The sequence below is a fragment of the Mobula birostris genome, chromosome 8 (assembly GCF_030028105.1).
Source record: "Mobula birostris isolate sMobBir1 chromosome 8, sMobBir1.hap1, whole genome shotgun sequence".
NCBI classification, from domain to species: domain Eukaryota; kingdom Metazoa; phylum Chordata; class Chondrichthyes; order Myliobatiformes; family Myliobatidae; genus Mobula; species Mobula birostris.
In genome coordinates this window covers 123,544,873-123,616,961 of record NC_092377.1, presented here as the reverse complement: position 1 = coordinate 123,616,961, position 72,089 = coordinate 123,544,873, and the positions used below count along the sequence as shown (strand labels likewise).

Genomic DNA, 72,089 nt, shown 5'->3' with positions numbered 1-72,089 from the left:
GTCCCATATTACGAGATTTGACATACTGAGCTTCCGTAGTAGTGGCAATTAATTGCTTCACCCATTTGTTCATAAGATCCCAAGACCATATGACGTAGGAGCAGAATTAAGCATTCAGCCCATCGAGCCTGTTCCATCCTTTCATCATGGCTGTTCCCAGATACCACACGAATCCATACACTTGCCTTCTCGCTATATTCTTTGATGTCCTTATAATCAGGAAACTGTCAACTTCTGCCTTCAATATACCCAAGGACCTGGCCTCCATCGCAGTCTGTGGCAGAGCATTCCACAGACTCACCACTCTCTGGCTAAAAAGAAAATCCTAAATCTGTAAAAAAATTCCTGATTATTCATTTAACAATTCCATTCTATTGGGGCCGTTGAGGAAGAGGAAACCTTTGCTTCACCCCAGCGTGATCAGATTTCCAGTTACAAAAGCCTCCACAACTTGGTGAAACTCTACTCTCACGACGATATATTTCAGTCTTCCAGGGAATGGAGGAAGAAGGTCCGACAGAATCATTCTTCAATTTGACCCTTGGTCCTTCTACGGGCCGTGTGTGTCTTAAAACTGCTTTTCGCAACAATTTTGCTTTGGGCAATACTGAGTAAAAATTAAACAATTCGAATAGTAATATTTTACAGCTCTTGACATTTTTGGCCAGCAATACAACTGTTGCATAGATTTATCTGCTTCTTGATGCCCAAAACTCTCATAGTACCAACATAGCATCGGGTTTCTTTCACATTCGGGCACTTTCACTTTCTGTACCTGTACTGGAAAATTTGTATACTTTTCAGAATTTTCCCATCTCTACACCTTTGCAATCTCCTGATCCAGTTGTTATATTTTCCCCAAAATTATTAATATTGGGAATGAATAGCAATGGACACAGTACCGATCCCTGCGGCATGCCAGTAGTCAGAGGCCTACAGTCAAAGAGACAGGTCGATACTAATACTTACAGTCTTCTCACAGTAAGCTCATGTCAAATCCGACCCAGTACTACATCCTGAAATCGAAGCCTTGTAAATTTTTTAAAGCAACCTCTCATGTGGCAGTTTGGGAAACGCCGTGTAAACGTTATGTAGACAAAGGATTTTCCACACTGCCAAGAGTCTTCCCATTGGTACTAAATTTTGCCATCAACTTTGACCTACCAAAATGAACAATCTCACACATATCTGAACTCCATCAGCCACTTCTCAGTCCAGTTTTGCATCCTATAGATATAACGTCTGACGGCGCCGCACACCATCCACAACACCCACAACATGTGTGTCATCAGCAAATTTATTAAACTATCCTTCGACTTTCTCACCCAGGATATTTACAAAAATGACGAAGAGAAGGGGTCCGAGAACACATCCCTGAGGCACATCACTAGTCACCGACCTCCATGCAGAATATGACACTACTACAAGCACTGATTGCCTTCTGTGGACAAGCAAATTCTGGATCCACAGAGCAAGGCTCCCTTGGATCTCATGCCTCCTCACTCTCTTTTTTTTGCCAGTTCTACGAACCTACAATTGCTCCGTGTTGTTTGAAAGCTAAACACTGCGAAGTTCTGAAAATTGTCACGTTATCACATAAATTGAAGAAAGAGATCCTAAACCTTTTTTTTTTTTTAAATGCCATACCTGTACCATTAACTGAGGGGTCCATGAACCTCTGTTGGGTCCTTTGGATAAGTCAAAAAATTATGTGGGTTGTTGGCAGATGGAATTTGTCCCAAATACGAGGTCTTCCACTGGGGGCACTGTGTTGTGCTATGAGCTGTGAATATTGGGTGTTGCGATGACATTTTGCATAACACAGGTTAGACAAGACTTGGAAATTTTGTGTGTTTATGATTGCCACATTGAAGAGAATGCAACAGAGATTCAGAAGCAGGTTTTCTGCAATAGTGGTCTTCAGTTCAAGGGAGAGATTGGGTAATGGGGATTGAAGGATGACCTGATAGGGGGTGTTACATACCTCATGGATATCTTGTGACTGTCTTATGAGGATGATGTAATGGTCTTGCGGAGGTCATATGATGTAATTTTCCCGCCGATGTGAGGTCATGCGATGACCTGTTCTCATCAGGTACATAAAGGTAGACCCCGGTAGACGCAGTTAATTTCAGTTTAAATCGTCAGTGAGGTACTCCGGTAGGCTGCGTATTTGTCTTATGACGCAGTTTAATTTTAAAAGGGAGATTTACTGTCTATTGTAAGGTACAGAAGTGTTGGGCTGGCGGTTTCACCAGCAGCTGCCAGATTTGTTGATGTGCCTTTTCAGTAGTATTGGAGAGTGAAGACGGGAACCTGAAGGAGTCGTTCGGCGGTTTTGGAGGGAATCGATCATTATTGAACTTATTCAAGAAAGAGTGATCTGTATGAGATAACCTCTGCTAAACAGAAAAGGTTGGGCAGTATTTAGTCTATTCTACAGAGAAAAGGTCAGTGGCTTTAAACCGTTTTATTTCTGTCGTCGTGAATCCTGAGGACAAGGAGTTTCTGGCTGGGATCGACAGTAACGTCAACTCTTCGAGGAATCCTTTACTTCAGGAAAGTTTCTCCTAATTGACTGTATAAATATCTTGGACTTTCAAGTTTACCATTCTAAGAATTGTGTTCTAATTTACCACTTTAAGAAGTGTTTTCGCATTTACCGCTTTCAGAACTAGTAGTGGGTTTGGCGGTTTGTTAAATGGCGGCATAGCAGTTTACTTCCGGTTAAGGTTTTTGTTTGTTTATCTTTTTACTAATTTTGAGTAGAGTTTAATAAATGTTCATTTGTTTATAAAACCTGACTCAATTCTATAGTCATTGTCGCCGGTCACGTGACAGCGGATATGATGTTATGAGAAGTGTAGACCGAAGAAATCGGCAACGGCAGTTTCCATTTGGTAGGGGTATCAAAAGGAAGAGGGGTTTAAGGTGAAAGGAAAGAGATTCAAGGGATACGTTGGTGTCTGGAAATTTTTTGCCAGAAGAAATGACGAATGAGATCCAAACCATATATCAATGGACAGTTAACAGACATTAAAATGACGGTGGTGGTATGAGATGAGAAAGCGCTTGACACGCTGACCTCTATCAGTCACTGAGTACAGAATCATGAAGGACATGGTACTTCTGCATAATACGTTCGCAAATAGATACCTCGAATGCTGCATACAATTGTCGTCGCTCTGCAATAGGAAGAACGGGATTATAGCAGATAGTACCGAGGTTGGAGGGTAACAGTGAGGTGACATGAAGGTCCCGAGCTACAGCACCTGAAGTGGAGGAGGTTGTGGGGTAATATTATAGAGTGTTATAGATCAAGAAATGCAGATATAAGATATATGGTAACAGTCTTTTCACCTGTGCCAGTGTCATAGATTCTTAGAAAAGTACAACACAGAAACATGCCAGTCGTCGAATGCAGTCCGTTTCGAAACACTTAAACTGCCTAATCCCATCGACCTGTACCGGGCATATGGTCTTTCATACTCCGACGATCCATGTCTCTGAAATGTTAAAATCTAGCTTGCATTGACGAGTGTGGAAGTCTGGGTGGCTAGCCGTTTAAATTTCCATTTAAAATGTCCACCTTTGTTCACTCATCACCTCCAATTGTAGTCCCAGTCCAACATTGTGGAGAAAGGCCTGATTGGCTTCAGCCTATCTATGCCCTTTTCATCATTTTGTATACCTCAAAAATATCCCCTCAACCTACGTTCAAATGAAAACAAATTACTAACCTATTCCAACTTTCCTTCTAACTCAGGTCATCTAGAACCAGTAACATCCTTGCAAATGTTATTTGTATTCTTTCAACCTTATTTACTTATTTCTTTTTGGTGACGAAAACTGCACACATTACGCCAAATTAACCTCACCAACATCTTATACAATTTCAACGTAATGTCCCATACCCTTTAGTCAGTACTTTTATTTATGAAGGCCAACATGCTAAATGCATTCTTTACGAGCTGTAGCTCCATTATCAATCAATTACGGACTTGTCTCCCAGGATCCCCTTTTTAACAGCAGCCTAAGTGCCCTATTGTGTAAGACCTACCCTGGGTCGACCTACCGAAGAGCAACACCTCGCACTTGTCGGCATTAAATTCAATCTGCCTGTTTTCAGCCCATTTTTCCAGGTGACGCAGAGCCCTGCGCAACCGATTATAGCCTTCCTCGCTGTCTACTGCATTCTCCCACTCCACCCCACCCTACCCCGCCGTCAGCTATAAGGTGAAGATCCATGAAAACCTCATTTCAATCAGATCGTTGATTTAGATTATAAACCACAACGACCCAGCATCAATTCCTGCGGCAATCCACTATTCTGAGGCCTGCCGTCAGAGAGGCAGCAATATGCTACTATTTTTTTTTTTGCTTCTCCCACAAAACCAATGTCCAATTCAATTGATTACATAATCTTGGATGCTGAACCACTGAGCATTAATGACGAACCTCCCATGGGGAACCTTGTCAAATGCAAGAAACACTTAAGTACCCCATATGCTCCCATCCCATTAAGTGCCTCATATGTTCTTAGCTGTTATACTTGCCATTCACATCCTTTATTCTTTTAAGCAGGGGTTCAATATCTCTTAAAAACCAAGGTTTCCGGCTTTATTTATCTTTTCCTTGTAGTCTAACTGTCACAATCCGGTGCTAGGAACAGACCCAAATGCAAGACACAGACTCTGCAGTACAAGGAACAGGACTTGACTGGAGCAGGGGCGTGATAGGATACAGACAAGGAGCATGGAAAAGAACGTAGTCTAGGGCTTGGACCCCGAGACAGAGACTGGATAAGGAACCAAAAACTGGATCTTGCCTCGGGCTCAGGCCCCAGAACCAGGCATAGACATGACATGATTGAAGGACTGGAGGCTGGGTTCTTGAGGCTAGAGGCTTGGAGACAGGCTTGGGGTCTTGAGGCTTGAGGCTTGGCGACAGGCTGGGGTCTTGAGGCTGGAGGCCTGGAGTCAGGCTGGGGTCTCGAGGCTTGCCGCTTGAGGCTAGGGTTTTGGATATTGAGCTTGGCTGCTGGCTGGGGTTTTGGATTTTGAGCTTGGAGACAGGCTGGAGTCTTGGATCTTGAGCTTGGAGACAGGCTGGGGTTTTGGATTTTGAGCTTGGCTGCCGGCTGGGGTCTTCGATTTGGGGTCTTGGTCTTGAGGCCTGCCGTCTAGGGTCTTGGTCTTTTAGGCCTGCAGGCTGGGGTCTTGGCATTGAGTCCTGCAGGCTGGGGTCTTGGTCTTGAGGCCTGTAGGTTGGGGGTCTTGGTCTTGAGGCCTGCAGGCTGGGATCTTGGTCTTGAGGCCTGAAGACTGGGGTCTTGGTCTTGAGGCTAGGGTACTTCGAGGCTTGGGTATGGACTCCGAGCTAGAGACTGGGCAAGGGCACAGAACCTGGGACATGACTCGGGCTCGGACTCCAGAACTAGGGTAGAACAAGACGACGCTACAGGACTGGACAAGGCTTGGGTGTGGAACTCCTGGGTGGAGCGAGTCACAAGGACAGGTAAAGACATATGGACAGGACTCGGATAGGACCGGACTAGGCACGGACTGGACGAGGGTCTTCAGGAGTACGGAGCCTTGGACTAGAAGAGACAGGAGTACGGAACACCGAGCCGGGACCCCTCCTTAGGAACAGGACGTGGCGCCGGGACTCACACCTACCACAGAGCCGGAATCCCTCCTTGGGAACAGGACGTGGAACCGGGACTCATGCACAGAACACTGAACATGATGAGGCGGATCCCGACACAAGATGGCGGCAAACGGCCGAATCCAACTAGCGAAGGCGTGGGCACAGAGACAGATCCCAGCACTAGGTGGCGGCAAAAGGCCGGACCCGCCTAGCGAAGGCGTGGACACAGAAACAGATCCCAATACTTGGTAGCGGCAAACGGCCGGGCCTTACCTAGAGATGGCATGGACACAGAGAGACAATTCCACACAGTGAAAGACAGTTCCTTATCTTGACCTAACAAGGCTCCGGTCTTGCTCCGGAAGTAAGACTTCAGCGATACAGGTGGGGTATCCAGGCTAGGTGAGCAGGTAGAGAGTCAGGCAAGGGGTGAAAGACAAGTAGGGGAACAGGACAGTCCAGCAGGGAATCCCTGGTTAGCAGAGGTACTTATGTCTCAGCCCCAAAACGAGAAACAAAAGCCAACAACAGAAACTGGGGAAAACCAGAAACCCCGGAACAAAGAGCCATGGACCGGACCGTGAACCGGAACACGGACTTCACGGATCGGACTATGACACGAACAAGCCCATACATGCCTTGTACAGTCGAAATTTCTCGTTCGATGACCTCCCATTTACACAGTACAGCTTTGCTAGAAGGCAGACCATCTCAAACCACACCTGCCAGATCGTTTCTGATACCATTAAACTGAGCTTTCTAGCTTTTTAGAATCTCAACTCGCGGACCAGTACTAACTTTTTGCATACTTACCTTGAAACTAATGTATTTATGATCACTGGATGCAAAGTGCTCTCCTACACAATCTTCTGTCACCTGTCCTGTCTTATTCCCCGATAGAATATCAAGTATTGCATGCTCTCTCGTTGGGCCTTCTACCTCCTGATTAAGGAAACTTTCGTGAATACATTTGACAAACACTGCTTCATTTCTTTCTTTTGCATTATGGGAGTCGCAGTCAAAATGTGGAAACTTAAGATCACGTATTAAAACAACATCTTGTTTCTTTCAAAAGTCTAAGATGTCTCGATTAATTTGTTCCTCTAAATCGCTCGGGCCATTGGGTGGCCTGTAATATAGCCTGGTTAATATTTATGTAAATTTCCTATTCCTCAGTCCCGCCAATATCGTCTCACTAGGTGTGTTCCTCTTCTGTCCTGACATAGCACTACCATGGTATTTTTGCTGACTGGTACCGCCACCTGCCCTCCTTCAACCTCTACCACTTTGTCATGATTAAAATAACAAAACTCCGGAAGACCCATTAACCGATCTTAACCCTCCATCAACCATCTCACTAATGGCTACAACATCATAATTCCATGTGTTGATACATGAACTGACGTCTTTGTCTCCACCCATGGCACAGCTCATTTTCTTCCCTCTTCTCTCATCACTCCAATCCTCTCCCCACCCTATCTTACATTGAACATAGAACATTGAAAATTACAATACAGGAACAGACCCTTCGGCACACAGTGCAGTGCTGAATTGGCTAAAATCAAATGTAAAACACATGAACACTAATCCCTCCTACCCATACATTGTCCACATCCCTCCATAATTCTTGCAAATATGTGCCCAGCCCAATGTCTCTTAAAACATCTAATGTATTTGCTTTTGTTCCAGGCACCCACGTCTCTCTGACTAAAACAACTCACCCTTCACATCCCCCTTGAACCTCCCTCCTCCAACCTATAGTGTGCCCGAAAGTATTAGATATTTCAACCATGGAAACAGATACTGTCCTGTCCGGTCTACCTATGACTTTCATAATCTTGTAAACCTCTATCAGATCTCCCCTTAGCTTTCGGAAATCTAGAGGTAGCAACCCACGTTTATCTAGCCTCTCGTGATAGTACATAACCTCTAAACTAGGCAGCATCCTGTTAAACCTCTTAGCATAATCTCCAAAGCGTCAACATCCTCTTCATAGAGGGGTGATCAGAAATCTATGCAGTACTCCTGATGTGGCCCAACCAGAGTTTTATAAATTTGCAAAATAACTTCTTGACTATTGAACTCAGTTCTTTGACTAATAAACACAGACGTTCCATAAGCCTTCTAAACCATCTTAAAGGTCGCTGTCGCCACTTGCAATGAGTTATAAGATCTCTCTGCTCATCAAAACTGTTACGGATCTTGCCGTTAACAGTGTACTCTCTCCTTTCATTTGTTATCCCAAGGTGCAACACTTCACAATTCTATGGGTTAAACTGCATCTACCATTACTCATCCCATACCTGCAACTAATCCATATTCTTTGCCAGTCTTCTACATGATCCAAAACTTCACTAATCTTCGCATCATCCGCAAATGTACATTTTCAACCAGGTCATTTATAATCGTTGCACCCAGCAGAGGTCCCAGCGGAGAACTCTGCGGATCACCAGTATGTAAAGACCTCCAGCTCGATTAGGTCATTTCAGCCGCGATCATCTCTTTTCAAGGTAAGCCCTGCTACGCATAAAGCCATAAGGCTCTTCGTAGTTAGGCCAATGGTTTCCTAAATCTTGTATACCCAATGAACTTAACTTAACGTATTCTACGCAAGATTCGAACAGAAGAGGAGCGTCCATCTCCCTCCGGATGAACTGGACCTGGTGGCATCGAGATTCATCGTCACCGAGGAGGACGTTAGAAGGGCCTTCCTGAAAATAATTCCAAGGAAGGCGACGGGCCCAGATGGCGTCCCGGGAGGGGTTCTCCGGACCTTGTGCAAGCGAGCTAACTGGAGTGTTTGCTGACATCTTCAACTTCTCCTTTTTCAGTCCAAGATCCCCTAGTGTTTTAAGAAGGCAACGATAATCCCAATGCCGAAGAAAAGCAAGGTGGTATGCCTGAACGACTATCGACCTGTGGCTCTGACATCAATTACTATGAAGTGCTTCGGGAGATTGGTTATGGCACACATCAACCACAGCCTACTGGTCAACCTCAAGGCTTTGCAATGCGCCTCCCAGAGCAACAGGTCAACGGCAGATGCCATTTCTCCGGCACTACATTCCTCCTTAAAACACCAGGAGAATAAAGACGCATACGTATGTCTCCTTTTCAGCTCTGCCTTTAATATCATCATTCCAAATAAACTGATTCCTATGCTCCGGAACCTTCGCCTTAGCACTCAGATCTGCAGCTGGATCTTCAACTTCCTCACAAACAGGACCCAGTCTGTAAAAGTAAGGGTCGGTCAAGCTCCCTTCTGCAATCACTCTGAGCACCGGTGCCCCACAAGGCTGTGTACTCAGCCTCCTGCTGTACTCACTGTACACCCATGATTGTGTAGCCAAGTTTCCATTAAATTCAATATATAAGTTTGCTGATGACACACCAATTGTAGACCGTATCTCGGGTAATGATGAGTTTGAGTACAGGGAGGAAATTAAGAACCTGGTGGCATGGTGCAAAGACAATAACCTATCCCTCAACGTCAGCAAGACGAAGGCATTGGTTGTTGACTTCAGAGGGAATCGCGGACCGCACGGCCCAATTTACATCGGTGGTGCGCAAGTGGAACAGGTCAAAAGCTTTAAGTTCCACGGGGTCAATATCACAAATGACCTGACTTGGTCCAACTAAGCAGAGTTTACTGCCAAGAAGGCCCACCAGCGCCTTTACTTCCTGAGAAAATTAAAAGAAATTTGGCCTGTCCCCTAAAACCTTCACTAATTTTTATAGACGCACCGTAGAAAGCATTCTTCTAGGGTGCATCACAGCCTGGTATGGAACTTGTCCTGTCCAGGACCGAAAGAAGCTGCAGAAGATCGTGAACACTACGCAGCACATCACACAAACCAATCTTCCGTCCGTGGACTCACTTTACACCGCACGCTGTCGGAGAGATGCTGCCAGGATAATCATGGGCACGACCCGCCCAGCCAACAGACTTTTCTTCCCTCTTCCCTCCGGGAGAAAGTTCAGGAGCTTGAAGACTCGTACGGCCAGATTTGGGAACAGCTTCTTTCAAACTGTGATAAGACTGCTGAACGGATCCTGACCCGGATCTGGGCCGTACCCTCCAAATAGCCGGACCTACCCTGGGCTTTTTTTGCACTATCTTACTTCCTATTTTTCTATTTTCGATTTATGTTTTATAATATAAATTTTTAATATTTACTAAATTTAACTATTTTTAATATTTTTAATATTCAATATTTGTGATCCCTGCAGTGTGAAGCGCAGAATCAAATATTGTTATGATGATTGTACGTTCTAGTGCCAACTGTTTGGCGACAATAAAGTATAAAGTATAAAGAACTTTCTCCAGTAATGTTCGTACCACTTACGTGAGACTCAGTAGTCTATAGTTCCCAGGATTATCCCTTGTTCCCTTTTTAAATATAAGTACAACATTAGCCACTCGTCAGTCCTCCGGGACCTTGCCTGTGGCTAGAGAGAATATGGGGATACTGGTCAAGGGCCAGCAACCTTGTCTCATATCTCCTTCAAAAACCTGGGGTAAATGACATCAGGCCTTGTGAACGTATCCACATTCTTACAAATTAGGAGGGCAAACAGTCCCTCTTCCTTGATCTCCAAAAGCCCTAAAGTATTTATACACTCAGCACCCATCTCCTGGTCTTCCATAACTGTTTCATAGAAGCATAGAAACATAGAAAACCTACAGCACATGAAGGCCCTTCAGTGCATAAAGCGGTGCCGAACACGTCCCTGCCTCAGAACTACCTAGGCTTTACCATAGTCCTCTAATATTCTGAGTTTCATGTAGCCATCCAGGAGACCTTTAGAAGACCCTATCTTTTTTGCCTAAACTACCGCCGCTGGCAGCCCATTCCATGCACTCTCTACTCTCTGTGTAAAAAAAAAAAACTTACCCCTGATATCTCCTCCTACTTCCAAGCACCTTAAAACTATGCCCTCCCGAGCTAGCCATTGCAGACCAGGATAAGAGCCTCTGACTTTCCACAAGATTAATGCCTCTCATTATCTTGTACACATTAACTTGTTTCCTTGGTAAATACTGAAGAAAAGTATTCACCAAGTACCTCACTCACATTCTGCGCATCAAATCCCACGATCTCCCCGTTATCATTGAGTGGTACCACCCTCTTGTTCTTGAAGTTGTCATGGAATGCCTTGAGATTCACCTTAATCATAGTTGCTGAGCATTTTTCATGGCTCGTTCCTACTTTCTTAATTCTCTTCTTTTGTAATTTTCTGGCTTATTTATACCCTTCACTCGCTTCGTTTGATTCTCACTTCCGAAGTTATGTAATACTTTTTCTTTTTCTTCGTGTCTAAATTCATCGCCTATCTGGACATCCAAGGTTCTCTTATCTTTCCGTCTTCGTCCTGCCTTCTCAGAGGAATATATCTTTCCTGTACTTTGTGCAATCGATCTTTGAACACCTTCCGTGTGTATGCTGTTGACTTGCCAGAGAAAAGATGTTTCAGTTAATATTTCTTAGTTGCTGCCTAATGTCTTCGTAATTTGGCCTATTCCAGTTTGAAGCTCTCCCACAGGGACCACGCCTCTTCTTTTCTGCAGCTATCATGAAAACTAAGCAGTTGAAGTCACTTCTCCCTAACTGTTCATCCACTAAGTGGTCAGTCATCTGTTCATTCTGACTACCCAACACAAGGTCGAGTGCGGCTCCTTCTCTCGTTGGACGGTTCACATACTGATTTAAGAAACGCTCCTGGATACACTTAACGAATTTTGCCCCATTTAAATCCTTTGTTCTAAGACGTTCCGAGTTTATATTCAGGAATTCATAATCCGCCAGGCCAACTACCCTATCATTTTGAAACATTTCCTTAAATTTGATTACATATCCGTTCCTCAGCGTCTGACCTTTACATTATACCTCATTGAGTGCAGCTGTGTCATTGTCCCTGATTAGTAGTATAGCACCACCCTGCTCTTTTAGCCTCTCCTTTATCTTTTCGGAAAATCGATTGCAGTAATCATCCATTCTTGCCGCTCTCTTACCCAAGATTCAGTAACGGTTACAACATCGTAGTTTCATGTGCTGAAAAATGCTCCGAGTGTTTCACGCTTACTCATGCTACTCCTGGTTTGTACACATTTCAAACTATCTCAACCATCATGCTGTTATTTCGATTCTGCCTTACTCTGACTTCTGGACTTCTGGTCCGATCCTTCCCTTACTGACCTGGGGCTCCGTTTCGCACCCCGTCCAAAACTGTTTTAAACTCAAATGGCGTCCCTTTTGCGGCCACAGTATCACCTCTTTTCCCCCTAGATATCGAGTCCCCTATAACTTCCGCATTACCTGACTTTAACCTGCCAAGTGCAGCCTTACAGCCGGTAACAGAGCAACCATACAGGCTATTATTGCCGTGATCTGATTGGTCATCCTGCATAGTTCTCTCCAAGGAGGTTGGTTTGCTTCAGAGGTGAATGGTAACAGGGGAACCCTGCACCGACTTCGTCATCCGCATGCCGACAGTAGTCGTCACCTTTCTGCTATCCCAAGCCAGTACTCTGGGTGTGACCAGCTCTTCAAAAGTCTCATCTATAATATCGACATTCTGTTGAATGATCCTGATTACATTCAATTCCCGTTCCAGCTCCTTCACCCAGCTAAACAGATGCTGAATTTGGATGCACTTCCTACAGATGTAGTTATCAAAGAAACAGTCAAGTATTCTGATTTTACACATCTGACAACAGGAGCATTCCATCCTGACAACTGTATAATATCAAAAGAAAAGGCGCACCTCTTCTTAACTGTCCTGCACCAGTAAACGCAGAAGCCTGTTGAGATAAAGCCTTCACGCTCTATCACTGGCACACTCAAACTGTGGCCGCTCCGCTCGAGCCTTTCCTCCTTTTATTTGCAGCTGAGTTTAGGCCGCGATTGTGCTGCACAAAAGGAGCAGTCTTTCCCGAATCTGCTCCTTTTATGAACTCTCTCCAGATTTAGGTAGGTCTTTTACAGCGCCACGCATATCCCCAGCGCCTGAGACGCCGATGGAAGTCCATCTTTACCCGAGTCGGCCGACTGTACGCTGGAAACAATTCTGACTATGCAATTAGGAATCCAATTATTGCCCGGCTCTCTTCCCACATTTGCCGATTGTTTCCAGAATATGTTGCACAGCATTGTGGGCCGAAGAGCCTGTATGGTGCTGCAGGTTTTCTGTGCTTCTATGTTTAATTTTCTGTTAGTATCACACATCAGCTTGTTCTGGCGATTAAGCCGCAGCCAGAATGACATTGCAGCACTTAAATTTGTTGTTACTGTGTACATGCTAGGCAATTTTAACAATGCTTAAATAAATGAAGAAAGCACTGAGCACTAAGCGGCCATAATACGGTAGTCTCCATTAAACTTAAAACGATTATAAGGGGGTTGTACTTGGTCAGATCGAATGAACATGAATTAAATACATTTCTGCTCTCGGCATAGATAAATACTGGTCCCGTCCACATTTAGAGGTTAGCTTGTACAATAAAATCAGAAAGAAACGGTGGAAAACCAGCCCGGTACCTTCAATAGAATTGAGAAAGGGATATATGTGAGTACGGTTGGAAGTGCAGGCGCGTGAGTGGGTGGCTGGAAATTCAATGCTGGGATGAAGAAACGGGACAGTAAAGATAAGATATTGCTTATGAAAATATTGCTGAGGTTGGAGTGTGTATGCAATATCTCCAACGAAATATATGCCCACCTGGAGGATCTCGACCCGAAACATCAATTGCCTATTTCCCCCCATAACTGCTGCTTGTCTCATTGAGTTCGTCATGTGGTTAGTTTCGCTATGTAATGCATAAAACCAATGAACAAAATCGACAGAAAAAAAAGGTAACCGGCAAAATTCCAATTTCTCATTCAATCAGGATGGAAATGACGTGTTATTCAAAGGTGGAAAATATCTGTAAATGGCCCCACATTCTGTAGTTCATTAAGTTATCGCAAACAGGCCTGAAATATCAATCCTTCACACAAGGTTGAAGGAACAACACCCCACATTCATTCAGACGATCGCCGACAAGTTAAATTTACAAAACCAAATCCGGAAGCAAAAGCAGCCACAAGGTCGATTTCCCATTTGTAACCTGCATTCAGTGATAAATCGCATGATTGATTGATTAATGCCGACATGGCTGGGATGGGAACATTCATTTTATTCTGTAAAGACTGATGACCTGGGACGAGTTTCCCTGTAAAGGACTACAACCAGGTTTTGACGGAGGCCGGACCACTGTTCTGGTGCGTTTTGTGCTCCATTCTGCTCACAAAACCCGATGCAGAGCGTTACCCCTAGTTGCTGAATAGAGTGGTGTTCTGTCCAGTGGCGCCTGTGAAAATGCGACTGTGGACACGTTATTGTGGTCATTTTGTAGGAAATTAGTGACTCTGGTCAACATGTTTACTGACACAGTCCTTGGGCCCTTGACATTTCGAAGCGACAGCGCCTTGAAGGTGAAAGAATCAGTTTCTGAGAAATCGCCCACGCGACCAGCAACGGCACCGTTCACCATGAGTAAACATAACAGTCTCCAGGAAGTGGTCTTACGCTATTCGAAGTCCAATAACATCAGAGATAACGATCTGCATTTCTGCCCACAGTGTGCCACGCAGCTTCTCTTAGCTGTGACAGTTCTCTGGCCTGATGCATTCTGTGACAAGTGCACTTCCCGACAGTACTCACAGGTCTGATCACGGAGAGCTTCGAGGTGCGTGACTTCCTGAATTACAGAGAATGCTCGACCCATTACTTAACAAGCGATAAAGACATAGTTGAATGCAGAACAGAAACGGTCGCCGCAGTAATAGAATCTTGCTTTTAAACATTTATTTTGGAATTGAAATCGTTTCAAAATGACATGTTCCCTGTTGTTTTACGTTTTATTTCATGCCACAGGTAAATTATTTTTAATATTACGTTTTATACCTCTAGTGCAGTTTCGTAGCAGTTATGCATGGTATTAACCAAGTAATTGTGCAGTCGGAAGATTATTCAAAACGGTTGAACGCATAGTTTTATCTCACGGATTGAGTCGGAAAGAAATGCAACGCGTAAGCAAGCTCTTCAGCTCACTCATCGATACTGTCCAACGCTGTCAAACCCAGCCAGTCGCATCTTCCAGAATTTGAACTTTCTCCCTCTAAAGCTCTCTGATTCTTGTATCACTCCAGACAAGCTGGGAAACAGCTTCTTCCCTCAGGCCATTAGTCCCTACCGCATCGCATTCGAAGTGTCACCAGACAATCTGTACTGTACCCTACAATGTTTAGTTTATGCACTTTACTTTGTTTATCTGTGTATAATTCCTTTGTAGATTGAATTCTTACTTTCTAAGTTATTGTGCGGTACACCCTGGCCTACAGAACGTCGTCTGGCGGCACACATGTATATACGTAGTTAAATGACAATAGGCCTTACTTGACTAATTATTTGCTTTACTAATAACCTTCATGACTTTGCAAACTTCCAGAAGTTGAACCCTCAGCCCGCAACCTTCCACGATAAGGGTCCCTGCCTTCCATATCTTCTGATACCACGAAGTGCTCAGTGCCAGAAGCCACCTCGTAAATCCTCTCTGTACCATTTCCAGCTTGATGACATTCTTCATATCGCAAGGCAGCCGGAACAGCACACAATAGTCCAATTGCGGTCTCAGCAAAGTCTTGTACAGCAGTAACAAAACGTTCCAAATCCTGTACTCATTGCTCGGACCGATTAAGGTAAGGGTGCCAAATTTCTCCTTCACAACCAATCTACGTGTGCTGCCAATTCAGGGGAATTAACTACATGCACCCCAGTCCTTCTTTTGCGCAACACTTAAGAGAGCCCTGTTATTTAATGTGTAATTTCTGCCCTGGTTTTATTCACCAATGTGCAAAACCTCACACAAATCGCACCTAAAATTCTTTCACCCAGTTCAGTAGATACTTAACTTATTTATTTGATTCAGTTATCCAGACTTCCTCCGTTACCGTGAATGTTCCTCGGACACAGTGGGCATTGTATCGTACCTGTATGGAAATCCCGTGCACATTTGATTATCAACAAGGAGACCAGAAACTACGAGGTGTTTGGTTAAAAGGTGGAGCTGATCCCCTGAAGCCAGGTGTCACTGTTATCTCCGATATGGGAAAAATATCCAATGCCTATAAAGGGCGAGCGGAATTCACCGGTAATCTGTCCCAGAAAAGGTGTTCGTTGCGGATGAAAGACGTCCGGATGTTTGACGATGGTGACTACTGCTTTCGGGTGACCTGGGAAACTCTACATATGAAAAACAGAGGGAAATGGGAAGGATGTGTAACTATTTCCGTTACATGTAAGTGTTCTGTTTATCTTTACTTTTTTGTTGTCAATGTTAAAATATACGTGGTCGTTGAAAGTACATCTGAATTGGAAATAAATAAAGTGTCGTATTAATCCCCCATCAACGAGAATAGTAGAGCTACTAGGACTTGATATTTCAATCCAAGTCCTAGTAGCTCTAATATTTGTGCCGATCTGTGCAGCAGAATATAGTTACATTATCCCACTGTGGCGAAAGTCTGCTCGACTCGGTCTTCAAAACAGAAGTCCAATTTCAGTCAACAAACATCCTTCACAGATTCGTAAATTTATATAGCTCGGTCTTTCGCCGCCCATCCGACCTAAAAGGGGATCTCTGCTTGTAGTATTTCTCCGTGCTTTGCTGACATTCCTTTAAACCACCCGAATGCTTTTTAAGATTTGTGATAACACGCAACTCTACCATTTGCTGTCGTTAATTTATCCATATAGCCACCACCCACTCTACGAAAATATTGCCCCCCAGTTCCCCTTTTCAAAAACCGCCCTTACCTCTGTCATGTGCTCTCTAGTTTAGTATCTTTTACAATGGCGGTTGCGAGGTGCTTGGTGGGCTGGAAGAAAACTACATTGATCATTCACCCTGTCTGCGCATTTATGAATTCACAAATCTCTGTAAGTTCATCCCTCAATCTCATCCGCTTCAGGAGGAAAAAGTCTCAGAATATGCAATTTCTTTTTCTCCTCTTGATCCGGTACCGTCCTTGGAAATCCGTTTTGTATCATCTCCAGTTTGACAGCATCCTACCCACACAGGGCAACGAGAACTGCATGCAGTACGCAGATATGGTCTCCCTAATGTCTTCTCACAATAGGCAGAACCAATATTTGAAACACGGGCTATTACTGCAAACCGAACACTGCATTTTGGACGATCATAATGTACGATAGAAGTATTCCAGTCTAAACTTTGTTCGCCCGGCTAGAGTGGATGGAGCCGGCAGTAATATTCCAGTTCTTTTCTTTGCTCTGGCGATGATCAGGTCTTTTAATGTCGGTAGCCGACAACCAATGACATTCTCCTCAGAGTTTGCCACTCGCTATATCCTCGACTTGGAGAGGGAAGGGACAGCGGGACACCAGTCAGTTACTGAGGTGTTTTCTACAATATGAATGATGGCTGCGTAAAAGTTAATCCGTATACGCCCTCAGATGTTAAGTTTCCTATGCTGTCGTAGTTTCCTGTTCAAAGTTGATGGGGTTGTTTTACTTATGCCTCTTCTCTGTTTGACTGACCCCTCTTTGTCTCGTTATTAGTGGGGCGGGAAGAGAGAGAGAGGGAGATAGAGAGAGATAGATAGAAAGAGAGAGAGACAAAGAGACAGAGAGACAGAGCGAGAGAGAGAGAGAGAGAGACAGAGAGACAGAGAGACAGAGAGACAGAGAGAGAGGGAGTGAGGGAGGTATGTCAAATTGTTTGGGTGAACGATTAGGTTTTCTGTACTTCAGATCATGGTCTTCCTTGGAGGCATTGCTTGGTAGGTAGAGAGTACTGATGCGTTGTTGCCGAAATGGGTGGGGGAAGTTATGGGTCTTGGGGTTCTAACATTTTTACTGATACTCATTCTTTGGGCACTCTTCTGTTTTCTTGAATGTCAGCGAAGAACAAGAATTTCAAGATGTACATTTTATACATTCTCTGATATTAAATGTCACTCTTGTACTTTATCTGCATAATGGCTCCAATGTGGAATTCCAAAACCTCCTAGCATCACTGTGCTAAACGGGAAGGAAGAAAGCATTGCGTTTGAGATGAGGTTTGAGATGCGTCCATTTGAATGCAAGGAGTATTATGAATAAAGCGGTTGACCTTGGAGCGTGGATCAACACTTGGAGTATGACGTTCTGGCTATTACAGAGACTTGGATGGTGCACGGGCAGGAATGGTTACTTCAAATCCCAGGCTTTAGATGTTTCAGAAAAGATAGGGAGGGAGGCAAAAGAGGTGGGGGCGTGGCACTGTTGTTCAGTGATACTGTCATGGCTGCGGAAAAGAAGTCATGGTAGGGTTGTATACGGAGTCTCAACCCGGGTGGAAGTTAGGAATAGTAAGGGGTCTATACCCCTATTGGGTGTTTTCCTAGTCCACTTAATAGTAACAGGGACATCGAGGAGCAGATACGGAGACAGATTCTTGAAAGGAGTAATAATAACAAGGTTGTTGAGGTGGGAGACTTTAATTTCCCAAATATTGCTTGACATCACCCTCGAGCGAGGGGTTTAGATGGGATGGAGCTTGTTAGGTGTGTTCAGGAAGATTTCTTGACACAATATGTAGATGCATCTACAAGAGAACAGGCTGTACTTGATCTGGTATTGAGAAATGAACCTGGTCAGGTGTTAGGTCTCTCAGTGGGAGAGCATTTTGCAGATAGTGATCACAATTCTATTTCCTTTACCATAGCATTGGAGAGTGATAGGAACAGGCAAGTTAGGGAAACGTTTAATTGGAGTAAGAGGAGATATGAGGCCATCTGGCAGAAACTTAGAAGCATAATTTGGAAACAGATGTTCTCAGGGAATCGTACAGAAGAAATGTGGCAAATGTTTAGGGAGTATTTGCGTGGGGTTCTGCAAATGTACGTTCCAATGAGACATGGAAAGGACGGTAGGGTACAGGAATCCTGGTGTACAAAGGCTGTTGTAAGTCTAGTCAAGAAGAAAAGAAGAGCTTACGAAAGGTTCAAAAAACTAGGCAATGATAGCAATCTAGAGGATTATATGATTACCAGAAAGTAGTTTAAGACTGAAATTAGGAGAGCCAGAAGGAGCCATGAGATGCCTTGGCGGACAGGATTAAGGAAAACCCCAAGGCATTCTACAAGAATAGGAAGAGCAAGAGGATAAGTCGTGAAACAATAGGAACAATCAAGTTTGACAGTGGAAAAGTGTGCTTGGTACAGGAGGAAATAGCAGAGGTACTTAATGAATACTTTGCTTCAGTATTCACTACGGAAGAGGATCTTGGCGATTGTAGGGATAACTGCAGCGGTCTGAAAAGCTTGAACATGTAGATATTAAGGAAGAGATGTGCTGGAGCTTTTGGAAAGCATCAAGTTGGAGAAGTCACAGGGACCGGACGAGATGTACACCAGGCTACTGTGGGAAGCGAGGGAGGAGGTTGCTAAGCCTCTTGCGATTATCTTTGCATCATCAATGAGGACGGGAGCGGTACCAAAGCATTGGATGGTTGCAGATGTTTGCCCTTATTCAAGAAAGGGAGTACAGATAGCCCAAGAAATTATAGGCACGTGAGTCTTACTTCAGTGGTTAGTAAGTTGATGGAGAAGGTCCTGAGAGGCAGAAGTTATGAACATTTGGAGAGGCATAATATGGTTAGGAAAAGTCAGCATGGCTTTGTCAAAGGCAGGTCGTGCATAACGAGCCTGACTGAATTTTTTGATGATGTGACTAAACAAATTGATGAACGTAGAGCCGTAGATGTACTGCATATGGATTTTAGTAAAGCATTTGATAAGGTACCCCATCCAAGACTGATTGAGGAAGTAAGGAGGCATGAGGTCCAAGGGGACATTGCGTGCGGATCCAGAACTGGCTTCGCCACAGAAGGCAAAGCGTGGTTGTACACCGGTCATATTCTACATGGAAGCCGGTGACCAGTAGTGTCCCTCAGGGATCAGTTCAGGGACACCTATTCTTTGTGATTTTTATGAGTATGCTAATGACGCAAAGGATAGGGGTATTGTGGATAGTGTGGAGGGCTGTCAGAGATAACAGCGGGACATTGCTAGGATGCAAAACTAGGCTAAGAAGTGGTAGATGGAGTTCAAACCGTTTAAGTGTGAGGTGGCTCAATTTGGTAGGTCAAATATGATGGCAGAATATAGCATGAATGATAAGACTCTTGACAGTGTGGAAGATCAGTGGGATCTTGGGTTCCAAGTCCATAGGACACTCAAAACTGCTGCGCAGATTGACTCTGTGGTTAAGAAGACATACGGTGCATCGGCCTTCATCAACCGTGGGATTGAATTTAAGAGCCGAGAGGCAATGTTGCAGCTATATAGGACATTGGTTAGACCCCATTTGGAGCTCTGTGCTTAATTCTGGTCTCCGAACTACAGGAAGGACGCGGAAATCATAGAAACAGTGCCGAGGGGATTTACAAGGATTTTATCTGGATTGGGGAGCATGCCTTATGAGAATAGATTGAGTGAACTCGGCCTTTTCTTCTTGGAGCGACGAAGGATGAGAGGTGACCTGATAGAGATAATAATGTGAGGGATTAATCGTGTGGATAGTCAAATGCCTTTTCTCCAGGGCTGAAATGGCTAGCACGAGAGGGCATATTTTTAAGGTGCTCCGATGTAGGTACACAGGAGATGTCAGGAGTAAGTTTTTTTACGCAGAGTGGTGAGTGCGGGGAATGGGCTGTCGGCGGCGTGTGGAGGCGGAAATGATTGGGTCTTTTAAGAAATTCCTGGATGGCTACATGGAGTTTAGAGAAATAGAGAGCTATGGGTAATGCCTAGATAGTTCTAAGGTAGGGACATGTTCGGCACAGCTTTGTGGTCCGAAGGGCCTGTATTGTGCTGTAGGTTTTCTATTTCTCTATGTTAATCTGTATATCGCCTTATTATGCATCTTGAGTTTCCCACATGAAGCAGGCTGGTTTCCCAGGATACATCATCCGGCTTCTAGCCATGTCTCGTCCTAAAGCAATGTAATCGTTTTCTAATAAATGTGCCATGGGCAGAACATAGGCGGTATCTGCTGCGTCTCTCTCTCCCTCTCTCGCAAACGCACACACACACAGACTCCCCCAGTCAACACAGAAGTCAAGTCAGGAATATTTGATGTACTAGTGTCCATTTTACCAACGGAAGACTTACAAATCCTGCACTGTTTGCGATATTTGAAATCATAGTAATGTTTTTAACATCAATTAATTCCCTTCGTTTCAGATAAACCACGGATATCTGTGCCCCAGAATCTTGTCGCTGGGATAGCGAGCTACCTGACCTGCACAGTAGATCACAGTTGTCCATCGGCACAGCTTAATCTAATGTGGCTGCCGGGCGAAAATCTGCGGCAAATTATTCAAGTTTCAAACGAAAACCTCAAGGATGCTCAGGGATCCAGGAGAATTTCTTCCAACTTCTCATTCACCCCATCGTTTTATCATGACGGTACACGTATTGGCTGCAGAATTATACGCAACACTATCGAAGAGGGTTCTGGGACATATTTTACGCTGGATGTGCAATGTGAGTATTTTCAGCAGTGTATTCCAATAGAATGAATTTTCTGCTTGTTAGACGGTCGATGAACCATTCCTTCTCCTCCTTCCTAGTCCGGAAGGTATCAGAAAACACGAATTCCTACACTAGCGAGACAAACCTTGATTGCTTCAATAGCCAGACACTTTACGATCACTCCCCTGAACAGTTTCAGCGATAGAATCGTTGCGGACATTTGCAAGGACAACCCTCCTAGGGAAGATTTTCGTCTTGTTTTCTCTTGTCTACGCTGACCTGCGTGTCTATTCCTTATTTTGTGATTCCCCAGAATAGCAATTTGTTTGACTTGAAATACTTTTGTAATTGTGGTCCCTATCTTATGGGGAGAATGTTATTCGTCTTGACAGGACACAGAAAAAAATGTCAGGGATATGAGTTTTGAGGGTAAGTGGTAGATGAAGGTACAAAGCTTAAAACCATTCTGGACATGTACCCAGATAGGAAGTATTTGAGGAAATATCGGCCAAACTTTTATAAATGGGACTTGGTCAGGTAGGCAACTTGGTTGTTTACGATGATCTGAGGTAGAAGGGACCTTGAATAAAAAGCTAGAATTGGTATCGGATTAATGAAAAAGGGTAGGTGATAGTCAGCACGGACTCGCTGGGCCGAATACAGCTGAATCAATGCAACCTAGATGGTGGTAGAACCGTGTCTATAAATTTTACAACTCCTGTTAGCAATGTTAAAGATTATGAGTTTAAAGCTCCAGCTGTTTTATTTTTTTCGGTTTGAGCTGTGAGGCACACCTTTACCGTGCGTGGCCCACCAGCCGGATCATAGACCCCCCTCTGGTTGGAAAATAATCTGCAGGGAAATAGCAGAAAGTCTGGGCCATGCGGACTTTGCAACCAGATTGCCCAGACACAGTCCCACGGCTGTACTAACATTGGTCTCGGGTCAATTTCTCCAACGGCTTCCCATCACTCTTGAAGTTCAGTAAAATAATAACTCCTCTCCTAACCCAATGGAGCTATTGCAATAATCTCTTCCTTTCAGTACCATTTTTTAAAGAGAAATACAACGTTTTACGACATGTAACCTGTTGACCCGGTTCTAAATTGTTCTCTGAAGAGGAGCTCAGCGGGCCGAGCAGCGGCTATGGGAGAAGTTGATGTTGATTGATGTGGGATGGGTGAAGGAATTTCGGAATGAGACCACAAGCGAGTGGAGGAGATATCTCATATTCCGAAGAAAGAGTGACAATAAAACAGGGAATTGAGGTTAAAATATCAGTTCCGCTATATTTCACAAGCTACATTGCATCAAATATCTGAAATACAACTGATTTAATTATTTAGATCAGCCCGTGATGGTGTCCGACCCGATCTGCATGAGCTTTGAGAATTCGGTCAACTGTACCTGCAAAGTCAAAGCCAAGCCCGTAGCAACCATCACCTGGAGAGTCAATGGGAAGGCCTTCGCCGTACACAGCAATTATTTCGAAGTCACCCACAGGCTGTTGGATAATTTCCTCAAGGAGTCCTCGCTGACAATGAGTCACCAGGCTGGCTCCAGACAACTCATCTCCTGTGTCGCGGTAAATGTGCACGGTATCAGTACCGGGACATTCCAACTTGAATCACCAGGTATGGGCGAGATACAATTACTGTCCTACGTAGATATAATTGATAGTAAATTCCGTTTATCTTTAGCTAGAAGACCAAATATAAATATGGTCTTCATACTGTTAAATTCTCGTCTGAGTCTGGATCCTTGACGGTATAATATCTGTTCCACCCGGTCTGTCCATCTCTATTTGTCTTCATCCCCCAATATTTCTATGTTTTCCCTTTTCTTTTCGTGTGTGTGCGTGTGCGTGTGTGTGTGTGTGTGTCTGTCTGTCTGTCTGTCTCTGACGGTTGCAGTAGGTCTCTGTCTCCGTCTGCCCATCTGTCTGAGAAGCTCTCTCACAATTATTCACTCCCTCTCGCTCTCTCTACCTCTCCCTGCCTCCCCCTCTCTGCCTGAATCTCGATCTTTTTTTTTTATCTTCAGCTCACATTCAGAAAAATAAGTCAGATATATTTACGGAATTTCCATCTACGATTTGTCCAGTCAGAGGTATAGGGATCTGTAATCAAACTGACTTACAGTATTCAAAGTTGTTACCCCATCCGTTAGCTGCCTGCTGATATTGCTGGGTATAAATGATCGAACAGGTCCACTAAGCACTATGATATCTTCAGAAAGTTAATTTTCAAATCGTTCATTCCTTCCAGAAAAGGTTAAACGTAGCAGCTAGTGCAGGAATGCCCAGTGCAAGAGCGGGGAAAGAAGTCACTGAAACTCCACAGGGAACGATGATATTAGGAAGACACTCCATCGTTAGCGTGACAGATAGGAGATTATTTGTCCTTGAAGAAGACACCAGGATTGTCTGACGCCAATCGAGGATGTCGTCGAGCGGCTGCAAAATATTTTCAAAGTGGAAGCTGGGCATTCCCAGAGGTTCGGTGTACAGTACCGCAATGTCATAGGTAGAGGAAACTAAAAAATAAACTCAAAAGCGGTACATCTATCAGGTGATGTCTGAATTGTTCCTGGTGCCTCGTGCGAGTCAGGGCTAGAATGGAAAGTCATAACAGGTGAACGTCTGGCCAAGGAACTAGTGCAGGAATTATGGTTACAAATCTTTCGGACATTGGGACATCCTCTCAGGCAGGGGTGATCTGTAAAAAAAAAGCTAGCTAATATTCCTGGCTGTAGGTTCGCTCAATTCGGTTCGACTAATTTTAAGCTAGTTTGGTAAGCAGATGGCAAGCAAGGCTGCAGAGCAGAAGTTGGAGTGATTGAGAGCAAGGCCGGTTTTCAGACCAGCGGAAACAAGCAGGAGTAGTATGGTAATAGAAACAATGGGTGGGGTGAGGGAGAGGGTTGTGGGAACGGGTTGATAATTTTTTCACATAGTGAATTTAGAATTATTTGCATATGGCTGATCAAATTACAGCATGGGTTAATACATGGAACAATGTGTCATGGTCCAGTCCATGAAGTCCGCATTCCTGTTCACGGTCCGGTCCATAGTTCCTTATGCAGGTTTTCTGGTTTTCCCTTGTTCTGTTAGGTGCTCTAATCGAGGCACCTAATTCTCATTTTGGGCTGGTTGCATAAATAGTTCTTGGGTTCAGCTTCATTTACTGGACTGTTCCCTTTCCTTCCCCTTCCTTCTGAAACTTTGCCCGAAGCCTTGCCTGAAGCCTCTGCATGAAGGATTTGCCTGCAGCCTTTGCCTAAAGCCTTGCCTGCATCCTTGCCTGCGTCTTCGCCTGTATCGTTGTCCGGTTCTACTGCCGGAGCAAGACCGAAAACTTGTTCTGTCCAGATAAGGAACTGTCTTTCGTTGTTTGAAACTGTCGCTTTGTGTCCACGCCATCGATAGGTAGGTCCGGCCGTCTGCCGCTACCTTGAATTAAAAACTGTCTCAGTGTCCACGCCTTCGCTAGGGAGGCCCAGCTGTTTGCCGCTACCTTGCGTTGGGAACCGTCTCTTCGTGCCCTCGCCTCGGCTGGGTAGGTCCGGCCTCTTGCTGCTGCCTTGACATTAGACAATAGACAATAGGTGCAGGAGTAGGCCATTCGGCCCCTCGAACCAGCACCGCCATTCACTGTGATCATGGCTGATCACCCGCAATCAGTATCCAGTTCCTGCCTTATCCCCATAACCTTTGATTCCGCTATCTTTAAGAGTTCTATCCATCTCTTTCTTGAAAGCATCCAGAGACTTGGCCTCCACAGCCTTCTGGGGCAGAGCATTCCATATATCCACCACTTTCTGGGTGAAAAAGTGTTTCCTCAACTCCGTTCTAAATGGCCTATCCCTTATTCTTAAACTGTGGTCTCTGGTCCTGGCCTCACCCATCAGCGGGAACATGCTTACTGCCTCCAGCGTGTCCAATCCCTTAATAATCTTATATATTTCGATAAGATTCTCTCTCAGCCTTCTAAATTCCAGAGTATACAAACCTAGTCCTCCAATCTTTCGACATATGACAGTCCCGCCATCCCGGGAATTAACCTTGTGAACCTACGCTGCACTCCCTCAATAGCAAGAACGTCCTTCCTCAAATTTGGAGACGTCAACTGCACACAGTACTCCAGTTGTGGTCTCACTAGGGCCCTGTACAGCTGCAGAAGGACCTCTTTGCTCTTATATTCAATTCCACTTGTTATGAAGGCCAGAATGCCATTAGCCTTCTTCACTGCCTGTTGTACTTGCATGCTTGCTTTCAGTTACTGCTGTACAAGAACACCTAGGTCTCTTTGCGCTTCCCCTTTTCCTAACTTGACTCCATTTAGGTAACAATCTGCCTTCCCGTTCTTACTACAAAAGTGGATAATCTCACATGCATCCACATTAAACTGCATCTGCCATGCATCTGCCCACTCACCCAGCCTGTGCAAGTCACCCTACATTCTCATAACATACTCCTCACATTTTACACTGCCACCCAACTTTTCGTCATCGGCAAATTTGCTAATGTTACTTTTAATTCCCTCATCTAAATCATTAATATATATTGTAAACAGCTGCGGTCCCAGCACTGAACCCTGCGGTACCCCACTGGTCACCGCCTGCCATTCCAAAAGGGACCCGTTAATCGCTACTCTTTGTTTTCGGTCAGTCAGCCAATTTTCAATCCATGTCACTACTCTGCCCCAATATCATGTGCCCTAACTTTGCCCACTAATCTCCTATGTAGAACTTTATCAAAGGCTTTCTGAAAGTCCAGGTACACTACATCCACTGGCTGTCCCTTGTCCATTTGCACAGTTACATCCTCGAAAAAATCCAGATTAGTCAAGCACGATTACCCCTTCGTAGATCCATGCTGACTCGGACCATCCCTTTTACTGCTATCCAGACGTGTCGTAATTTCATCTTTTATAATTGACTCCAGCACCTTTCCTACCATCGACGTCAGGCTGACCGGTCTATAATTCCCTGTTTTCTCTCTTCCTCCCTTCTTGAAGAGAGGGACAACATTAGCCACCCTCCAATCCACAGGAACTGACCCTGAATCCATAGAACATTGGAAATTGATTAGTAATGCGTCCATGATTTCTAAAGTCACCTCCTTAAGTACCCTGGGATGCAGATCCTCAGGTCCCGGGGACTTATCAAACTTCAGACTCAACAGCTTATTCAACACCATTTCCTGCCTAATATAAATTTCCTTCAATTCTTGCATTACCCTAAGTTCTTTGGCCACTATGGCATATGGGAGATTGTTTGTGTCTTTCCTAGTGAAGACAGATCCGAAGTTCCTGTTCAACTCGTCCGTCATTTCCTTGATCCCCAGAATAAATTCACCCGCTTCTCTCTTCAAGGGCCCAATTTTGGTCTTATTTTTTTTTCCTTTTCACATCGTAAAGAAGCTTTTACTATCCTCCTTTATATTCTTAGCTGGTTTACCTTCGCACCTCATTTTTTCTCCACGTATTGCCTTTTCACTTACCTTCTGTTGCTGTTTAAAATTTCCCAATCCTCCGGCTTCCCACGCGTCTTTGCTATGTTATACTTCTTCTCTTTTATTTTTATACTGTTCGTTACCTCCCTTGTCAGCCAGGGCCTCCCCTTACTCCCCTTCGGATCTTTCTTCCTCTTTGGAATGACCTGATCCTGCACCTTCTCATTATTCCCAGAAGCACTTGCCATTGCTGTTCCACTGTCATCCATGTTAGGGTATTGTTCCATTGAACTTTGGTCAGCTCCTCCGTCATAGCACCATATATCCCTTTGTTCAACTGTAATACTGACACTTCCCAGTTTCCCTTCTTCCTGTCAAATTGTAGATCAAAATTTATCAGATTATGGTCACTACCTCCTAATGGCTCCTATACCTCGAGGTCCCTGATCAAATCCGGTTCATTGCACAATACTAAATCTAGAATTGCGTTCTCTCTGGTAGGCTCCAGTACAAGCTGTTCTAAGAATCCAACTCGGAGGGACTCCACAAACTCCTTTTCTTGGGGTCCAGCACCAACCTGATTCCTCCTGTCTACCTGCACGTTGAAGTCCCCCATAACAGCTGTAGCATTACCTTTGCGACATGCCAATTTTAACTCTTGATTCCACTTACACCCTGCATCCAGACTACTGTTTGGGGGCCTATAGATAACTCCCATTAGGGTCTTTCTACCCCTAGAATTTCTCAGTTCTATCCATCCTGACACTACGTCTCCTGATTTTATGCCCCCTCTCGCAAGGGACTGAATGTCATTCCTCACCAACAGAGCCACCCCACCCCCTCTGCCCATCACTCTGTCCTTTCGATAGGACGTATACCGTTGAATATTCATTTTCCAGGCCGTGTCCACTTGGAGCCATGTCTCTGTTATTCCCACAACATCATACTTACCAATTTCTAACTGTGCCTCCAGCTCATTCACTTTATTGCTTATACTCGGTGCAGTCATATACAATACTTTTAATTCATTACTCCCCTCACTTCCCGTATCAATTCCTATTTCACTTGGTCATACTGTACTATCCCTTCTTGAGCTTTCTGCTCTGTTGATTTTGCTGTCTTTCTTAACTTTTCTTATTCTCACTTTTCATTTATCTCCATCTTTATGTTCCCAGTTCTTTCCCCACCCCACACTACTGAGTTTAAACACACCCGTGTTGCAGAGGCAAACCTGCCTGTCAGAATGCTGGTGTCCCGTTTATTAAGGTGAAACCCGTCCCTTTTGTACAATTCACCCTTACCCCAGTGGTACAAGAATGTAAACCCTTGCTTCCTGCATCAGTTCCTCAGCCACACATTCAGATCCATCATCTCCCTGCTCTTGACCACTCCAGTACGGGGAACTGGAAGCAATTCGGAGATAACCACCCTGGAAGTCCTGCTTTTCAGCCTTCTTCCGAGTTCTCTGAAGTCACGCTTTAGAATGTCTTTCCTCTTCTTCCCCACGTCTTTTGTGCCGACATACACCATCACTTCCGGATGTTCACCTTCACTCTTGAGGATTCCCTGCAATTGGTCCGTGACATCCTAGATCCCGGCATCAGGGGGGCAACACACCATCCTTAAATCTCGCCTGTTGCCACAGAAAACCCCTTTCTGTACCTCTCACTATGGAGTCCCCTAGCACCACGGCTCTGCCTGACGTCTGTCTCCTCGGCTTTGCCTCAGCACCAATTGTTTACTCGCAGACCCATTCGCCTCTCAGACTGGCACTGTCTTCCGTCCCGACAGCTTCCAAGAGGGAGAACCTGTTTACGAGAGGCACCTCTCCCGGGGTCTCCTGTACTTCAAGCATCCTTTCCTTGCTCATCGTCGTCCCCCTTCTCTCTCCCGGTACCCTGGGTGTAACGACCTCACTGTAGGTACGGACAACGCTCGTTCTCCTGGATAAAACTGACGTCATCCAGTTGCCTCTCTAGTGCTGCAACACGGTCCTTCAGAAGCTGAATCTGGACACATTTTCCACAGGTGTAGGAGCCAGAGGCACTATCAGTGTCCCTGACCTCCCACATCATGCACGCAGCACACTGAATCAGCCTAGCGGTAATCTCTTTACCACTTCTCACCCTGTCCAACTGTGGCGTAGTCTCCTCTCTCAGCCTCCTCGCCGAAGACTGCTGAGCCAAAGACTCGCACTGTTCTCGCAAGGCACTTACCTCGACAAGGCCGCTTCCTGACAGGCCGCTTCCCTGGAGCGAGCCTTGCTTATATTAGCCGATAATTTGAGTAATTAGATTCACCAGCCGCACCTCCTCTGACCTGGAATGTCTGCTTTGCTTGCTGCTCACTACCGGCTTTTTAAATCAGCCGCTATTTTCTCAGCCAATCCTCGCACTTGCTCCTTGCCCTGCCGCGCCTCCTCCGACCTGGAAGTGGAGGTTTGTCTCTCAGTGTTCTGTGTGTGAGTCCCGGCCCTTTGTCCTGCTCCCTAAGAGGGGTTCTGAATCTGTGTAGAGCTCCGACCCCAAGTCCTGTTCCTGAGGAGGGGGTCCCAGATCTGTGTTCCATGTTCCTGTTCTGCCAAGACTCTTTGTTCCTGTTCTCAGAAAACTCTGTGTTCCTGTTCCGCCAAGACTCTGTTCTCCTGTTCTCTCAAGACCAAGGTTATGTGTTCCGGTTCTGCCAAGACCAAGTCCCTGCGTTCCAGTTCTGCCAAGATCAAGTCCCTGTCTTCCTGTTTTCTCAAGTCCAAGTGAAGACCCCGGGTTCTCCTCCTGTCCATGTGCCTCGTCCTGTGCAGGAGTTTCACGTCCAGTCCTGCAGCACCGTCCAGTCTTGTAGCCACGCCACGTCCTGTAGCCACGTCTTGTCATCGCCTAGATCCGGAGTCCGAGCCCGAGTCAAGACCTCGTTTCCGAGTCCCTGTCCAGTCTCTGGCTTGGAGTCCTTCTCCATGTTCCAAGTTCCTAGTTCCTCATCCGGGTCCTACTTTCCTAGTCAAGTCTCAGCCCAGGCCCTGTATCCTAATCTCGTCCAGAGGCTGTGTCAATGTCCAGCGTCATTTTTCTCCGCTTCCTTTGCTTTCTTGACAAACCTAGTCCTGTTCCCTGTACTTCAGTGTCTGTGTCTCGTATTTGAGTCCGCTCACGGTGCGCCTCCATATGACATAATGATGTGTGGCTGTAACAGAAATTCTTTGAGTTGAGATTAAAGAGTAGCATGTACGGTTGCTGGATATTCAAGGCTTTCGAAGTTTGGAAAGGATAGAGAGGGCTGAAAATAGAGGGGTGGGGTATCTGCATCATCTCCATAAAACAGGGAGAATGCCACAGCTGTTACGATGGCACAGAGCAAGAAGGACAGCTAAGTAGTATTATTACTAGTTGCGCCAAAGGAGAGTGTACCTCTTGCGGAGGATGCCCAATCGATTCACCGCGCTATCAAACGGCCGCCTGCATACATTCTCAGAATCCATCTGATGCGGTTCAACAGCTGCAATCAGACGGGAGAAACGTAACGGCGCAGGCACAGAGTCTCCATGGGTAGTGCTCATGAATGCGAATGAGATAATCAATCTGACATCATTATATACAGAAACTCCAATAACTGCCGGGATATTAAGGAACGGATATGCAGGAAGATTAGGGATAAGCGTAAAAAATAATAGAGTTGTTAAAGTGGATGATTTCAACTGCCCTGATCTAGGCAGGAACATGGATCGTCCAAAAACGTTTAGACGACGCAGAATTTGTTACCGGTCTTCGAGAGGGTATCGTAAAACAACATGTGGTTAAATTAACAAAAGAAGGGGCAGTACCAGACTTGGTGTTGTGTAACGTGCCAGACCAGGTAACTGACACTTCATTTTGAGGAACATTCTAAAACATTGAGCATAATTCTCCGAGATTTTAGATCTCTATAGAAAAAAAAAAATATATATATATAAGCGTGGACCTTGCGTGAGAATTCAAGACCAGGAAGAATAAATTACGCAAGTCGTGAGATCGAACTAGAGAGAGTTAATTAAGAACAGCTGTTCTTGGGCAACTTATTATTTGATATCCAAGATGCTTCAAGATCAACTGCTGGTAGTATAGGACAAGGATATTCAAGTAAGAAGGAGCATTGGCTTGTCCATAGAAGACGAATGTTAATGAACAATAATCGATTTTCTGGCTGGGTGGGCCGAGACAATTTCGGCAAGGAACATTATTGGGACGGTGTTATCAACAACACATAATGTTGTCAGACGATATAGTGGAGTCTTAAATCCGTTGACAGCATATGTGTAGAATGACATCTGGTATTTTTCCCGGTCAAATATGAAGTATTGCACCCATCAAATGTAAAAGGACCGTTAGTCGAAATGGCAACAATATAGTTAATGAGTAGAAGGATCTTGTGATACGCCCAGAACTTCATGAAAGTGACTACACTGGTTGATGTGGTGACAAAGAAGCCGTGTGGTATGTGTGTTTTGATCAGACAATGAACTGTAATGACGGGTCGGGAATTATTTCGAAATGTTATACAACCCCAATTGGAAAGCATATGGAGTATTGCATTTAGGTTTCGTCGCCACATTCTAAGAAGAATGCCAAGACTTTGGGTAGCATGCAGACGAACATCACAAGGAAGATTTCTAGAATTAGAGAGCTTAAGCAAAAAGGAGAATTTGGGTAAATTCGGATTGCCTGCTCCGGAGCGATGTAGGCTGATGCACGACATGGCAGAGATTTAAAACATTTTTGGAGGCTTAGTTAAGGTAGAGAACTACAAGATTCGTGGTTCCTCAGGATGCTAATTTCAGACGCTAGGAGGCATACATTAAAGGCGGGGCAGAGGCTATATTTCTAAGGGAGTGTTGGGTTTCAGGAATGTGCTTCCGGCGTTGAGGTCGTTGCTGCAAGACAGAGAAGTAAACACGCTTTTCTGTCAGAGACTTTTGTTTAAAATATTGAGCACTTAAAGGGCATGAGTGTATTACTAATAATGGAGCCAGCATTGACTCAGTGGGACCAATTGCCGGACAGTATTCTTCGATTCTTGTATTTTTGCTAATTTCTGAAGAAAAAAAAAATCGAAAAAATATAATTCGAGATAATTAGGAGAAATAAAACGAATATGTACTGAATGTACACAATCGGTCAGCCAGCAACTGTGCAGCAAGAAGCTGTTAACATTCAGTACCTGATACGAATTCTGCAAAGCAGACCAAATTAGCACAATATGACAAACCATTATGGAAAAAAAAAATAATGTAAGTGATGTCAGCATGGAAATTTGGGCTTCCAGCGTTTTCTGTCATTCATTCTTTGTTTTGATTTTATTTCTACCTGCTTCCTGGATGTCTGCGAAGTCTTCAAATTTCAGGTTGTGTACTGTACTGTATATTCTGATATTAAATTGACCGATGAACCATTGAACCATTGAACGATTGAATGGTAAGTTCAAATCAGTAGAATATTTTGTTTTCACATCAGACATCATTAGACAGGCATACTAAATATCGATGTGTTCTGTTATTTAATGCTTCCTGAAGAATATTTTATACCGCTTATTACAGGGCGCGATGATAACACTACATTCGCATTAGTAAGACCCAGACAACTAGAGCAGCAGGGATATTACACGGTACGCCTAAGTACTTCCGAAAACAGGCATGCTACTGAACATTTTTTTTTTGTTTTAACCAGCCTCCGGATCATGGACGAGGTTCATTGTCGTCTCAACAGGAACTGGTGCATTGGTTATTATTGTAATCCTGACTAAAATATTTGCCGACAGGTACGTGCGTGATCGTGACAATGATACATTAATACATTAATGAGAACGGTTAACTTAAAATAATATCAATTGCTTTGGCAACTGTCGGTCAGAAGCTTTCCGGATAGGATAGTAGACAATGGCTTTGCTGCCAAGTTATTTCAGGGGAGACTGAAGTGAAGACGGGATGTCTGCCTTATCGGGGTTTGTTGCTTCTATACTCTTGACGGGAAAAAAAATAGAAATGTCATACACTAACCCTTTCCCCGAAGCTTTCTTCAATGTTAAGTGATGTTCAGGTCAAAAATATAATGAGAGGCATGGTATGAAATCATGACTTTCAGTTTAATATAGTAGAATACTTTGGCATCGAACTGTACAGTACAGGGGCATGTCTTATATAGACAAAATTTTAAAGCCACATTAATTTCTTCTGAATGTGCATAGTTTACATTCTCCATTCCCGCCTGTACATTTGCCTATCTAGATGCTATTTATACGTTGCTATTGTATCTCCTTCAGGGACCATTGCTGGCATACTGCAGTTTCTAGACAAACAAAAACAATCTTTAAGCTTTCTCGTTTTCCTCCTGAATGCAGACATTTGACATTTGACGTTTCAATGAAGAAAATATAATCTGTCGGTGATCTTTATCTACATCACTCATTTTCTAAAATTCTACTCTGCCTCCTCACAGCTTCCTAGAAACCAGAGAAAGCAGCCCTTTCCTTCAACCTGTTGTCAGAATTAATATCCTCGAAACATCTTGCGGAATCTCTTCTGTATCCTCTTCAAAGACTCTACAAACTTCATGAACAGAACTGCAAAAAACAACCAGAATGCAGCCTCATTAAAATTCCATACAATCCACCGCAAAACAATTTCCAGATACTTATACTCCATGCCCTGATCGATTAAAGCATGTTTGCCTTATAGCTGTCAGTACTGCTGCTCTATAAGAAATAATTTGTAGCATTAAGAAATGCTGAGAAATTTCCAACAGGATATTTCTTGAAATTGGAAGTTTATTTACTAGTAGAATCTGGATTAGCTGGGGCTATTGCTATCGGAGCGCAAGAGAGTGACTAAGAGAGGTATAAAGATCAAGTGGGCATAGATTGTGTAGATAAGTGCAGACGACATAGTAACAGATTTAGCCTATTTGGCCCATGGAGACTGCTGCGCCATTTCAAATGGCGGATACCAATTACAGCTCAGCCTCAATAACTTGCCTTCTCCGCATATCCCTTCATGCCCAGGCCAAACAAGAATCTACTAAACGCTGCCTTAAATATCCACACAGACCTGACCTTCACAGATGTATGTGGCAAAGAATTCCAAAGATTCAATACTCTCTGCTCTGGTAAAAAAAAAAAAAAAAAAAGTCCTCCTCATCTCCGTTCTAAAAGGACGTTCTGTTCTGCGGCTGCGTCCTCTTGTCCTAGACTCTCCTACTATAGGAAACAACCTTTCCACATGCACTCCATAAAGGCCTTTCTTAGTTGATAAAGTCGCCACTCAGTCTTCTGAATTCCAGATAATACAGACGCAGGACTATGAAGCGCTCTTCATACGTCAAGCTGATCAATCCTCGAAACATTTTTGTGACCTTCCTTTGAACACTTTCTAGCTTCAGCAGATTGTTTCTAAGATAAGGGACTCACAACTGTTAACATAACTCCAGTGTTTTGTATATTCTTAACATTATATCCTTGCTTTTATGGTCTAGTCGTCTTGAAATGCATGGTAACATTGCATGTGCCTTCTTCACCATAGGCTCAAAATGCAAATTAACAATCAGGGAATCCTACACACGGATTTTCAATCTCTTTGTGACACACTTTAGTTTTTGTATTTGCTCTCCATTTAGAAAATATCAACCCTTTCATTTCATCTACCAAATTGCATGACCATGTACTTCCCGACACGGTATTCTATCTGCCATTTCTTTGCTCTTTCTCCAACTCTTTCTTAGCCCTTCTGTAGCCTCTCTGCTTTCTCAATACTACCGGATAGTCCACCTTTCTTTATATGATCTACAAACTTTGCACCAAAACCATCCATAACATTAACAAATAAAGTAAAAATAATTTCTCTCAACACACACCACTGGAAAAGTACTGTTCACCGGCAGTCAACCAGCTGTATCGTCGTTTTCCGGATTAATTCGGGGTAGAACGTTCCGGGTCTGCGACATCCAATTTAATGTTACTTGAGAGATCTGACGGCTTTACTATTTCTTTTTTCTTGTCAATATATGCTAAAATATCAGAACACCCATTCCTGTCTCAAAATCTCTATGTCCTTTTCGTTGGTTAATACCTACGTGTCATATTCAATTTGTACCTTGCCCGCTTCCTCTGGCCTCAGGCATAAAATGTATTTGCCCCAAGTGGTAATACCGTCTGTGGACATTTTTTCCTGCTTTTAATGTGTATATAACTTGCCATGAGATTCTTGTTATTCATTCTCGCCAAACGTCATTTCCTGTCCCCTTTCGGCCCCTTGTCACCCATGATTAAGTTCAGGTTTATCTACATCATTGTGAATTGTGCTTGTGATGGAGTGGGATCAATGTAATCTCTGCTTTAGACTTCAATCTTTTTTTGCATTCCCTCACTGTAAATAACGCATAGAACGGCAACAAAACACAGCCATTACTTCGATACAATCTTACAAACACATGGTATCTTCTTCGCTGAAAAGGAAGAATATTCTGCACAGTGCAGCATAAATTTGCACCGATTCAAGGCAGTCATGACAATTTACAAATGCATCAATTCCATGTTCGTACTACCCGTGGGAAATGAATTTAATATAATACGTATAGAATTAAATCATTAAAATATTTTGATAAGTTGTTGATCAACATTCTGCAAGTAATACGATAAAACGGGAATGAAGAGACAAGTGTGACTAAATATATAACTATATTGCATTTTAAATCTCCTTCTGGCTGTCCTGCGCACTGTCCAGGGACATGTTGAAGTCAAAACCGTCTTCCAGTTAAATATGTCAAAAGGAAAGGCGTCTCATGTTTAGGAAGAGCTGTATTCCATAGTCACTCACACAGGCAGGACCGAAATAAACTGTTCGCTGCTTTGAATGAATTGGACAGAATTAATTATTCTGGCGTATAACTAAGGAGGTTAAGAAGAATGGGAGTTCAATGCAACTTCTTCCATTTTGAGAGAAAAAAAATGTGACATAACGTCGCACTGGAGTCACCTATCAAAAACCCACGGAGCCTTATGAACCGTTATTGGAGGCCTACATTATTTATTTTTATTTTTATTTTTCGCAGCTGAAGCTGGAAAAATCTGAAGTACGGGCATAGCCAAGCACACGCATTTCTCAATTGCTAGGAACTATCGGAATATTCTATTGGTGCTTAATATTGTGGCTTTCTGGAGATATACATGAATATTGTTTAATGCTCTTGTGTAGGCCTAATTCTTTAATGCTCTTGTGCAGAGACTTTGGGAAGATACCAATTATAGACATTACTATTGGGTTCATGTAAACCCTATGTCATGGCCCGGTCCGTGAAGTCCGCCTTCCAATTCATGGTCTGGTCCGTGGACTCCGGACTCTTCCGGCTGTCACTTGTTTCAGTTGGGCTTAATCATAGGCACCAGATGTTGGTCTTGGGGCTGGGAATATAAGTGGCCCTGGATTCGAGTGTGGTTGCTGTTTGATCCCGTCCTCGCCTCCGTGGGGTAAGTCAGGCCGTCTTTGCTATTACCCTACGGTTGGACCTGTCCATTCCTGTTCTTGCCTCCGTTGGGTAAACCAGGCCGTCTTTGCCACTATTCTGAGGCTGGACTGTTCCCTTCCTTTCCCCTTCCTTCTACAGCTTTTGCCTGCAGCCTGTACCTGGAGTCTTTGTCTGCAACCTGTGTCTGGAGTCTTGCCTGCAACCTTGCCAAGTTCTACCACCGCAGAGAGATCGGAGCCTTGTTGTGTTAAGATAAGGAACTGTCTGTCGTTGAGTTGGTACGGGCTCTGTCTCCATGACTTCGCTAGGTAGGTCCGGCCATTTGCCGCTACCTAGTGTTGAGAACCGTTTCGTCGTGTTCAGAATTCTGTATAGAGCTCCACCCCAAGTCCTGTGCCCAAGGAGGGGTCCCCGCTCTGTGTCTCTCAAGACCAAGGATCTGTGTTCTGCGTTCCTGTCTCCCAAGACACAGGCTCTGTGTTCTGGTTCCTGTCTCCAAAGACCAAGGCTTCGGGGTCTCGTCCTGTCCTTGTGCTTCGCCCAACCCAGAAGTACGTCATCTAGTCAAAGCCACGTCCAAGTACCTCGTCATGTCCAAGTCACATCCAAGTTCCTTGTCTAGAGCAAGCCACGCCCGAGTACCTCATCTAATCCAATCCTCGTCCAGCCTACTAGCCACGTCATGCCTTCGGTTAGTTCTGGAGTCCGAGACCGAGTCAAGACCCAGGTTCTGGGTCCTAGCCCAGTTTCTGGCCGAAGTCCATTCCCAAGCCTCGAAGAACCCAAGCCTCTAAGAACCCAGGCCATGAAGAACCCAAGCCATGTCCAGTCCTGTAGCCACATCATGTCCTCGCCTAGTTCCGTGGTCCGAGCCCAAGTCAATACCCAGATTCTGGGTCCTTGTCCAATCTCCGGCTCGGAGTCTAAGTCTTAATTCCCAGATCCTTGTCCTGTTTCCGCTTGCCTAGCCAATGTCCTAGCCCAAGTCTGTTTTCGTGACCCAGCTCTCTAGTCCTGTTCCTAGTACATCAGAGTCTGTGCTTTGCATTTGGGTCCGCACCCAGCGCCCCCTTATAACACCCTATGCATGCTCTATAATCTTTCAATTTTCTCTTTTAGTTCTGCACATTTCTCGAGTTCTCCAACAACTTGATTTTCATGCGTTATATGTGTTTGGAATGGCTACCTGGAACATTATATTCAGACCGTTATTATTGATCGTTCTATCTGCAGTAGTGGATGGATCGTGAAATGATGTGCAAGGTTCTGCCTCCAAAACTATATCAAGCTTGGTCTCTTTTGTGAATTTGTATTTTAAAGCACTGTTCAGATAAATGACATTTGTCACTCGATCGTGGCTGTGTAAGTAAACCGAGTGAATTTCACTTCTGCAGAAAAATGTAATGTGTAGGTTGTTTCTGGTTTCTCTTGTCATTTTTTGCATTTTGGAATAGTTGCGACTATTCTAGTGGCATTTAGTATTCTAGCTTTCAGCAGAACACACTGATATTGCTGTTTATCCCCAATTGTTTAATGATATTATGTAGTGAATTTAGGATGAAACCAGTTGTAGATATTAAGGTTGGAACAATGCATACCCGGTTCATGTTCTATGATCTTTCAATTTCCTGTCATATTTCTGATGTTGTCAGTTCGGCATTTATCCGTAGTATTTGTGTTTTGAATAGCGTTATCTATTCAGTAAGGTGTTCCGGCTTGTTTACACTGTATTTTGAAATGGGGACGGTTATCACGGATAGTTCTATGTAATAACGGATCGGCCGTAATCCATTTTGTGGAAACCTGACTATAAAACCGGTCGAGACTTGTGTTTATAGTAGATGCAGTTTTTTGTATGAGTTTATACATTAAAGCAAGATTTTGGCAAATTTCTCACTTGAATGTGCTTGTGTGAATAATCGGATAGATTTAGACGGCTGCTGGATTCTGTAATGTGTTTGATTTTTCCTGCGTATTAACATTTGTTGGTCTTGTATTATGTATTTTTGTTATTTTTCATGTTAACTACCCGTGATAATAATAATAATTATTGGTATTATTAGGAAGAAGAGGAGAAGAATTACCATTGTTAATGTCCAGAAGGCGGAAAATTTTCAGAGTTCGTCTGATTACCAAGAACACTCATCTGATTTAGGTGCCTGGATTGTCGTTTGCTTGTGTTTACTGAAGAACACATTAAGTTTCAAAGCTGGTGTTCCAGAGTACCCATATAAATATGATGTAGACGTTCATACACCCTCGTTCACGAATTTCAACCGCGAACCGCATCCGACTGACCAAAACAGCCTTGAAAATATTGAAGTATCTCTAGGAAAATGTATTGCCCGTGGACGGCAGAGTTGTCGGAACATATGTTGCACGAACGTATGATTAGGCATAATTATCACAGAAACCTCATAAAAATACATTTCACAACTGAGATAACTTACTGATAGCGAAAGAAAGGTTGGATCAGTGTCTTCACTTTGATTCATGAAAGCATAAACGTTAAGCAGAATTTAGGACCCCGATAACCTGAGAAAATTAAAATCACAGTTGACAAGTCCATTGCGCAGACTCAAATACAGAATTAAATTCACATTTTTTTGGTTTTCACCAGTTGCATTTCCTGCAACAGCAGCCCATCCCTGGAATGATATATCAGTGTAAATAGAGATTTATCGTAGAAATTGCACCCTATTCCACAATTTGGCTTGGAAGCACTTTCCACATATCAATTATTATCTTCAAGTACATTTATTACTGGTCTTAATTTAGAAATGCAGCTCGCTAATAGGGTCTTCACAAACAATTACACCCATGTTACAATTAAAATACCAGCATATGTGTCTTTACAATATGGGAGGAAACAGGATGGATCGGTAAAATCGCCTATCTATCTATCAATTAATTCATCAATTTCTTCGTTTCAGCGTCTGCATTAATGACCTTTAATAGGAAACGGATAGAAACACTGGACCGTCAGTGTCCAGTTACCTCTCGTCAGGTTCGCTCGACTTATTTCTTAATAACCTACGTGTGAATTTGGAGAGCAAATCCCGTGCTGCAGCCGCCATCGTTTGGTTCATTCCGAACACTGAGCAATAGAGCATCAGAGAGCGTGTTGTAAATGCTTTGAAAATAATTTAATGAAGAATAAACCCTCCAATAAATTTGTTCTTAAGAATTTTGAACAATATTTTACTTCCTGGTATGAACGGGGAGTGCGGGTTTTGTCACAAAACACATGCAGAAAACTGTCTCTTGGCTGTAGTTGATTGACCCACGGTTTGACCGCCTCAGTGTTAGCAGAGGCATTGTCCGAAATGTCTCATGTCTAAATTTCTACCGATCTCAGTCCCGGATATCAACAACGAACGATCCTTCACAAGTCACCATGGACGGGAGATGGGACAGTTTCTTAACATTTTGTTTGCTACAGATACAAACCACACTGAAACACAAATACATAAAATGCTATATACACTCTTTATAAGACATCCTGGTTTCCTTGGCTGCCTAAGTCTTACGCCAAACTCGTAAGATTGGGTACTCCCGATCCTAACCCCCAGCTTGTTTTGATGCTGTATAGCTTGCTACCCTGTTACAAATTGGTGCCATGAAATAACAGATGCTACACTGCATACGATTAACGGAATTATATTTATTAACCTTAACTTATCGAAAGGGTTAGTAAAGAATAACAAAAAGTAAAATGCGCATTCTGATTAAACAGTCAAACGTGCACAAGTTGGAGCTCATCTTGAACTTGTCTGTTATTCACGAGCTGGGCCCTCGCCAGCGTGAATACCCATACCTCCTTCCGAACGTTGCTCGCAATCCATCGCGAAAAAGAAGGGTTTCCCACCGGTTGTCCTCAGTGTCTTCTCTTTTCATCTGCCGTCGAACAACAGCCCATGCCCAACCTTATTCTCCCTCACTAGGAAAACCTCCGGCTAATTGGACGGCACACATTATCCCTTCTTCGATAGTAACCCAAACAAGCTGCTCTTACAGAATTACGAAAATGAAGTGGATTCAGCATAACAGTAAAAATACGAACCAGGGCATTACACTCTCCACCTACGACAAATACTCATATCCTTGGAAATAATATTTCAGACCGTCAGTAATAACACCGATTTAAAAAGAATTTCGTTATATCAGAACCTCCAGTCGATCTGTAAATGGTAGTGATATATCTCACAAGGGCGATAGCCGCAGCCCTCTGTTCCCCCAGTGCTACAAGGGCAGCCTATCTAGGAGTCTCCTGACTCTTTGAGACCTTCTAATCCCATAATGTCTGCCTTCAGTTTCAGACAGTCCTTGGGACACCTCTGGTCTACCGGGCAAGTCCTTCCCGTGTCAACTACTCGAGCCTTCCGGCAACGCATGCCCCTCTTCAATTTGGCTGAGCTCAGCTGCATTCCGAGTTGCTTTAGAGCCCAGACTCCTTTCGTGGTCCAGCTGCAAACCTGCCCGTCCACAGATATCACCTGCCTCAGCCTGAGAAGGGTTAGTAATCAACTCCTCAGTTAGTGGGGTGTTAGCAAAATGCTGCATGTACCACAACCCCACCCCCTCATCCTCTGAGTCCGTATACCATCCAGGGTCGAGAGGCCGGTCTAATCTTTTTCTGCGACTGTTCTTTGTCCACGTCGCGGCACGGCCATCTTACTATGTGTAGGGTCGAAGTCAGGGCCTGGGTCAACACGCAACTCTTGTCCCAGAGGTAGAAGGTGGTTCTGATGGAGGATCTTGTCACCCCCATTCCCATCTTCTGGCTACACCCAGAAAACTGGTAGGTTTGGCATCTGACTGTTCACTACACAGGATGTAGCCGCCGAGCGGTCATCCAACTTATGCTTTCCAGGTAGCCTCATTTTTTTAAGGAATTGGTCTCCAGGTATGTGTTAAGAGAACCTAAACTTTTGATCTTACGTCCTCTTACTTCCTTGATTTTACTTGGCAGCCGCGATCTCAGTTACTTCAGAAACCTTTTTCAGTTCCCGTCTTACATCAGACACACGCTTCAGGTAAGATTCGGTGGTAGATCTTCCTCGTCAGTCTCAAGGCTGAGGTCGATGGGAAACTCACCTCAAACCCAAATATCAGATAATATGACGAGTACCGGGTAGCGTCATTTCGTGTACAGTTGTAGTAGTGGGCCAGATGTCCAATATGTTGACTCCAGTTGTTCCTTTTGCTGATCTCCATGGTTCCGAGCATGTGAGGCAACTTTTCATTAAACCTCTCGAACTAAGGATTACTCAGGCGCAGCGGGCGATTAGGCGTAGTTCTGGACTTCTCGACTTCAAACATGCTCAGTAACATTTATAAGCTAACTCTCGAAATCCCATTGCTGATGACTATGTATCGGCCTGCGGAGGCCAAAATAAACGAAATACTTCTCCAGTAACACAATGCGAGAAACTCTAACTTGTGTGTCGAATTGTTTTTTTTTTCTCAAAGGGTGACAGACACCGTCTGACAAGTGCAAATGGTCTCAACTCTGTGCCCTGATCCTGGTACAGGACACCCCCTACGTTCCGTCGGCTGTCATCTGTGTGCGGTGCATACGGCAATTGGGGGTCCATTCCGTATTCCCAGTTCCTCCGTCTCAGCCGCAGCAGCTCCGAGGATGAGGCTTTCCGTTCCATGACATCTCAAATGTCCTCTTTCTTTAAGGATCGTGGTTTCCCTTCTGTGTCATCAATGATGCCCTCACCCGCATCCATTACATTTCCCGCACTTCGGCCCTCACTCCATCCTCCCGCAACCACAACAGGGACAGAGTTCCCGTTGTCCACACCTACCACCCCACCAGCCCCCGGATCCCGCACATTATCCTACGCAACTTCCGCCATCTTCAACAGGACTCCACCACACAGATTGGGGACCGCTTCGTCGAGCACCTCCATTCCGTCCACCACAACAGACAGTATCTCCCAGTAGCCACTCACTTCAATTCTGCCTGCGATTCCCATACAGGTATGTTCATACATGACCTCCTTTACTGCCATGATGAGGCTAAACTCAGATTGGAGGAGCAACACCTCATATACCGTTTAGGTAGTCTCCAGCCCCTTGGTATGAACATAGAATTCTCCAACTTCTGGTAATTCCCTACCCCTCCCTTCTTCTATCCCTATGACCCTCTGCCCCCTCCCCCAGCTGCCTATCACTTCCGTCATGGTTCCACCTCCTTGTACTACCCATTGTGTTTTCTGCTATTCCTTCTTCTCCTTTCCTGCCTATCACCTAACTGCTTTCCCTCTCCCACCCCTTTATCTTTCCCCTTACTTGTTTTTCACCTGGAACCTACCAGCCTTCTCCTTCCCACCCTCCCGTCACCTTCTTTGTAGGGCCTCTGCCCCTTCCATCTACAATCCTGACGAAGGGTTCCGGCCCTAAACGTCGACTCATCGTTTCCACAGATGCTGTCCAACCTGCTGAGTTCATCCAGCGTGTTGAAGGGGTCTGTGAAAGCCAGCACAGGCGCTTGTGCCAGCTGCTCCTTCAGCGACTGAAAGGCCTCTTCAGATTTCGCATTCCATCTCACTCTAAAAGGCTCCGAAGGGCTGAGATCATCTTTACCCTCCTCTCCTTTTGTCCGGAGGCCGAATATTTTCAGTAGCATCGCCTGCTATTCCGCCAAATTGGATCCAAACACTATGAGATCTTTCGGATACAGCAAATCCTCAAACACGCTCATGTCCCCCACCGTTTACTGAATAACACACTGGAAAGTCGCAAGTGCTCCCGATATGTCCTGGGACATCCTTTCGAACTGGAGGAATCCCAGTGGACACATAAAATGCGGTCTTGACTTTATTAGCTTGACTCATGGTGATCTGTTACTATCCACTCCTCAACTCCGGTACACTGAACCATTTCACACAACTCAGCAGGCCAGCGCGCCTTCGATCCTCGGGGCGGTATACTGGTCGGGGACGGTACGCCTATTCAGAATCTTATAGTCCATACACATCATACCCTCCCATTCTTCTTCCTAGCCAAAACTACTGGGGACGAGAGGGGCTTCTGGACTCTGTGATAATCTTCATATTTCACAAATGCTGCCGAACGTCTTCTCCCTCTGCGGTTGCCAGTCGCCGCGACCATTCCCTGAACGAGTGTCCTCTGTCGACTGAAAGGTATGGCGAGTCCTCTCGGAACAATCCACATCAAACACGTCAGTAGAAAGGACATCCTCCAGTTTCACTATCTTCTCTACCACCACCTTCCTCCAACCTTCAGATACCGGGGAGTCCCCAGAGTTGAATGACTCGGCAGTTAACTTTCCTCTTATTCCTGGCTTGTCTCACGGGAACGCTAGACATTACCGGGAAGAGGTACGCTATTGGCATCCCCCTTCTGAGGGTGACCTACCGTTCTGAGCGTGCTCCTAACACTCATTGTCATCCTGTCCACCTGTACAGCCGAGGGATTCTTCCATTCTGGCGTCACCTAGAACCCAGCAGGTAACTCTGGCATCATTTTGTTGTATTCCGGGGCATCCACCAAGAGGGCCTCGGCCTCAGGCATTCCGGGAAATCTGGGGTTTCCCATCACTCTCTCTGCTGCCGCTGGTCGTTACACGGCTGGTTTCGACTGGGTGAACCACAGAGTCTCTCGCCTATGCACATTATCCAGCCCACTGCGGCCACGCACTTCCTTAAAAGCTGCTCGGAACTCAGCGTGAATGGACAACGTTCCTGGAAAGCTTTCTCCAACTTTCTCCTTGCATGTTCCCAATAGCTTTCTCACAACTGGAGTATTCGTCCCCACGACCCACCCAGCCAACACACTTTTCGTCCCTCTTCCCTCCGGCAGAAGGCTCAAGAGCTTGAAGACTCGTACCGCCAGATTTGGGAACAGCTTCTTTCCAACTGTGATAAGACTGCTGAACGGATCCTGACCCGGATCTGGGCCGTACCCTTCAAAGTCCGGACCTGCCTCTCGGTTAATTTGCACTACCTTAATTTCCATTTTTCTATTTTCTATTTATGATTTATAATTTAAATTTTTATATTTACTAATTTTAACTACTTTTAATATTATTAAGGTTTAATATGTGTAATTCAGGGAGCGGGAAACGCAGAACCAATTATCGCTGTGATGAATGTACGTTCTTATATCAATTGCTTGGCGACAATAAAGTATAAAGTATAAGATTTGTCCTTCGCCACCGGGTCCGGATAAACCAGCACTAATGTTTTAAGAACTTCATCTATTTCCACACCTGCCTCCGATAACTCCAGCTTCAATTACAAGTAACCATTGTACCGATAGTTATCCGTAGTAAGGCCTCAGATCTCCAGCGCACTGAGTGGCGTCAAGGGCAAATCCGTCAAATACCGGTTGTAAAACGAACTGTACAGCCGAGTAATCTGAGAGCCGGTGTCAACTATGGTTCTAGCATAAATACCCTCAAACGGTAGCGATACACTGGAGCATGGCCCCTCTGAGCCTTCAGGAATAGGGCATTTTGTTTTGGGGTGTTCCTCGATATATTGCTGGGAACCTTGTCCCCCCGATATATTAGACCGTTCCATCGCTGTGTCTCTCCACTTAGGGACCCGAGTGCTCACTCCCCGAGGGATTTCCCGTCCTTCGCACTGCTGCCTGACGTGTTCCTCTTCAACACAGCTATAACAGTCAATACCGGTCGCTCCACTTTTCGTGGGACCACATTCACATGCACCCCTCTCCTTATTCCGTCCTTTCAGGTGATTCGAATCCCTGTCGGCTATATGGTGCTTGGTCGCAACAACCGCGACCTCTCAGATCTAAGCTCTGTCACAAGTATCTTCACCACTTCCCGGGGTGGTTTATAAGTAGTCACCTCAGCCAAAGGGACCACTATGGAGGACTGTACCCTGCGCATGGAGGCCTTTTGACCCCAGTCGCATTCTCCTTCTCTTTTACTTCTCGAATGAGATTGACAAACCGGCGAGAGGGGGCGTCTACGAAACATTTGGAGACCCCAAGCGATCCGGTCCCGCGCCTAGGCGTCAATCGTCACTTGGCCATTTCTCAACTGATTCACTTGAGCCGTTTGAATGGCTCCTGTGCACCCAAGCAATGTAGCTGCTCCTCTAGCCGAAACATGTAGGCTGAACGTTTACCCCAGAACCAATCGATTCTTGAAAGATCACCGATAATGCCTCCGCAATCTTTCCAGCTACTTCCTTCAGAACCAGAGGGTGCCTTCCATCAGATCCAGGGGATTGATCCACCCTTAGGCCATTAAGCTTCCTCAGCACCTTCTCATTCGTAGTTTTCACTGCACGGACATCATTTCCCTGACACTCTCGAATGTCCGGTATACTGCAGACGTCTTCCACTGTGAAGACTGATGCAAAATACGCATTCAGTTCCTCAGTCATCTCTGCATCTCTCATCTCAATATCTCCAGCGCCATTTTGCATTGGTCCTATATCTGCTCTCGAATCTCTGTTACCCTTTATAAAAAAGCAGTTAGTATCTTCTTTAATATTAGTCACAAGCTTCCTTTCATAATTCATCTTTTCCTTCCTAATGACTTTCATAGTTTCCTTCTGCAAGATTTTAAAAACTTCCTAACCATCTATATTCCCACAAGCTCTGGCTTCCTTGTATGCCCTCTCTTTTGCTTTTCCTTTGGATGTGACTTCACTTGTTAGCCACGGTAGTGTCCTTCTTCCCTTTGAAATTTTCTTCTTATTTGGAATATATTTGGTTTGCACTTCCCTCTTTTTTCGCAGAATGTCCAACCATTGCTGTTCTGCTGTCGTTCCTGCAAATGTCCCTGGCCAGTCAAATTCGGCCAGTACCCCTCTCATGCCATTGCAATTTCCTTTATTCCACTGAAATACCAACACTTTGGATTTTATTTTTACCCCCTGAAATTTCATTGTGAAATTGATCATATTCTGATCACTGTTCCCTAAGGGCTTCTTAAACTTAAGCTCACTTATCACCTCCGGATCATTGCAGAACATCCAATCCAGCACAGCGGATCTGCTAGTGGGCTCAGGAACAAGCTGTTCTAAAAAAAAAAAGAAAAAAAAAAACCCTAAGGCATTCTACAAATTCTCTCTCTTGAGGTCCAGTACTGACCTGGTTTTCCCAATCCACTTTCATGTTAAAATCCCCAACGATTATCATGACATTGCCTTTCTGACACGCCTTTTCTATCTCCTCTTGCAATTTGTAATTCACATCTCGGCTGCTGTTTGGAGGCCTGTATTCAACTGCCTTTGGGGTCCTTTTACCCCTGCTCTTTCATAACGCAACCTATAGAGATTCTACACCTTAGAATCCTATGTCATCTCTTTCTAATGAGTCAATAATATTCCTTATCCACAGAGCCACATCAGTCTCTCTCTGCCTACCGATCTATCTTTTCGATACGTTACGTATCCTTGGGCGTTCAGCTAACAATGACAGCGAACCTTTAGCCAAGTTTCAGAGGTAGCTCCAACGCCATATTTACCAATCTGTACCTGCATTTCAAGATCGTCCATTTTATTCCTTATGTGGGGCGTTGGTGGCGGATCCAAATGCAAGACACAGACACTGAAGTACTAGGAACAGGACAGGAATAGAGACTAGAGTTAGGGACGGGACTGGATGCAGACCAGTAGCTGGGACAAGAACACAGACTTGGACTAGGATATTGGCTAGGCAAGCAGGACCAGAACTAGGAACTGGGAATTAGGAGCTTGCGCTTGGACTCCGAGCCAGAGACTGGATAAGGACCCAGAATCTAGGTCTTGACTTGGGCTCGGACTCCGGAACTAGGCGAAGACAAGACTTGGCTACAGGACGAGGAGTCACAACGGGACCAGACGTGAGACTCCTGGACAGGACGAGGGAACTCCAGCAGAGGCCGAGGGAACTCCAGCACAGGACGAAGCACATGGACAGGGCGATAACACAAAGCCTTGTGCTGGTAGTCAGGAACAGCCGAGTCTTGGACCTGGGACGAGAAGAACCTCGGAACCTTGGACATGGGACAACAGAAAAGCAGAACACAGACACTTGGTCTTGGGGAGGACAGGAACACAGAGCCTTGTTCTAGAGCACGGGAGCACTGAGACTTGGACTTGAGAGACACGAACAAGAGACATGGAACGCAGAGCCATGACCCCTGCTTGGGAACAGGACTTGGGGCCGAGGCTCTACACAGAATGCTGAACACGGCGAGACGGTTATGAACACTAGGTAGCGGCAAACGGCCGGACCTACCTAGCAAAGACCTGGATACAGAGACAGCTCCAAACACTAGGTAGTGGCAAACGGCTGGACCTACCCAGTGAAGGCGTGGACACAGAGGCAGTTCCAACTTAACGACAGACAGGTCCTTATCCTGACACAGCAAGGCGCTGGTCGCGCTCCAGTGCTTGAATTTGGCACGGTTGCAAGCAAGGCTCCAGAGACAAGTTGCAAGCAAGGCTCCAGACACAGGTTGCAGGCAAGGCTTCAGAAAGAAGGGGAAGGAAAGGGAACAGACCAGCCTCAGAGTAACGGCAAAGATGGTCTGGCTTACCTAACGAAGGCATGGACTGGAAGGGACAGATCCAACTCAGGGTAAGGACAAAGACGGCCTGATTTACCCCACGGAGCCGAGAACAGAATACTGACGAGACGAACCAGCAACCACACTCGATTCCAGGGCCACTTACATTCCCAGACTCTAGACGTGTATCAGGTGTCTATGATTAAGCCCAACTGAAACAAAGGACAGCCGGAGGACCTGGAGTCCGGATTTCACGGACCTGACCGTGAAATGGAACGCAGACTTCACGGACTGGACCATGACAATAATATCGGTTGCACGCTATCTTTTATTTATTTCTGTTTTCTCTTTCCTCAATCCTATCACTCCGGTTCTCATTCCCCTGCCAAATTAGTTTAAACCCTCTCTAACAGCTCCATTAAATTTTCCCGCTAGGATATTGTATCCCTCTTGTTCAGGTGTAACCCGTCCTTTTTGTACATGTCGTACCTCCTGCAGAAGACGCCTCAATGATCCAGGAATCTGAAGCCCTGCTCCCTACACCAGTCTCTCAGGTACACATTCAGTCGCCTGATCATGCTATTCGTGCACTCGCTAGCACGTGACACAGGCAGCAATCCAGAGATTACTACCCTCGAGATTCTGCTTTTCAGCTTCCTACCTAACTCCCTGAATTCTCTCGTCAGGACCTCCTCTCGTTTTCTACCTCTGCCATTGGCACCAACGTGTTCCAAGGCTTTTGGTTGATAGACCTCTCCCTTCAGAATACTTTGCACCCGATCCAAGACATCCACTATCCTGGCACCTGGGAGACAAAACAACATTCGCGTATCTATATTAGGCTGACACACCCTACTGTCTGCTCCCTTCACCGTAGAATACCCTATGACTATCACATTCCTTATCTTCCTCTTTCCGTTCTACACCACTGAACTAGGCTCAGTGCCAGAGACCTGAACGCCGTGGTCGTCCTCTGTCAGGTCAACCCATTCAACAGCATCGAAAACGAGATAACTATTACTGAGGGCGATGGCCAGAAGGGTGCTCTCTACTCTCTAAGTTTTATCCTCCTCTTCCCTGACCGTCAGCAACTTATTTAACTGCTGCAGCCTCGGGGTGACTATCTCCCTGTGGCTCCTCCTGCAGCTCCTGTTCACCGTGCCTAATAAGCTGTAGATCATCGAGCCACAGCTCCGGATGCCTAACATAGTCTCTCAGGTGCTGCATCTCGGTGCACCTGGCATAGATGTGGCAATCTGGGAGGATGGTAGAGCAAAATTCCAACTCTACCGACATGCTCTCTATTCTCAAAACAATGCGAGGAAAAAACAAACACGAAGTCCACCGACCACTTACTTCGCCGAAGCCCGCTTTTGCCGAAGCCCAAATGAGCCAAAACCTATTGCTTCTACACTCAGCACTGGCCTTCCCCGACAACAGCCTGTCCGGTTATTCCTTCTGTACTTTCACTTAGTTCGTAGACCTTAGTTGCCGCCGCTGATAGGCCCCGCAGATGGCAGAGAGGAATATGTATAAAAAGTAGGGCTTATGGACCAGGTGGAAAAGCTACTGAGACGCCGAGCAGCCTATCTTGGCATCACGAACAAAATCACACTCAGGAACTGCCGTAAACTAATGCAACCGTGGTGGAATGTATGTTGCAGTTTGGAGCTGATCTAAGGTTCGGTAGGGCCTACGGAGACGATGGTGTCAGCAGTCGTCCAACAGGTAGGCCGTGAGAGCAGCTTTAGAGGGATGGCGAAACCTATCCCACAGGTCATGAGATTGAGACTAGTATGCCGTCTTGTGCTACAGTTTACTGCACAGATTAATATTCTAGCTCCAGCACCATATTCATGTTTGCTCAGGACACCATGTTTTGGGCCAAATCAAATGAATCAGCAGAAGGAGGGGCATTGAACATTTGGCTGAGTTGTGTCAGAACAAAAATCTCTTACTAAGTGTCACCAAGACCAAGGACCTGATTGTAGAATTCAGGAGAGGGAATGTAAAGGTCCTTGAGCCAGTTCGCACTGGAGGATCAGAATAGGAGAGTAAATGCAGATTTTAATCTCTGGCTGTTAGCATTTCAGACGATCTATCCTGGACCGAGAACGTAAGTGCAACTGCAAAGAAAGCACAGCAGCGCCTGTGCTTCCCTAGGAGACGACGGAGATTCGGGATTACATCAGAAACGTTGACAAACTTCCAGAGATGTGTAGTGGAGAACGATTTGACTTGGTGCATCATTGTTTTGAACGGAAAATCCCACAAAAGAGTGGATTCGTCTTTGTACGTCACAGGTAAAGTACTCATGACCATTGAGCACAACTGCATAAAATGTTGTAGGAGGATAGCAGCATCCACTATCAGATATCACTGCCGACACTCTTTTCTAGTTGCCGCTATCAGGCAGTTGGAACAAGAGTCTCAGGACTCGTACTACCACGTTTAAAAACAGTTGTTAGCCCTCACCGTCAGTATCACCATCTCACAATCACTGTTCTTACTCGTTATCTTCTTATCTAATGTTCTCGCTATTTCTTGCTTTTTAGTTAAATTTGCATTTGCATAGTTTCTTGTCTTCTGAATGATCTTTCCTGGATCACGTTATAGTTACTGTTTTATTGACTTTCTGAGTATTTCTGCAGGAAAATGCTCAAAGTTCTGTGTGGTGCCATATATGTACTCCGATAATGAATTGTACTTTTTGGCAATTTCTTTTAATGGGCTATTGTGACCCGAAGATTTGAGGTGAATTGTGGACAGCTTTCGGAGGTCTCACAGCTAATATAAGCCTTCTGATTCTCACAGCTACTATAAGCCTACTGACTCTCACATCTACTATAAGCCTACCGACTCTCACAGTTACGATAAGCCTACGGACTCTCACAGCTTTCTGAGCTATTCCTCTTCTCACCCTGTCTCTTGCAAAATTGCCATCCCCTTCTTGCAAATCCTCCGTCTCCGCCGCATCTGCTCTCAGGATGACGCTTTTCATTCCAGGACGAGGGAGATGTCCTCCTTTTTTTAAAGAAAGGGGCTTCACTTCCTCCACCATCAACTCTGCTCTCAAACGCACCTTCCCCATTTCACGCACATCTGCTCTCACTCATCCTCCCGCCAACCCATGAGGAATACGGCTCCCCTAGTCCTCACCTACCACCCCACCAGCCTCCGAGTCCAACATATTATTGTCCGTAACATTTGCCACCTCCAACGGGATCCCACAGCCAAGCACATCTGTCCCTCTCCCCCTCTCTCTGCTTTCCGCAGGGATCTCTCCCTACGGGACTCCGTTGTCTATTCGTCCCCCCCCCCCACCCATCCTTCCCCACTGATTTCCCTCCTAGCACTTATCCTTTTAAGCGGAACAGGTGCTACACATGCCCTTACACTTCCTCCCTTACCACCATTCAGGGCCCCAGACAGTCCTTCCGGGTGAGGCGACACTTCACCTGTGAGTCGGCTGGGGTGATATACTGCGTCCGGTGCTCCCGATGTGGCCTTCTATATACTAGCGAGTCCCGACGCAGACTGGGTTACCGTTTTGCTGTACACCTACGCTCTGTCCGCCAGAGAAAGCAGGATCTCCCAATGGCCACACATTTTAATTCCACATCCCATTCTCATTCTGACATGTCTATCCACGGCCTCCTCTACTGTAAAGATGAAGCCACACTCAGGTTGGAGGAACAACACGTTATATTCCGTCTGTGTAGCCTCCAACCTGATGGCATGAACTCTGAATTCTCTAACTTCTGCTAATGCCCCACTTCCCCCTCGTACCCCATCCGTTATTTAGTTTTATACACACATTCTTTCTCTCTCTCTCTTTTTTCTCCCTCTGTCCCTCTGACTATACCCCTTGCCCATCCTCTGGGTTCCCTCCCCCCCCCCCCCAACACCCCGGCCTTTCCTTCTCCCTGGGCCTCCTGTCCCATGATCCTCTCATATCCCTTTGCCAATCACCTGTCCAGCTCTTGACTCCATCCCTCCCCCTCCTATCATTTTGGATCTCCCCTCCCCCTACCACTTTCAAATCTCTTACAAGCTCTTCTTTCAGTTAGTCCTGACAAAGGGTCTCGGCCTGAAACGTCATCTGTACCTCTTCCTACAGATGCTGTCTGGCCCACTGCGTTCACCAGCAACTTTGATGTATTTCGGAGGTAATATCAGACAGGGGGCTGGTCCAAGCGACTCAGGTGTTAATCAACGCACAACTCAGGTCCACAGCCGGAGGCAAATCTAGAGGGAGACCCTCTGGCCACCTGGTGATATGATCTAGCATGGTAAAGGATAGATATCATTGGCATTTCTTCTGGGAACGTATGACCTGTATAAATCGGATGGGTTAGATTTGAACCCTAGAGTATGATGTTGCTGGATTCACTTAATCATGGCTGAATGAAGATTATAGAAAGGAGCTTAGTGTTCAATGATACATACTGTATAGAAAGGACAAAGTGGAATCTAGACGGGGTGGCGTTTCTCTGTTGGTAAAAAAAAATCAGATGATTAGAAAACAGTGACATGGTATCGAAAGTTGTTGAAACGTTTGGGATAGAGCTAAGGAAATGAAATGATAAAAAGACCATGTGATGAGCTATATACAGACTACCAAACAGTAGTAAGGTTGTGGTCTACAGATTATAACGGGAGATAGAAAGCGCATGCCAAACGGACAATGTTACAACAGGTATGGGGGATTTCAATATGCAGGTTGATTGGTAATACCAGTTTGGTCCTAGATTGCAAAATGGGGAATTACTGGAAAGCCTACGAGATGGCTTTTTAAAGCAGCTTGTGGTTGAGCCCACTGGGTGTCAAATATACTGGATTGGGCGTTTGTTCTGCAATGAACCTTAAATTGATTATATAGCTTAAGGTAAAAGCACCATTCAAGTCAAGTGATCATAACATGACTGAATTCTCTCTGAAATTTGAGAAGGAGAATCTAAAGCCAGAAGTGTCAGTATTACAACGTCGTGAAGCATGTTTGGGCCGGCCGGTGGTGTAATGGCATCGACAATGGACTTCGATGCGGATGGTCATGTATTCGAATCTTGCCGTGTACCAACCTGGGCAGCAGCAATATCTGCAATAAAGAAAGTTTTGGCAAAGTCTTCTTCCTTATCTTGCCACGACAACACTATGGACAAGCACATAATGACCACGACTCGCTGGAACTCAACAACAACAACAAAGAAAATTATAGAGGGACGAGAGGAACTATTTAGAAGTGATTGGTAAAGAACGCTGACAGGGATGACGCTAGATTAGCCACGACTGGATTTTTTGAAGCAATCAGGAAGCCGCACGATATTTACATCCCAAAGAGAAAAACGTTTTCTAAAATCAAGAAGACACGACCGTGGAGAACATGAGAAGTGAAAGCCAACATATAAGCAAAAGAGAGGGCATAAAATAAAGCAAACATTAATAGGAAGAGAGGATTGGGAAGATAAAATACGAAAGTATACGAGCCAAAATATTAAAGATGAGAACAAAAGTTTCTTCAGATACAGGAAGGGTGAACGAGATACGAGAGTGGATATTGGACCGCTGGAAAACGATCGTTGAGAGGTAGCAATAGGGGACAAGTAAAAGTGGACTAACCGATGAAGTGTATTTCATCAGTCTTCACCGGTGAAGTTATTAACAGTATGGTGGAAGTTCCAGGTGTCAGCGCACATGAAGTGTGTAAAGTTACCATTACGTGGGAGAAAATTCTCGGGAAACAGAAAGATCTGAAGGTAGATACGAGGAATAATTGATAAGTTCGTTGCCTAAGGTAGAAGGACTGAATTTTAGAAAACCTAGCACATTTATTTTTCCTAAATTTACACGCTTAGTCCAGCGGTCGTGGATACGAGCGTACCCTCCTTTGTAGAAGTCGGCGTTTTGGACCTCCAGAAGTGGTCCACAGCAGGGATGATTGATAACTCCGTGGCCTAAGGTAGAAGGAGATGAGTTATTAACTTCAAACTTGGTGCATGTTCACGCAAAGCGTGGAACTGCACGTGGATGTAATAAGAGCTGTATCTTATTATACATCTCCTTCTACCTTAGGCCACGAATTTATGAATCAACCCTGCTGTGGACCACCTGGAGGCCCAAGACGCTGTTCTTACATGCACATACAGTTCAACTCCTTGAGTGATAATGCAGAACATTTGAAGTTAATAGTTCATCTCCTTCTACCGTAGGTCACGACATTATCAATCACCCCTCGTAGGTTACCTAGACCAGATGGTGCAAATACGGATGTTCTGAAAGTGGTGGAAGAAGAGATTGCAGAATCATTAGCAATGATCTTCCAATAATCAGTAGATTCTGGAATGATTCCTGAAGAATGGATGGAATACTTATTCAAATGTCACTCCAGTTTTCAAGAAGGGAAAGAGGCAGAAGGCAAGCAATTATAGGCATGCTAGTCTGAGCTCAGTGTTTGGAAATTTATTGGAATCAATTGCTAAGGATGTGGTTTTGAGCTATTTCTTGTCACGTGATAAAATAAACCGTAGTCAGCATGGTTTTTGCAAGGGAATATCTTGCCTAACATAGCATTGAAGAAATAGCAAGCACTATTGACAAGGCGGAATCGTTTAATGTTGGGTACTTGGATTCTCAGACGGCTACAGCAAGTATCACACATGAGGTTCCTATGAGCCCATGGTATTCCAGGAAAGATTGAAGCATGTGAAAACAGCGACCGATTGGCAGGATGCAAAAGTGGGAATAAAAGGACCCTTTCTCGTTGTCTGCAAATGACAAGTGGTGTTCTACTGGGGTTTGTTTTGGAACTGATTCTTTCTGCATTATATGCCAACGATTTGGATGATTCAGTTCATGGCTTAGCGGCAGAGTTTGCAGCCAATACGCATATTTTTGGATATGCAGGTAGCTTTGAGCAGGTAGAACGGCTACAGTAGATCTCAAACAGATTAAGGGAATGAGCAAGGAAGTTGAAGATGTTATACAGTGTCGAGAAGTATATGGTCGTGCAGTTTTGTAGAAGAAATGAAAAGGTTTTCAAAACGCAGGGAAAATAGAAATGTCTGAAGTGCAAAGGGACTTCGGAGTCAGTGTGCAGAATTCCTTCAAGGTTAATTTGCAGGTTGTGTCTGAAATTAGGGTGGCAAATATGATGTTAGCATTCATTTCAAGAGGACTTAAGTATAAAAGCAACACTGTAATATTGAGACTGAATAAAGCACTACTGAAGCCTCCGTTGGAGTATATTGCGAAGTTTTGAGCTCTTTAACTCTGAAACGAAGTGCTGAAACTAGAGAGGTTTCTAAGGAGTCTGAGGAAAATGAGTCCAGGATTGAAAGGCTTGACTCCGGCACTATATTCACTGGAATTCAAAAGAATGAAGGTTATCCTCACGGAAGAGTATCGAATTCTGAAGGACCTTGATAGAGTCAATGTGGAAAATATATTTCTAAGAATTAAAAGCCTAAGAATAAAGGATATCCTTTTAGTACAAAGATGAAGTGGGTTTTCTTCAGCCCGAGAGTCGTGAATTTGTGTAATTCGTTGCCATATGAATCTGTGGAGCCTGAATTTATATATATTTGGGGGAGATATTGATAGCTTTTGTATTAATCTGGACATTACGCGATACGGGGGAAGGCAGGAGATTGAGGCCGAAGAAAAATGGATCAAATATGATGAAATGAAGGAGAACACTCATGGGGCCAAATGGCCTAAATTTGCCTATTTCTTATGGTCTTATGGGCGGTGCTAATATTGGCGCTAGAGGGCGACATCTCCCAGCTCTTTCGGGGAACTGTTACATTCTTCTTTATCTAATGTCCTTATTTTCCTTTGCAGAGATTTTGGGATCCTAACAGGTTCTTTGATCGACAACGGCACTCAAAGACTGCCATTCTGCACACGGCGTGTTGCCATTCTTGGAGCTAACCAATGGGCCGCGTTTCGGCATGCCCAGGTTCGGTTTGAAGTCGGGTACTTTCGGGGCCTGCGTACTGAACTTTAGAGGGAGCCGGAATATCGAAGACGACGAGTTTTGCTATCGAAGGGCTCACACTCGGTAATGGATTTGCCCATTCTCCAGTTGGAGAACTCGAAATAAAAAGCACCTATTCAGACTGACTCTAACATGGAAAGAGCAACTGTAGTCTCCCATGTAACTGTTAAAGTAACAATACCTGTTTTTTCCTTGTTAGTAAGAAAGAAAGCTCGTGGGATGTCAACATTGTGGAGTGAACAATTAGATTTTGAGGCACTGTAGATGATTATCTCTCTTTGGGGGCCTTGTTTTTGCTCGCTTGGTGGATGGTGGGATTGATGATGCTTTATAAAGAATAATTTGTGAGAGAAGAAGGGGAGGGGGAGGGTGGAGGTTTGATGCTGCCTGCTGCTGCTTGTGCCTGGGAAGTGGCACGGCCGTTAGGGTGCTTATTATTTCTGTCATCCTTTCGTTGGGTGTTTTGTCCTTTACCGAGGATGTCTGCAGAGAGTAAGAATTTCTGGTTATATATTGTATGCAATCTCTGATATTCAATATAACTATTGAACTTACGATCTCATCGTGAAACCGCGGAAGGTGGGGAAGAGGACCACGAGGTCCATCTTGACATGTCAAACCGACGCTTAGGACTCGTGAACGGTTAGCAATGTTGTTCGACGTGACGATTAACTTTCGCCCACTGATACAAAACACCGGCTGCATGCCAGTTTCTCACGTCCTTCCTAACGTTGTGCAAACAAACTTTAAAACAACCAGCTTCTGTGACGTTTTCATTCTAGGATGAGAGAGGCCGTGAAAGGATTTAACACAGTATACCTCTAGACTACTGGCGCTTCGGTACAATAGCCACCGTTTGAAATATCGAAGAGCAGATAAACTTCTTCATCACCGAACTTAACGTTAGGCAACCGCAAGTCAGTGATTAATGTTCTGTCGGCCTGAACCTCCATGCCGGCATTGCAAGGACCGACGGGTCCTGAGATGCAATCAGCCAGTGCATTATTTTTCGCTTCGACTTGTTGTATGCCATTGGTAAATTCCCATGTGGACCAGAAGGCATTGCTACGTCGCTGCCGTGTAGACCAAGGGACTGACGCTTTAACATCCAGTGCACGACGGATCTGTAGTCAACGAACGTCATGAAATGCGGACCCGCCAATGGAAAACGAAAATAGCGGATAAGCAGACAGAATAAATTGCTCTCGGGCTTCCAGACGGATAACACGTAGCTAGCAGCTGACTAAGTCGACTGGGGGAAAATATTACTTTCTGGCAAAATATTCCGAAAAGTCTTCAAAATGTGCTGCAACTGGTGACGATCAGGTGTGGCAGGCTCGTTAAAACCGATGTAATCCAGGCATTGACGGCGAACACAATCGGGCTAAAGGTCTTTGTGGAGCGGCGAAGCCCAATGGTTATTCGACAATACCAAGCATTTCCATGGTAACAAACTCAGCTTCGGCGCTGGCTAGCTTTTCTGTGTCAGTATACGCACACGGACGCTGTCCAGTTGTGGAAATGTGTCGTTCAACCCATGCTTTGTGACTGTAGTTGGAAATGTGGGCACAGTAGTGCTTCCGTTAGACAGAGTCGTCTTTGGGAACTTTTTGGGGGTTCAGCCAGTAGTTTTTAACATCTACCGACAAAAATATGCGCCGAGCAGAGATCTAGTAAACTTAGACGTCAATGTTCCATGTGTGCCGTCGTCCAGTGAAACAGAGCGTCACGCGTCGTGTCACAGACAATGAAGCACAGGAGCAGAATTAACCATTCAGCCCATCGAGGCTGTTACGCCATTCCATCATGCCTGAAACCGGATCTCACCCAAATGCATACACCTGTCGTATCCTAATATCCTATGATGCCCTTACAAATCAGGAAACGATTTACTACGGTTTCAAATATATCTACGAACGTGCACTCTACTGCAGTTTGTGGCAGAACGTTCCATAGATTCTCTACTATGTGGCTAGAAAATTCTCCTTACCTCTCTTCTACAAGTTCGCCCCTCAATTTTGAGGCTGTGCCTTCTAGTTGTGGATACAAAAACATAGTAAACATCGTCTCCATATCCACCATATTAAGTCTATTTGACATTCGGTAGGTTTCAATGAGATGCTTAAACATTCCTTTAATTTCCAGTGAGGAATGGCCCAAAGCTGCCAAGCGCACCTCATATGTTAACCCCTTCATTCACGGAATTATCCTCCTGAACCTCATCTGAACTCTCTCCAAAGTCCACACATCCCTTCTGTGGCATGGGGCCCAAAGCTGTTGACAATACTTCAAGTGCAGCCTGAGCAATGTCTTAAAAGCCGCAGAATTATATCTTTGTTTTATATTCTATTCTCCTTGATATAAATGTCAACATTGTATTTATCTTCTTTACCACAGATATAAATTAATCTTCTGGGAGTCTTGCACGAGGATTCATAAGTCTCTTTGCATCTCGCATGTTTGAATTTTCTCCCTATTTAGATAATAGTCTGTACTATTATTCCTTTAACCAAAATGAATTATCGTACATCTATTGCATCTGCCACTTTTTGTCCATTCTTCAAATTTGCCTGAGTCCTGCTGCAATCACATTGTTTCTCCAGCATTACCCACCCCTTCAGTTAAATTTAATTCATCCACAAACGTTGCAACAAATCCATTATTTCCATTATCCAAATCATTGACAAACACTGTGAAAATTAGCGGTCCCAATATTGTCCCTGACCAACATCACGAGTCACTGGTAACCAAGCAGAAAAGGCTGTTTTCACCCTGTCGCCATGCCTCTGTCCATGCCAGTATTGTTCCTGTAACGCCATAGGATTTTATCTTTTTAAACTGCTTCATGTGTGGTACCTTGCCTATCAAATGCCTTCTGATAATTGAAGTAATGAAATGCACCTCCTCTGCTTTGTCCACCCAGCTTCTTACTTACTCGAAGAACTCTACGCGATGACTCTGTAGTTATGATGGCATAGGGTGCATAGGATTCATCAACCGTGGGATTGAGTTCAAGTGCAGAGAGGTAATGTTACGGCTATATAGGACCCTGGTCAGAATCCATTTGGAGTACTGTGCTCTGTTCTGGCAGGAAGCATGTGCAAACTATTGAAAGCGTGCAGAGGAGATTTACAAGGATGTTGACCGTATTTGGGAGCATGCCTTATGAGAACAGATTGAGTGAACTCGGCCTTTTCTCCTTGGAGCGACCGAGGATGAGAGGTGACCTGATAGAGGTGTACAAGACAATGAGAGACTTTGATTGTGTGGATAGTCAGAGGTCTTCCTTCCCAGAGCTGAAATGGCTAACACGAGAGGGCACAGCTTTAAGGTGCTGGGAAGCAGAAACGGAGGAGATCTCAAGGGGTAAGTTTTTTACGCAGAGAGTGGTGAATGCATGGAATGGGCTGCTGGTGACGGTGGTGGAGGCGGATACGATAGGGTCTTTTTACGAGACTTCCGGATCGGTACATGGAGCTTACAAAAATAGTGGACTATGGATAACCCTAATTAATTTTTAAAGTAAGTACATGTTCGGCACAGCGTTGTTGGCCAAACGCCCTGTATTGTGCTGTAGGTTTTCTGTGTTTCTAGATCTTTTTTTTTTTTATCCAGCGAGCTTGACTTATTTTATCATTAGTTTCTAAGTACCTCGAAACTTCATTCTTAATGATAAACTCCAACAAATTTCCATCCACAGTGTTTACACTAACTGGCCTATTATTTCATTTCTTTTGCTTTTTTCCCTTTCTAAAGAGTGCAGTTACATGTGTAATCTTCCAGTCCTCCGGAAGCATGTCAGAATCAAGTGATACTTGAAACATTACTACCAATGCACCGTTTTCGCTTTAGCAACCTCTTCCACGAGTCCGGGATTAGTCAATCTGGCCCAGCGACTTATCCACCTTAAGTCCTTTGAACTTGTCTGGCACTTTTTCCTTTGTAATAGCAAAACAACTCACTCCTGCTTCCTGACAACCAGGGACCTCTATCAGACTGTTAGTTTGCTTCACACGGAGAAAACTGATGCAAAGTACTCATTAAATTCATTTGTCATTGCTTTGTCCCCTCTTACTATCTCACCAGCATATTTTTCCAGTGGTTCAATATTAACTCTTACCAATAATTTTGTCTTTATATAACTGGAAAAAAAAGTTTTACCAACCTGTTTTATATCATTGTCTAGTTTACCCTCATATTTCATCTTTTCCCTTCTTAGAATCTTCTGTTGGATTTTAAAATCTTCCCAGTCACTTTTGTTTTTTATACAGCCCTTAACTCGTTCGCCACCACTGCCAGCCACTTGATATTTGTTCTTCCTCTCTGCGACATATCTATGCTGCGCCTTGTGAACTATACCCCAAGCCGTCTCTGCTCTGCCGTCAGCCCTGCCAGTAGCCTTCTTCAATCCACCAGGTCAATCCCATCTCTCATTGTCTGTAATTCGATTTATTCTCTTACGATGCTGTTACATGTGATGCATGCCTCTCCCTCGAAATCTGAAGTATGAATTCAATTACATTATGATCACTGCCCCCAAAGTGTTCCTTTCTGCTGAGCTCCCTATAAGATATGAGTTGCTATACGACACCCAATGCAAGATAACTTTTCGCCTAGCAGGCTCAATAACAAGCTGCTCTAAAAGCTATCTGCAATCCATCTAACAAATTTCATCTGCGATGCAACACCAACCCAATCTCGTTTCATACTGAAGTCCACCAGTGCAACTGTGAAATTACCCTTATTATACATCTTGGCTACGATTTCGTAGCCTATTTAAAATTCTCATAATCGTTTCTTTTACCCTTGCAGTTTCTTGACTCCATCCAGAAAGATTCAACATTCTCTGACCCTATGTCACCATTTTAAAAGGTGTAATTTCATCTGTTACCAGCAGAACCACAGCACCAGCTATGCCTTCTTGCCTTTCCTTTAGACACGAAGTATATACTTTGATGATAAGTTCCCAACAACGGCCTTCTTTCAGCTACGACTAGGTTATGCCCAAAAAGTCATAACGACCAATCTCTAATTGCGCCGCAAGTTCATCCACGTTAATACGAAAGCTACGCGTATTTAAATATAACACCTTCAGTCCTTCATTCTTCGCCCTCTTGAACTTTGCCTCCGTGGCACAATTTAACTCTTTTCTCTGTCTGCTTTTCTACCAATCATTGGTTTCACCTTCCTTAAGTTCACGTTGCACCCAACATCCACTTGTAAATCTGCTGTCTCTTTCTCTGCTCTATCGCTCACACCCTCAACAGCTCTAGTAAACGTGTCTGCTTGAATGCGTCCGCATGCTAATACCTTTGTCGGTGCAGTAAATGTCTGTCGCTCTCTGCCTTATAATTAATGGGCAATATTCGCAGCATATCATTTTGAGCGTTGGCGTCACCCAGGAAGCGTCGCCTGGAAACCGTGTCCGCAGTTATCCATAGATGACCTTGGCAGTTGGAACCCACGTTGTTCACAGACCTCCGATGTCCCGCTGAGCTAGCACTGTCAACGCTGCATGGCGATCGGCATTCTGGGCGTTGGTGCCGAAGCGGGCTTGGGGGGAAAAAAAAAAACATACACCCGGAGTTGTCTGTTTCGGAGCCCCGAAACTGCGTTTGCTGGAATCTATTATGATTATTGAGACAAAGAAATGAAGAGGAACCATGCATTTCTGCCTGATGGAGTGGCATCGGCCTACTTAGCAAGCTCCGTATGGTCCTTTGGGATATATTAGCGAGGACTGTGCCTCCGTGATCAGGCACTTATTGAAGAAAGAATTCTTGAAAAATAAAACCAGTATGGTGATCGCCCAGGAAGGACAGCATGTGGACCTTTAGTTCTTAAGTTCCAACGTCATTCAGTCCGGGAACAGAGAACAAATATCTTACGAGCTCAAATTCAGACAATCCAAATTTCTGCAATAGCTGAACTTCCAATGTGACATTTTTTCACGTACTGACGTTTTCTTGAAGTAGACACAGCGTTCTACGCCGCTGCTGGCACAAACGCATCCTGATCATACGGTTACCTGGACAAGTACTAAAGACCTTTGCTGATCAACTGACCGGAATGTTCACTGAGAATTGTAACCTCACGCGTTTGCAGGATGAAGTCCCCACCTGCTTCAAGCTGGCACCAGTTCCCAAGAAGAACATGGTGACGTGACTAGAAACCGCTCGACCAGTGGCAGTTGCAGTGCGGATTGATGAAGTGTTTTGATAAGTTGATGGTTCAACATATCACACTCTGACTGAGTTCCATTCCAATTTGTTTACCGAGGCAACAAGTACACAACAGATGCTCAACAGTGAGACATCTGGAAACAAAGATGTATACATCAGGATATTATTTATCGAATACAGCTCAGTATTCTGGATTATCAGCCACTCGTATCTAATCAGTAAGCTCCGAGACTATGGCCTTAATATGTCGTTGCGCAATTGGATCCTTGATATCCTCACTAGCAGACCCCAGTTAGTTCAGACTGGCCGAAACAACTCAACTAAAGCCTTCGTCACACATTTGGAACACGGGCTGTTTGCTTCGGTCCCTGATCTACTCGCTTTGCAGTAATGACTGTGTGGCTAACCACAGCTCCATTGGGATATTCATTTTTTCTGACGACACCACTGTCGTAGGCTGAATCAAAGGTGGTAATGAATCAGCAGACAGGAGAAGATTGGAAAGTTGGCCATAAAAAAAAAATATTTCTCAATGTCAGGAAGGCGAAGGAAATGATTATGCACCAGGTAAAGGAAACCAAAAGTGTTCGAGACAGCCCTCATCGGAAGTTCAGAGGTGCTTAGCGTCATCAACGTTACATTCCTCGCTGCTATTCTTACGGAGAACCTGCCCTGGGCCCAGAACGGCGGTGATATTACAGAGACAGCACAGCAGCGCCTAAGCTTCCTTGCAGGTTGACAACTTTATTTATATGTCGTGTAGAGTATATTAATTGGCTGCATCGTAGCTCGTATGGAAATACTAATATTTTCAAAACGGAAAATCCTACAAAAAGTAATGGATACGCCCCTGTATAGCACGGGTAAAACCTCTAACATTGAGCATATCTACATAAAACACTATCGGAGGAAAGCTGCACCTATCGGCAGTGACCGAAGCATCCAGCACATGCGCTCTTCAGGCTGCTGAAGGAAGGTACATGAACCTCGGTGCACATTCAAACTGGTTCCGGAAGTGTTAGGGCTTCTCAACGACCAGGCTCTTGAAAGGAAGGTTCACTGCACCTCAGTTGTACCATCAGTGAAATGTTCCCATAATCAATGGACACACTTTCAAGGTCTTTTCATTGAATTTCCTCTATACTTTTTTTGCTGATTTATTTATTATTATTATTATTTCTTTCTTTCCCTATATGCATAGCATGTCTCTTGTACACTTATTGCACGCCCGAGTTGGTGCGGTAGTTCATTGGTCTTTTCTGTTTATTGAGTACGCCAGCAAGAAAATGAATCTTAGGGTTGAAAACGCCGAAAAACCTGTACTTCTAAATTTGCTTTAAACTTTGATATCCCAAGCACTTCCATGTTTTCATTTGCATCATCGGTTCTATTGTATCGTGTTCTACTGTTTTACATAATACTTGCTTCAGTGCATCTTTCTTTATGCTTGATCTTCAGCACTTATCTAGTCCAAAGGTCATGTTTGAAACATTAGGAAATACTTCGTCTATTACAATTAATTGTCTAGCTTCACTAATGAACTTGCATGCAATTTGAATGTGTCCAAGTACAGAACATGTAGCAACGTGTAATTAGTTTGGTTGTCTCTGATTAGGTGCTCTATTTTTGCCCGATTCCTCAATTAGAGAGCGGGATGAAAAGAGCACAGAACCAGACTGGGTTTAGCGAGAGCCCCTGGTAAATGTTTTGTTTATTTTGATAACGCTCGTTGTTTTTTTTTCGGTTTGTTAATAGATAGGGTGATTGACATAATAACTGCTGTGTAGGCCTAATTGTTCAATGCTGCTATGTAATAACTTTGAGAAGATACCGGTTGTAGATATTACTTTTGGGACAATGTAAACAAACCCCGTTCACATCTCATAGTTTTTAAGTTTCCTCTATTAATTCAGAATATTTCTGGTGTTTTTGACATTTTGATTTTGTATATTATGCTTCTGTGAAACGGTCCTATGTTTTAAGTAAGTTTTTCTTACTTGCTTGTCCTGTATTATTCTATCAGGCCGATTATTATGCATTGTTCCGCCAATTATATCGATCGGTCAGAATATAATTTGTGGGACAATGACTCTAAAACATGATGAGGTTCATATTTATTGAGATTTATGGTTTCCTTGAGTTTTGTAATATAAAGCAAGATTGTGCTTTATTGTGCCTATATACATAAATGGATTGGCTCAAACTGGATTGTGTGATGCGTTGGATTGTTTCTGGGTTCTTTTGCCATTTTAATTTTTTTGCATCTATGTCCTGAATTTGTTAGTCTTTTATAAAGTATTTTGATAGTTCTTTGTGTTAACTATCTGATCATGAGTTGCCTCAAGGAACTCTACTGTTCTTGGGAAGTGGACTTAAACTCAGAGCCAGGCGATGCAGGCTTACTTGTCGACATCTCGCCTGCTCATATTATTCGGATGTCTTCCATGGAGGGCCATGCAATTCGATATGTTAACTATTCCTTCGATAGTGATAATTCCTTCAGTTTTTTTGGGCTGTGAGGTCTTTAAAGTTTGGGTGTGCATATGCATATGCTCGCGTACAAGGCGGAACCTTGTTTTCATTGATGAAAATACACCCATAGAAGTTTAATCTGACACTTGTGTAGATTTTTGTGTAATTTTGTCGCGTCAATTTTTCCTCTTCCTCCTTCTGCAATAGATAACGATAAACTAAGTGCGTTCGTGTGTAAATATTGTTTTCTAAATTCTGCTATTTTAGATTTTATTTTCCTTTATAAATTTTCCAGATCGCTTTTGTACCAAAACATTATGCCGAAATAATATATTTACGGTATACCTGAAATGTTTATTGTCTTTGTGCTTTTTTTATTAGACAGCTCTGTTTATTAGAATTTCTAGAGCCTGGAAGTAATTTTTGGAAGTTTTCCACTCATTACACTGTTATCTATTTTCCTCTCAAAAGATGGGCCGACCTTCGGTGATCTCATAATTTCGGTGGGGGCGAGAGGCAAGCATCCTTCAGGGGAGTGAACCCAGAAAATCAGATTGCCCAGTATATGTATCAAGTAAAGTACTAAAGACGCGTGCTGATCAATTGGCTTCACTGTTTATTGAGAACTTTAGCATGTATCTTTGGCAGTATGTGGGCCCACTTGCTTCAAACAGGCTTCAATTTTACCTGTACTCAAGAAGAACATGGTGACCTATCTCAAAATTATCTTCCCATAGCAGCTGCATTGATAGGAATGAAGATGTATGTGGACTTTCAGATGGAGAATATAACAACTCCGACTTAGATCCGGTTCGATTTCCCTATTGCAGCAACAAGTCCACAGCAAATGCCATTTTATTGTCTCGTGACACAATCCTGGTTTATATGCACAGCTAATCTACACGTATATTATTGCTGTCTATCGATAACACCACCGTATTGCGGCTTTCTGAATATTTACATTGATATGGCTGTGTCGCCTTAATTGTTTAATGCTATTGCGTAGTGCCCATGGGATGATGCCATTTGTATATATTACGCTTGGGACAATGTATACCCTGTTCATGTTCCAAAGACATTTACTTTCTTCTTTTAATTCAGCACATTTCTGCTGTTTTTCACTTGCTGATTTATGTAAGGTATGCGGGCGTGGAATGTCTACATCAAATAAGTAAGTTGTTCTTGTTTGTTTATCCTGTATTATTATATCCGGTCAGTTTTCTGGATTGCCCCATATGTCCTACTTCTGTTTTCTGGGAAGAGGTCTCTAACTCTGAACCAGATATTCCTTGTCGACAGCTGGTTTGCTCAGTTCGTGAGGATGTCTTCCATAGAAGGTTATGTTCTTCAATTTGTTAACCTGTCCTTCAATAGTGATAATGTCCCAATTTGTCTGAATTGTACTCTCATTTATGTTTAGTGACGTGTACCCCTTATCGGAATTGCATATGTTTCTGTGAAATGTTGAACCCTGTTTTGGCTGGTAATGTATTCTTTGCAATTTTATCACATTTGTGCAGATCTTTAATGTAAATGTTTCCTCTTTTTTCCGGCTTAACTAAACAGTGTTAATTCAAGCACCACCTAGCTAATGCGATGTTTTCTGACATTTGTCATTCCAGTTCTTACATTTTTTTTCGGATATCATGGTGATTATGATTGTGGTGATTATTGTCATAGTTCTTTATTTTTTTTTCTCAGCCGAAGCTGGTAAAATCTGGGAACACAGCTTAGCAACCATTCTCATTTAACAATTGCAAGGAACTTTTGGTCTACTCTGGTGCTGTTTAGTATTGGTGCTTTCTGAAGGTTTACATACATTTAGCGCTGTGTTGACCTAACTGTGTAATGCTTTTGTGTAGTGTGTTATAACCAGCAACAATGGAGATGAACTTGAGTCGAGTATTTATAAAATAAACACCGACATTTATTAAGCTCTACTCAAAAACATGGAACAGTAAACGAATGATTATCTTAAATGGATAGTAACAGCGTTATGCGTCTATTGTGATCAAACAGTCGAAATTAAAGACAATTCTTAACAGATCTTATGAAAGCACTTTAGTCTTAAGGTGGTAATTTAATAAGACTGGATGATTCCTGAAAATACTCTAGAGGAGAGACTTTCCAAACCAGCTCTCGAAAAGTCCCCGAAGTAAAGACGTCACTGCTGACGCAGCTCCCAGTCGAAATGCCTTGTCCTAAGTTATGACGTAAAATACGATTTCTCAAAGTGACTGACATTTCAACAAGCTGATCATCGCACGGCCTAAACCGTATCCCGCTTAACAAAACATGCGTGCCACGTACAAACGATTCCAAATGTCAGTCACACCCGTAATGCACCGAATGCCGCCGGGTAACCCCAAATCCTTTTAGGGTTCGTTTGGAGCTGGGGATCCTTCACTTTCACTCTTTATTCTTCTCCGATGGCGGCGGTAATTACCAAAACGAACTACACAACAACTGCTATTTCCCCTTTTATATTATTTGAAACATTCCGTCCCGTGACCTCACATCACCCCACTATCAGAAGACAATTACGTCAATCCAATAGCATAAGACAATTACATCATATCAATAGCATACTCACTGGATATGTAACACCTCCCTCCAAGAAAAGAGAATATTGATCTATGAAGTTAAAATTTTAACTACAATTAACAAAACCTGCAAATGTTTAATATTTACAAAATGCACCATACACATGCAATAATCATACAGTGCTAATATAACAGATGGCAGGAGTGTAACCAAATATCTGAATTGCATTGCAAGTACAATATATAGACAAAACGTCGTCAATTACGTTATTTTTGCCTTTAATGTGAGTTATTAAGAGATCATATTTTTGGAAAAGTAAACTCCAATTCAGTAACCTTCTGTTTTTGTTTTTCATTTTACTCAAAATTACCAATGGATTATGATCGATTTAAACCACGAGTGTTTTCTGAGTTGTGCCAACATACACATCAAGATTTTGTAGAGCCAAAATAAAAGATGCTATGGTTTGATAATTTTTTCGATACCCATTCAATTTCTTGGAAAAAAAAATAGGCCACGGGGTGGCCGATATCATCATCATTATCCCTTTGTAGTAACACTGCTCCTGCAGCTTCATCACTGGCATCTACAGCTAAGGAAAATGCCTTCACAAAATCAGGTTATTTGAGCACAGGTTGACAACATAAGTTAGCTTTCAATTTATCAAATGTATCCTGACAAGGATCTGTCCAAACAAGTTTCTCACCTTTCTTCAGGACGTTAGTTAATGGAACAGCAATCTCGGCAAAGTTCTTATATAACTTACGAGAATACCTTACCATTCCCAGGAAACCTCTGAGAGCTTTTGTACTATTTGGAGTGGGAACCTCCAAAATTACATGAACAGGAACCAATCTGCCTTGACCCACAACGTAACCAAGGTAGGTCACAATGGCATGCCCAAATTCAGTTTTAGCTAAGTTAACAGTTAAGTTATCTTTTGAACGTCTGTCAAACAGTTTTTCCACGGCAGAAATATGTGCCTCCCAAGTGTAATTCCCTGTGACTAAATAATCAATATTGGCATCTGTATGTTTTAACCCTCGATTTACAAATTAATCATTCTCCGGAAGGTTCCTAGAGCATTCTTCATTCCAAATGGCAGGACATTTTACTCATATAGCCCAGGTGACGTCACCAATGCAGAAATTTCTCTACCAATGTTCGTTAATGGAACACACCAATACCCTTTCAACAAATCAATCTTTGTAAGAAATTCCCCTTTTCCAACTTTGTATACACAATCGTCTACCCTAGGGATTGGATATGCATCAGTTTTTGTTACAGCATTCACCATCCTGTAATCCGTACAAAACAGACTACTACCATCTTGTTTAGGCACCATGGTACAAGGTAAACTCCAATCCTAACTAGAGGGTCTAATAATATCGTTGTCTAACATATTCTTATTTTGTTGTTCGGCAAGTGTACATTTTTTTCGTATTCATTCGATATTGGATGTTGCTTTATAGATTTGGCATTTCCAGCATCTACATCTTGTGAGGCTACTGTGGTTCTTTTAGGAACATCTGGGAATAAATCCATATTTTCCAACATTAACTGCTTCATTTGATTAAAGTAATCCTCAGGTGGATCAGCTACCATGTTCCCTGCGAGGTCAGACTTATTGTCACTGACAACACCAGTCAGAACTGCGGGCTGTTTCCCACAATAAACGCTTATCATATTTACATGACAAAATTGCGTTGGCCATCGTCGACCTGGTGTTGATACCACATAGTCCACATTATTAACTTCAGATATGATCTCGTAAGGACCATGAAATCTTGATTGTAAAGGGTTCGTTTGCACAGAGAAAGGAACCAGCACCTTATCTCCCGGCTTAAATACCTTTGTTCTAGCTTCCTTGTCATACCAGGTTTTCATTCTATCCTGAGCGGATTTTAACTTTTCACCTGCTAAGCTGCAAGCTTTTTGCAATCTCTCTTTAAACTTTAAGACATAATCCAATAAATTAGTATGTACGTCCTTATTAACCCACTGCTCTTTTAACAATGCCAATGTATCTCGGATTCTGTACCCAAACACATGTTCAATGGGACTAAAACCTAGTGACTCCTGCACTGACTCCTGTACTGCAAACAAAAGCAATTGAACTCCCTTATCCCAATCTTCCCCATTTTCAACACAAAACGTCCTAATCATAGTTTTAAGAGTAGAACCAAACCTTTCTAAGGCCCTTTGTGATTCAGGATGATATGCAGACGATGTAACCTGTTTGTCTCCCAGTTTATAAACTATCTGTTGAATCAATCCAGACAAAAAAAAAAATACTTCCTTGATCAGACTGGATTTCTTTAGGTAACCGAAATAAATTATGCAACTTTATGAGAGCCTTTGTCACTGTTTTGGCCCTTATATTCCTAAGAGGTATCACTTCTGGAAGTCTAGATGCGGTACGCATGATTGTCAGCAAATACTGGAGGTCAGCTTTAATTTTTTGCATTGGGCCAAAACAATCTGCAATAACTTTTGAAAACGGCTCACCAAATGCAGGAATAGGTTGTAATGTGGCCACTGGGGTGACTTGAATAGGTTTACCCACAAGCTGACAAGTGTGACAAGTTCGGCGAAATATCATCACATCTTTCCTCAACCCATGCCGATTAAAAAAAATAAATAAATAAATCCTTGTTCACAGTTTTCTTCACACCAAAATATCTACCCGAGCGCATATTATGGGCCAAATTAAAAATTTCATTCCAGTAAACGTTAGGAACCACTGCCTGGTGAAAAACTGCATAATCCTCGCTTGCAGGAATTTTAGGTGGTCTCCACCTCCTCATTAATACTCCACTCTTGAAATAATACCCTAGAGGCACCTTTGAAATCTCATTATCTGAGAGAGCTTGTTCTCTTAAGGTGGCAATCTCAGGGTCTCTGATTTGCTCCCGTATAATCTCCTTCCTAGACAAGGACAAGTCTTTAAGGTCAGAAATATTACAAGGTTCCTGATCAAATAATGAAGGTAGAAAAGTTATTGCCAAATCATCAAAATCTGAATCCTGATTTGAATTGTCATGAGAATCCATCTTTGGATCATCAACGATTGACTTAGTTGTCATCTGCACTGCAGAAACAACGTTACCTCTTACTAGGTCATTTCCTAACAATAATGAAACACCGACCACAGTTAAACGGGTTTGTAGTCCTACTTTAACAGTTCCTGAAACTAACCCTGACTTTAAAACTATTTTGTGCAGAGGTACAGACATAACGTTGACCTCAATACCTCGTATAATATTTAACTCACTGGTGTTAGTCTCATCATTAAAGTCTAGAACACTTTCTAACATTAGTGACTGAGTAGCACCAGCATCCCAAAGAATCTTTATTGGTACTTGAGTGGTCCTTGCATTCACCAAAACAAATCCCTTTGATATAAAAGGATCGTATCCTTACTTAACCTGGTGAGACCTTGACAGAGCTTCCTTTGGATGACCCGAACCCTATGGCTTTATGGGAGTTTCGGAGTGTTGCACGCAGGCATCTAGACTTGCCTCCTTTTCCAGCCTCTTCAGACAGAAACAGCTAGCCACAACATGATCAGTTTCCTGCAATGATAACAAAAAGACCAAACTGCTTTTCTTCAGTTGTTTCCCTTCATTCTTACCGTTTTCACGAGCTTGCAATTTCATTTCTGGTTTACCATGACTATCCACTCTACCTTTTTGGAAAGTTGTATTCGAAGTAAACTTACTCTTATGGATTAAAACATGCTCATCTGCTAATTTAGAAGATTCTGGCAACATGGCAGGGTGCTTTTCATTCAAATAGTCCTTTATGCCATCAACGACGCACCTTTTAAATTCCTCAATCAAAATCAGCTCCTTTAAAGTGTCATAATCCTCATTCACATTTTCAGAGGTACACCAGCGCTCAAAACATACAGATTTGTCACAGGCAAATTCCACATAAGTCTGGTTTACATGTTTTGTCAGAGTTCTAAATCTCTGTATATAAGCTTCCGGAATCAGTTCATAAGCTTTAAGTATATCCTGCTTCACAGTATCATAATCCGCTGCCTGCTCACTGGTTAAAGCCGTATAAACTTGTTGTGCTTTACCTTTAAGTATACATTGTAACAGGTCAAGCCAACGCTCTGTCTTTCACGGTGCACTCAGAAAAACCTTCTAAATATGCTGGAAGTATCTATCAACATCTGCCTCATGAAGTAGAGGAACCCCTTTAACTTCCTTTACTCAGATTTAAATCAAAAACATGGAACAGTAAACGAACGATTATCTTAAACGGAGAGTAACAGCGTTATGCGTCTATTGTGATCAAACAGTCGAACTTAAAGACAATTCTTAACAGATCTTAGCAAAGCACTTAAGTCTTAAGGTGGTAATTTAATAAGTCCGGATGATTCCTGGAAATATTCGAGATAAGAGGCTTCCCAAACTAGCTTTCACGCAGTCCCCGAAGTAAAGACATCACTGCTGACGCAGCTCCGAGCCGAAATGCTTGTCCGAAGTTATGACGGAGAATACGTGATCATCGCACAACGCAAACGTGCCAGGCTTAATAAAACTTGCGTGCCACGTAGGGACGATTCCATATGTCGTCACACCCGTAATGTGCCGAATGCCGCTGGTTAACCCCAAATCCTTTTAGGGTTTGTTCGGAGCTGGGGATTCTTCACTCTCACTATTTCTTCTCCGGTGGCGGCGGTAATTTCTAAAACGAAGTGCGCAACAACTGCGTTTTCCCATTTTATACTAATTGAAACATACCACCACGTGACATCACATCACCCCACTATCGCAAGACAATTACATCATTCCAATGCCACGAGACCATTAAATCATTCCAATAGCATAAGACAATTACATGATTTCAATAGCATACTCACGGGATATGTAACAAGTAACCAGTAATACAAAAGAAGATGGCGGCAAGACGACAGCGCGCTCGGCCTCTCCAGTGATGAATATCTGTTATCTGTCAAGTAGGCGACCGTGCAGCATTCCTGATTTGATGGAGACAGACGTGAGTGCATAGCGGACATCTGGAGAACTTCTGAAATGTCTGCTTTGCTACCGCTGCTACTGTGTGGTAACCGGAATCTCTGGAGCTTTAGGCCTCGGAATCCTCGTCTTTGCGGTTTCATCGGCCGGAGAAAGGTCGAAGGCACTCGGGAGGCTGTATCGGAGAGACTGCTCGGAAGCTCGGAGTTTTCGAACGGATGGACTCAG

General features: G+C 43.9%; 1 protein-coding gene across 4 annotated transcripts; it reads left to right on the top strand.

The window, feature by feature from the left end:
• Window positions 1-14,338: 14,338 nt before the first annotated feature.
• LOC140202303 (myelin-associated glycoprotein-like) lies at window positions 14,339-39,288 on the top strand. Of its 4 annotated transcripts, XM_072267206.1 has the most exons (8): window positions 14,354-14,565; window positions 15,140-15,389; window positions 15,620-15,988; window positions 20,940-21,242; window positions 22,577-22,864; window positions 32,382-32,472; window positions 38,234-38,325; window positions 39,104-39,288. In XM_072267206.1, the coding sequence occupies exons 3-8, from the start codon at window positions 15,685-15,687 to the stop codon at window positions 39,211-39,213; spliced, it is 1,188 nt and encodes a 395-aa protein (XP_072123307.1). In that variant the 5' UTR covers window positions 14,354-14,565; window positions 15,140-15,389; window positions 15,620-15,684; the 3' UTR covers window positions 39,214-39,288. The 4 variants fall into 4 exon arrangements, with proteins under 4 accessions (XP_072123305.1, XP_072123307.1, XP_072123304.1 ...); XM_072267204.1 differs by having other exon boundaries at window positions 14,339-14,377; window positions 38,234-39,180; XM_072267203.1 differs by having other exon boundaries at window positions 38,234-39,180.
• Window positions 39,289-72,089: the final 32,801 nt, after the last annotated feature.

What these genes read in the sequence shown, in the direction of transcription:
- LOC140202303 (XM_072267204.1), top strand. Translation starts at nt 15,685, where the DNA reads ATGGAAATCCCGTGCACATTTGATTATCAACAAGGAGACCAGAAACTA. An exon ending in TGTAACTATTTCCGTTACAT is followed by an intron (nt 15,989 to 20,939) that starts GTAAGTGTTCTG and finishes CCTTCGTTTCAG; the next exon opens with ATAAACCACGGATATCTGTG. An exon ending in ACTAAAATATTTGCCGACAG is followed by an intron (nt 32,473 to 38,233) that starts GTACGTGCGTGA and finishes TGGTATTATTAG; the next exon opens with GAAGAAGAGGAGAAGAATTA.